This window comes from Budorcas taxicolor, chromosome 10 (assembly GCF_023091745.1).
Source record: "Budorcas taxicolor isolate Tak-1 chromosome 10, Takin1.1, whole genome shotgun sequence".
Classification (NCBI taxonomy): domain Eukaryota; kingdom Metazoa; phylum Chordata; class Mammalia; order Artiodactyla; family Bovidae; genus Budorcas; species Budorcas taxicolor.
Window position 1 is genome coordinate 56663913 of NC_068919.1, and position 72089 is coordinate 56736001.

Genomic DNA, 72089 nt, shown 5'->3' on the forward strand with positions numbered 1-72089 from the left:
GCAGCAACTGCAGTGAGAGATAAGAAACAAGACTATCTCATCATCACTGAAGCGACCGCACAAAAATCCCTAAGGTGTAGTCATAACTTTGTTGTGAAGTTGTTTGGAATTAGAAATTTCGATTTCTACAACTCCAATACTTTGGCAACCTGATGCCAAGAACGGAGTCATCTGAAAAGACCCTGATGCTAGGAAAGACTGAGGGCAGGAGAAGGGGACGACAGAGGATGAGATGGCTGGATGGCATCACTGACTCAATGGACATGGGTTTGGGTGGACTCCGGGAGTTGGTGATAGGCAGGGAGGCCTGGCATGCTGCGGTTCATGAGGTCGCAGAGTCGGACACGACTGAGCGACTGAACTGAACTGAACTTCAAGTGAACACACCGAGCCTGGCAGGGTTAACTGAGTAGAAGAGTTGGTTTCTCTTTGGGAGGATGTGGATGAACGGAAACTTTCATACACCTGGACAGCATGTAGCATCTCACAGACTTGAAGATATGCTTTCTCTGTGATCTAGCAATTACACTATATATTACCCAAAAGACACTCTTACATGTGTTTACAAAAATTCTCACTGCAAATGTGTTTTTAGCAGCAAAATTTGAAAAACAAGTGTCATTTCAAAAATGGATACACTGCAAAACAGCAATTAAAATGGAATTAGGCCTACACACATCAACATAAACTTCAGACATGTTGAATGAAAAACCTGAGTTGAAAAAACATGCCATGATTTTAATATGCAACATTACATACTTACAAAATTAGTAAAAGTATGAAACTGTGTATGAGAATGATAAACCAAATTCAAAGAGTCTACCTCTGAGAACAGAGGCAGGGAAATGAGATGTGGGAGGGCTGAGAGGGATTCAATTTTATCTGTAGGTGTTTATCTGACACAAACTGACATTAGATAAACTAATAAAGCAAGTGGTATTTTTTTTTTTTAATTCTACACTTTTTCTACATGCTTGAAATCTTAAAGACCAACCAAAGAAGTGTGGGAGGGAAGGTGTTGCTATTTCCAAATTAAACCGAATATCTAAGATTTAGAAGTAGTTCTAAACATCATGCCACCAAGCCATTAGTTCAGAGATGTGACTCAGCTCATGACACACATCATCCCAAAAGTCTGAAAGCTGCACCACAGCTGGGACATTCCTCTAAGTCACAACCAGTCATTTAACAATTATTTTTGGACACAGACAAGATGGCAGAATAGAAACCCTAGACCTCACTACCTCAGAGAAAAACTGACTTAACAACATACGGTCCAAAAAGCCTTCATGAGAACTCCAGATACCAGTTGACAATCTCAAAGCCAAGAACAGACACATTGAAATGAATAACTTGAAAAGCAGTTTTATTTCAACCATGTCAACCCCCTCCTCAAGCCAGCATAGCTCCTGCTTGGGAGGAAAAGCCCACCCTGTAGCTCCTTCTTTGGGAGGGAAATGGAAGACTAGAACAATCCCCCACTGTTCCAGGTTTTGGGGGTCTGCCCAAGAGACCTGATTTCAGTTTGGCCTGACTCAAAGCACCGTTCTTGAATGCCTGGGGGCCAATGAGAACAAAAGAGAGTTCAGGGAATTGTTGCAGTATCAGACAACCTCAGACACTAGATGAAGCAAGAGACTAACTCCTTGGAAAAGAAACCTGGTTGGGGGATGAAGGGGGGTGGGGCGGGGAGGAGTTTACACATACAAGTACAGAGATTACACAATCCTATAAAAGGTTTGAGAATCCCTAGCTGGGAAGTTCAGTTCAGTTCAGTCGCTCAGTCGTGTCCGACTCTTTTGTGACCTCATTAACCGCAGCACGCCAGGCCTTCCTGTCCATCACCAACTCCTGGAGTTTACCCGAACTCATGTCCATTGAGTCAGTGATGCCATCTAACCATCTCATCCTGTTGTCCCCTTCTCCTCCTGCCTTCAATCTTTCCCAACATCAGGGTCTTTTCAAATGAGTCAGCTCTTCTCATCAGGTGGCCAAAATATTGGAGCTGGCAAGACTGCTGAAGATATTTCCCAGTACAAGTCAGTCTGTAAAGCAGACAAAGGTACCTTTTTTCAAATGCAAAAATCAGAACAAAAAAATAACAAGAAACGGAAACAAGGCCCAAAGAAACAAAATGAATCCATAACTGACCAAAAAGAAATGGAGATCTATGCATCATCTGACAAATAACTCTATGATACAGTGGTGGACACATGTCATTATACAGTTGTCCAAACCCACATACAATAGCAAGAGTTAACCCTAATTACGGTAAGCTAGGGGCTTGGGCTGATTCTGATGTGTCAGTGCTATGTTCTCAATTATAACAAATGTACCACTCTGCTGGGGGACGGTGATAATAGGGAAGATTATACATATATGGAGACAGTAGATACATCAGAAATCTTTGCACCTTATGCATATTTTTGCTGAGAATCTGAAATTTCCCTAAAAACAAATCCCATTAAAAAAAGACAAAAAAAGAAAAAGGCTTCAAATCAACAATCTAACTTTACACGTCAAGGAACAAGGGAAAAAAAAAAAAGAACTAAACCCAGTTATCAGAAGGAAGAAAATAAAAACTGGAATAGAAATAAATGGAAATATAGAAAAAGTAAACAAATTTAATAAATGCTTAGCCAGAATAAGAGAGTCAACATAAATCAGAAATGAAAGAGAAATTAAAAAGGGATCATATAAGACTATAGTGAACAACTGTATGCCAACAAATTGGATAACCTAGAAGAAATGGATACAATTCTAGAAATACGCAACCTACAAGAGTGAATTGTGAAGTGGAGATTAAATCAATCATCAAAAGCCTCCCAACAAACAAAGCCCAGGACCAGATAGATACAATAGAGAGGTCTACCTAACATTTAAAGAAGAATTAATACCAATCCTTTTGAAACTCTTCCAAAAAACTAAAGAGGGAATACTTCCAAACTCGTTCTATGAGGCCAACGTTATCCTGATAGCAAAATCAGACAAAGATATAAGAAAATAAAACTACAGACCAATATGACTGATGAATACTGATACAAAAATCCTCAAAAAAAAAAAAGAAAGAAAGAAACCCCAAAACAAGCCAACTAAATCCAGTAGCATTTTGAAAGAATTATATACTATGGACAGGTGCAATTCCTGGAATATACGACTGGTTCACCATATGAAAAAAATCAATGTAATATAACACATTATCAGGATAAATGTCAAAACCCACATGATTACTCTCAAGAGAAAAAGCATTTTACAAAATTCAACATCTTCTAAAGCATTTTACAAAATTCAACATCTTCTCATGATTAAAAACAAAAAAAAAAACCTCAACAAAATAGGAACAGAAGGAAATTACTTCAACATAGCAAAGGCTACATATGAAAATCCACAAGTAACATCATATCCAAATGTGAAAAACTGAAAACTTCTCCTCTAAGACCTTAACTTTTTAAGGTAATATGAGCATATAAATTCACAACAGTGATATTCACTGAAATCACTGAATTTATTATAAATATATGTATCTTTAAAACCTTTGTGAATCCACATGAAATCAATAAATAGGTCAGTGGGAAGGCAGAAGTCCAGATATTAAGAGAATGTACAAAACAAGAATGGAAGACAAACAGGAAAAGTGACATTAAAGAAAGAATGGTCATATTTGGATAGGTAAATGGCTATGTTCTTGAGCAAAGGAAAGATGATGCAGAACAAATACATTTAATACAATTAAAATACAAATACATCCTCCAACTGCACAGTTCAAAGCTTCCACATACATCTTACATAATAGCTTTGAAATCTATAAAGCCTTACCATTTTAATATGTGAGGTTAAGTCAACAAGAGATTTCTGTATGGAGACAAAAAGAGTCTTTTTCTTCTAAGTTTTTTAGCCTAACATAGTTTAAACTATAGTCACAATTCAAAGATGCTGAAAAGTGGAACTAGAGAAGATTCTGCTAGTGATTTTCATTCTAGCTAGGTAATCATTTTCATTACCTAGAGTGAAAGTCACTCAGTCGTGTTTGACTCTTTGCGACCCCATGGACTATATATATAGTCCATTGCATTTTCCAGGCCAGAATACTGGAGTGGGTAGCTGTTCCCTTCTCCAGGTGATCTTTCCGACCCAGGGATTGAACCTAGGTGTCCCACATTGCAAGTGGATTCTTTACCAGCTGAGCCACCAGGGAAGCCCAAGTATATTGGAGTGGGTAGCCTATCCCTTCTCCAGCAGATCATCCCGACCCAGGAATCGAACCAGGGTCTCCTGCGCTGCAGGTGGATTCTTTACTGGTAGCTGAGGTACCAGGGAAGCCAAAGAGTTAAACAGGAGCCATATTTGCTGGCCATGTTTTATTTGTCCTTTTTCTTCAAACAGGATAACCAAAGATACAGACAGTATTCCATAAAGTAAAATAGATGAGACAAACTCTAAGAGACTGCGATGCCACATGCTACATTTAACCTAATTTTATTCATGCTTGCTTTGGGATGGGGAATAGATCATCCAGTAAAAACATACAGTAAAAACAAAATATGTCTTATCATGTACAACTTTTAAACTACAATAATGATGTACCTTAATTACTTCCATGCACACAAGTCTAACATTACAGTTTTTTAAAAAATAAACACAATTAAGACTTCTAGGAGCATTTTATAATAAAGTAATTCCTAATTTTTCTTTGTAGATAGATCAAGCACCTCCAAAATACAAATTCCTATACACAGTGAGCGCTTTACTTAAAATGAATACTTAAGTAAATTAAGTACGTGGACAGCCTTAGGATAAGCTGACATTATATATTCAGCCAAGTAGGCAACAAACCATAGTGCCAAATGGAAAAAAGTGTATTTGCAAATAAATTTCAAAAACTAACTTTTTATAATTAAATACAGAAAATATACTGATTTGCTAAAATAAATAAGATGTGATGTAACACTTCACTATAAAGAATGCATACCAGAACATTTATAAACAGTGAGTGAATCCCATTAAGAAGAGTTTACTACAATAAACGCTGGCTAAATAGAAGTGCATATCGTGAAGCACTATGGGTGGTATATGTTTTGCCACATACTCTTGTTACCTTGAGGTAGATAACACATGTGTACCAAATTCGGCATTCATTTTCAGTTGCTGCTGGTATCATGTGTTTTTAAGAAATGTGTACAGTATGAAAAACTTGAAAATACTCATGAATGAAAAATGTTTTAGGAAAAAAATAGATATTTTCATGCAATTATGTACAGTCTCACTGTGTAAATTTCAAGGCAAGATTTTTGTTTCCTGTAAAACAGATCATTGTTCTATAAGAGAATGTTTTTTACTTGTCTTAGTGCATTTCTTTTGTCTCCTCCTGCATTGCATTATTTTGCTCTATTCTTTATTTTTGTGTGCAAACGACATGCCAGTTAAAATGAAAACCATCTCACATGTAGAAAAAAAGTCTGGATTTTAAAAACCAAGAAAAAAATCCTTTCTAAATGACACCATCTGATTCAAGTAAAAAAAAAAAAAAAGACTTAAACACTAGTAATAAAAAAAGACAAAACACATTTCATGAAGAATACAGAGAGAAATGTCTGCTGAGTGTTTTAGTTCAGATGTTTCAGAATGCTGCTGTATGTCTTATGAGGAATCTGAGGGGAAGATTTCATAGCAGAAGGTGTTAATGTGGCCTGTATTGACTTAAGTGGTGACCCAACTGGACTGTGGAACTGTGGGATGCCTATGGATTCAAGCTGCTTGTTGAAGAGGAACTCCCCACTGCTGTTCAGAAATCCTTCCTCATTTCCTCTCTCCCCAAGCTTCCCATCCTCTATCGGCTCAGTTTCTAGCATTTCAGTATCTTCTTTCCTGCTAAAAAACTTGTCCAGGTAACTGGTGTAAGTGTTTTCCTTTTCAATTTGCTCATCCTTCCTTACCTCACAACAAAACTGATTTATGAGAAAACAGTCCTCCCCACCACCCACAAACTGGCTATCCCAAGAAGACTGGTACAATGCTTCTAATTGAGCCAAATTTGCCATTCCTTTTTCCTGTTTTTCTTGGCTTACTGACTTTGATATCAAACTTTTCAATTCTAGTTGGGACACTGAGCTATTCAAGTCATTTAATTTGTCAACAACATCAGTAGCCTCATGTTGTGAACTAAGTTGAATAGTTCCAGCAATAAAGGAATCAAAGTCAAATCCCTGATTCTTTTCCCTTTCTTTTTCAGCCAGTTGCTGTGATGCTTCCTCTAAAGCTATCTGGGCTTTAACCAATCCATTCCTTTCACATTTTGACTTGCCCTTCTTATCAGATTTTTCTTTGCTTTGTTCTTTCCAATTAGAAAGATCTATAATAAGCTTGGGCTCATAATAATGATTAACTTCACTCTCTCTCCAGACTAAGTTATCTAAATATGATGATGACCTCGTTTTGTAGTTACAAGTATGGCTACACTCCAGATCACAGTATTTGTTTTCATGATGATCTGGGTACTGCCAACAAGGCTCAGTAGAGTAACTAGTGTCAAAAGCAGGATCCTCCAAATACTTTTCACGATCTCCATCCAAATATTTTCGAGGATCAACTTGTACTTCTTCTTCATCAGTGACATCAGACAGAGCTCTTGGGTCTAGCTGAACTTCCTCAATATCAAAGTTGTTATGTATAGGCCAATCATGCTCTGAAAATTGACAATCATGGTACCTGAAAAAAATTAAAACGTTAGTGTTACTCCAGGTGTATGATTTCACTTTCAAATTTACTGCCTGCCTTTTGGGTCAAAGCACTATGCTTGCTAGGTCTATGAGGAGAATAATAAGAGTATTAAGTCATATAAGAATTTATAATCTTAATGGATAGGTAAGCCTTGTTACTATATAAAGTGATATGATGCAATGGAGCATATAATTATATAAACTTCACATAAAGCCACATCTCAGTGGCTGGCAGGTCTACAGTTCAATTTCAAAATTTCTACAAACATAATTTCACACATGGGGAAAAAAAAACCTTTATGGCCACAAAATGTAGATTTCTAATTTCAATCAGGTGCCATACAGATTTTCACTCTCTGGTAACAAAGCAGACTAGAAGAAGGCTTGCTGGAACTCATCCCCACGAGCAGAACAGAACAAGTCTTCATGTAAATGTGTTACTGAATGTGGTATCCTCTTACTGACACATTCCAGCAAGGTGCCCACACTACAACCAAGCAGAGGCAGACTAAGACACAAGTGAAAACAGTGGCAGTTGAACAGAAGAGAATAGAAAAGAAATTAGATGACTTAACTAATAAGAATGGTAGAAAATGTCGAGATTGGAAGACATCTGGGTATGTGTGAAACAACTATATATAGATAGTAGAAATGTTCATGTAGATGGTTGGCGGATATGTTTGATCATAAATACTTCAACATTTTAGGAGTTAAAAAATGCAGCAAGTAAACAAACTAATTTCAACGTTAACTACTTCTTGTTCCAAAGTAGCATTTAACTTTTCCCATTATGTATATACTAAGCAGTAACTATTAAATATTGAAATTACATAAAGGCTATTCAAAGACAGCAATAAGTTTAGCAGAAATCCAAAAAGACCATTTCTAAATTTTTAAGATTTTTACATTGTCTTATCATGTACAATTTAAAATAAAACTCACTAAATTATGTTTTATTGAAAACAAAAGCTTTTCCTAATTTAGGGTCAGTTTTACCTTTCCCAGTTATAAATGTGACTATGAGTTTCATCCATAAGCAAAATATCATCAACTTCATCTTCAATATGAAAAGGATGACTTGAGATTGGCTCATCCATTGGAAAAGAATAAATGCTCATGTAAGGATGGGAAAGCGCTTCTTCTGCTGTCAACCGATCCATGGGGCTGAATGTCAAAATTTGTTCCAGGAAATCCAGTGCTACAAGAGGAAGAAGAAAACCTTAACTGTACTGGAGGTCCCCCAACCCATAAAGGAGAAAAGGGGTTACACAATTAAAAGGTAAGTTAATTTAAGTTCTGTCAGAGAAACAAAACAACATACCTGATTCACTGATTAAAAAGACATGTGTCCAAGAAACAAAGTAAGTGTTGAAATATATCCCAATCTCATATTATGGCCAATTATAAAGGAAAAAGAATATATGAAGTTGAACCATATGAAATTTTCCTTTTTGTCAGTCAAAACCAGTCAAATAACAGCAATTTCATATGGCATAACCTGATACATAGGTCCTAATTTCAGCTCTGCAACTCACTAGTTAGCTGGATTACTAGCTATGTGGAACCGGAGAGGTTAAACGTGCTGAACTTCCATTTCTTCACGTGTAGAATGGATACAGAGGTAGGTATAAGGTATAAAAATGAAATGTATAGTGTTTAGTGCTCAATATAAAGCCCTTTGCTCCCCTTACCTCACTGACCAGCTGTTCTAATTTTGTTGACTTCTGTTTCACACCAATCATACTACTGCAGATCACATAATGCATTTGATCACTTTAGAGCTACAGCATAGCTACCACAAACCCAGTTCTTTTCACTAACTCAGATTGCATCACTCTGTCACCTGCCCCCCCACCACACACTTGAATGCCTTATGAGTTATACCATCTTAAAGACTGAACCATTCCCACCTTCCACTTTTTCTGTTTCCTAGTTATACAGTACTGATAAAAGCTGGATGCAAAATCACGTGTGTGTGTGTGTGTGTGTGTGTATATTATATATATATATATAAAAGCTCTCTACAGATTCACACATACTGTGGAATTTCAACTGGTCTTTGAAATGGCTCAGCAATGTTCCTCACCATTTCTTTACGCTCTCAATCTTCTCATTATTCTTAGCAGATAAACCTTCTTCACATTTATCTCAATCCCTACTTCTTCACTCTGGCCTGTCACACATCTACTGATCCTTGCCTTCTATCTCAACAGAAAAGCTGGTCAGCACTTCTGTAAAACTAAGCTACACTCTAGAAAGGACCTTATTCTCAACTCCCAATCTCTCATTAATATTAAAAGCAGATGACATTTATACAGCCATTTATATTCCACAAAGTGCTTCACTACATTATCTCATTCAATCCTCAGATCAGTCCAATGAAGTACTAAAGAGAAGAAAGGTAAGGCTCCTTGTTATTCCTACCCTTCAGTGGCCCAGGGCTGAGGTTCCTGCCTATGCTCCACCTTTTCCCCACCCGCCACAGATATGCAGATGACACCACGATTATGGCAGAAAGTGAAGAGGAACTAAAAAGCCTCTTGATGAAAGTGAAAGAGGAGAGTGAAAAGTTGGCTTAAAGCTCAACATTCAGAAAACAAACATCATGGCATCCAGTCCCATCACTTCATGGCAAATAGATGGGGAAACAGTGGAAACAGTGTCAGACTTTATTTTGGGGGGCTCCAAAATCACTGCAGATGATGACTGCAGCCATGAAATTAAAAGACGCTTACTCCTTGGAAGAAAAGTTATGACCAACCTAGATAGTATATTCAAAAGCAGAGACATTACTTTGCTGACTAAGGTCCGTCTAGTCAAGGCTATGGTTTTTCCTGTGGTCATATATGGATGTGAGAGTTGGACTGTGAAGAAGGCTGAGCGCCGAAGAATTGATGCTTTTGAACTGTGGTGTTGGAGAAGACTCTTGAGAGTCCCTTGGACTGCAAGGAGATCCAATCAATCCATTCTAAAGCAGATTAGCCCTGGGGTTTCTTTGGAAGGAATGATGCTAAAGCTGAAACTCCAATACTCTGGCCACCTCATGCGAAGAGCTGATTCAATGGAAAAGACTCTGATGCTGGGAAGGATTGGGGGCAGGAGGAGAAGGGGACGACAGAGGATGAGATGGCTGGATGGCATCACTGACTTGATGGACGTGAGTCTGAGTGAACTCTGGGAGTTGGTGATGGACAGGGAGGCCTGGCGTGCTGCGATTCACGGGGTCGCAAAGAGTCAGACACGACTGAGCGACTGAACTGAACTGGACCTAGGAAGTGATTTCATGATACATCAAGCTGTTCTTGGTTCTTCTGCAAGTCAGTGCCCCATATGTCTCAAGGCAAGAGACAATCTAAGGCACAGTTACAGACAGCTGACTCAGCATAACTGCCATTCTCAGAGTGAAACATGAGAGGAATATACTCTAGAATCCCTAAAACTGATAGCAGGGAGAAACGGGAGGACTAACAAACTAGTCAGGCTGCACTCCCAAATGTATGCAAATAAAAAACATTTCCATCATCATGAAAATTCTATTGGATAGCCCTGCTCTAGAGGAAATCAGTCTATTTACTACAATGGTATGCTAAGATAAAGAAATAAGTAGTAAATTATAGAGAAAGGGAGGATAAAAAGTAACCATGAAGGAAAATTTAAAAGATTGCATATCCACTTACAGACATTAACCAGTACAGGGTTCTAGTAGTCTTAATATGTCAGTTCACATGTACTTAATCATGTTTGCTTTTTCCCTCTGAAGATCATGAATAGAATGTGAGAAAGGAACATATACTACTCTAAGAGTTCCCCAATGCTCAGAAGGTAGGCCCCCCCCCAAACAAAATTCCAGTGTTAATGAAGAAGAAACTTGCAGAGCACATCTGTGTAACGAGTCCTTAGCTTCAGGAGCTGTAAACACTCTGCACTGGAAACTTGCAGGGCACATCTATGTAAGGATTCCTTAGCTTCAGGAACTGTGAACACTCTGCACTGCATTTGTAGCGAGTGCAGCTGGCACTAGTGGTAAAGAATCTGCCTGTCAATGCGTAAGACGCAGCAGACGTAGGTTTGATCCCTGGGTCGGGAAGATCCCCTGGAGCAGAAAATGGCAACCCACTGCAGTATTCTTGCCTGAAAAATCCTGTGGACAGAGAAGCCTGATGGGCTACAGTCCATGGGGTCGCAGAGAGTTGGACATGAATGAGTATGTGCGTGCACCCACACACACACAGAGTTCTATCACTTATGAAAATCAAGAATCCTTGTCCAATGGTTACTTTTAATGAATCTATTATCAAAGACATTCGTTCAACACATTGTGAATAAATCCCAGGCACCAACTACATATTCAGGTTAGTTCACAGCTGACTAATGAGGGCAAGGGAAAAGAAGATTCAAATTTAATTAGGTTACAAATGCTTCAACAGCAACATTCTGTATTACTAGCTTGCCTCTTTCGATAAGACTCAGCAGTGGCAACAATGACTCCGAGCCAATCCCTGAGCACTCTCTCTCAACTTGGCTGAGCAGGGTCATACCTGCAGAGCAGACACATGTCCTGCTTGCCTCCCCACCTCTGGATTCTGATTTAACATTCTGCACTTTTTAAAGAATTCCAACAGACAACTCTGAGGCACAGTCAAGTGCTGCGTGACTGCCGTTCAGTTATGAACAAGGATGCTATCATGACAGCGGCAACAAGATCAGGAGTCAGAAACTCAGCAATATATTACTAACTGTTAAGATACTCTAAAAGATGGGTTAAAAATGTAGCATTCCTGAAAAGGGAGCTTATGAAACCTGTTGAAATTAAATACAGTTGCTTCCTTCTCATTCAGGCATTTACTAATGAGTTCCAAGCATAGCTGAGGGGAAAAAAGATGACATCCACTGCCTATTTCTCAAAACACTTGCTAAGTTAAAGCACTCTGATACACATTAACCTTAACTTAACTACATAATGATCAGAGTGGGTGATGTGAACAATAAATGTATAATTAAGACAAAGTTTAAGATGTTTAGGAAACTGTATCTCGCTAACTTTATGACTCAGAAAAGAACTATCACAATTCTGGGATGGATACAGCTAAATACAGTACAATAATCCTTAAAGGTATGATACAGTCAACTTTTAAGGACGATATTTTTCATTTCTAATCCTCTTCTTTTAAAAAATGTTATCTTATTACAGATAACTATTACAACATTTAGACTTTTGTATCTTATTTGTATCAACAAACCCTAAAGATACATCTCTCCATTCTGATGTATGAAATTAACTGCTTTAGTGATCAATGAAGTTTTGATTCTCTCCATGTTCCTATTACTTTCAAGTCTGCACAAACTGTCACATTTAGCACCCAGTATTACCAACACCAATCTGCAATCTTTTATGTAACAAGTTTGTTCGTATATAATTTTGATCTTTCCTCCATCTCTTCCTTGCTCTAAAACCCTTGCTTTCCTTCAACTCAATTCCCTCTTTCATATCTAAATCACACTCATATTTGAACCCTTACTTATTTATCATATAACCCTCAGAGAATCCCATTCCAGTTCAGTGACAGTCAGTGATAAACATGTTCACCTAGCAGAGACGATCAGAAGTAAAAGTTGGAAAAGCACACGGAGTCAGAACTAGGCAAGAGGGGTACACTGGAATCTGGAAAATTATTCAGAGCAAAGAAAAGATTCCCAGCCTAAGTGCCTGGCTATAAAAAGGAAAGCGAGAGCTGAAGTTTTAGGTGTACTTTGAATGCCTAAAGACTGTTTGGGAGAATGCCACATCTATAACAATAAAAAGCTAAAGCTTCCCTACATACATCCTGCTCACACATAAACACACCATTACATGATGGTTACTTTTCAGCTATAGTACCTTCTCGACTAATTCCTGGAAGCAGCTGAGTTAAAGGTTTGTGTGGCTCAGTCATGTCATTTCTAATGTAAACTGGAATTACGCTGAGAAGCTCCTGACGATCTTCCTCATGGACAACAGGAATAGATTCTAAAATCAGCTGCATCTGTTCAAGTTCATGTGCACCTAGATGAGATTAAAAAATACCAAATGTAACATTAATAAACACATTTCTCAATGTTTAACCTATTGGCAATAAACATTCTAAAGCTACAGGAAACTAACAGAACTGTAATGACCATCAAAGGGGAAAATGGTTTTAACTGCATCATTAATCAGCAGATTTCACTGCTTTGAACATCATCATCAATCTGCTCAAAAATAAATTATCTTTTTCAAATTCTGCTCATTGATATGTTCAGTTTTAGCTGCTTTGTTTCCGTAAGAAATTGACTTGAAGTCTGGCCTCATATTAAGGTATCACAAAGTAGTGAAAAAAGCAATAAACTGAGATTTTAAAAGATGAGATTCTAGTCTCAACCATACATACTAATTAATTAACTCACTATAACTCAGAGAATACCTAACACAGTGATGACTTAATTTCACTATCAAGAAAATAAAGCCTTAGACTAGATTTGTGAAACAGAAAGTTTTATAGTTATGGATTAGGCTCAGTTAACATTCCAGAATTACTATTAAAGAAATAAAAGGGGAAACTTCAGGCTAAATGGGCAGCTAATATTAAAAAAAAAAAAAAAATTCATTTGTTTTTCCACTTATGTCTAGAAACTCATTCAACAATCAAAAATTTTCTTGAGTGCCTACCATGAGCAAGGCACTTTAGAATACACCTGTGAAACAAAACTAACCAGATTCCTGCCTTCACAGAGCTCACAGTATAATGGAGGAAGACAGACAACAACTTCTGTAAACATTTACATCAAACAGTGTCAAATGAAGAAAATTAGAGTAAGCTAAGGAGGACAGAAAGTGAAGAGGAACCAAAAAGCCTCTTGATGAAAGTTAAAGAGGAGAGTGAAAAAGTTGGCTTAAAGCTCAGTATTCAGAAAACAAAGATCATGGCATCCGGTCCCATCACTTCATGGCAAGCAGATGGGGAAACAGTTGACACAGTGGCTGACTTTATTTTGGGGGGCTCCAAAATCACTGCAGATGGTGACTGCAGCCATGAAATTAAAAGATGCTTACTCCTTGGAAAGAAAGTTATGACCAACCTAGATAGCATATTCAAAAGCAGAGACATTACTTTGCCAACAAAGGTCCATCTAGTTAAGGCTATGGTTTTTCCAGTGGTCATGTATGGATGTGAGAGCTGGACTGTGAAGAAGGCTGAGCGCCGAAGAATCGATGCTTTTGAACTGTGGTGTTGGAGAAGACTCTTGAGAGTCCCTTGGACTGCAAGGAGATCCGACCAGTCGATTCTAGAGGAGATCAGTCCTGGGTGTTTTTTGGAAGGAATGATGCTAAAGCTGAAACTCCAATACTTTGGCCATCTCATGCAAAGAGTTGACTCATTGGAAAAGACTCTGATGCTGGGAGGGATTGGGGGCAGGAAGAGAAGGGGACGACAGAGGATGAGATGGCTGGATGGCATCACCGACTTGATGGACGTGAGTCTGAGTGAACTCTGGGAGTTGGTGATGGACAGGGAGGCCTGGCATACTGCAATTCATGGGGTTGCAAAGAGTCGGACACGACTGAGCGACTGAACTGAACTGAACTGAAGGGGGACAGAGAGCACTGTTAGGAGTACAGTTAATTTATATTAACAACCCCTTGGCTGTTATGACCATATCATCCTTATGACCAAGGAAGGCCTCACTGAGAAGCTGACAAGGAAGTTAGGTAATATACCATACATTCATAAAGAGGAAGGGAGTTCCAGGAAGATGAGAAAGAGCCCAAAGGCCTAGAGGAGACAGCGGGCTTGGTGTGTCCAAGAAAGAACAATTAGGCAAGTGTAGCTGAAGTACAGTGACTCAGGAAAGTGACAGGAGATGAGCCCAGTGGTACCATAACACTGAGAGTTTACATCATTCTGAATTAGATAAGAAACCATTACAGAGTTCTGAACAGAGAAATGCCATGAGCTATGTTTTCAGAAAACTACTACGTGGCTATGTCGTAACTAGACCACAGACAAGAAGAGTTAAAGCAGTAAAGCCAGTTAAGAGATCATGTGTTAGACCAGGAAAGGCAGAATGGCTTCCTCGACTGGGAGGATGAGAGTAGTGAAAGAGATACTAGCAGTACGATTCAACATATACTTTAAAGAAACAGCCCATAAGACCTGTTAAGGAGAAAAGTGAAAGATGATGCCAAGATTTTGGCCTGAGCAACTAAGAAGTGGGACTGGTTTACTAAGATGAGGAAGACAGCAGAAAGAGGAAGTATGAGGGAGAGATATCAGGAGGTCAGTTTTGGATAAGTTAAATTTGAGATGCCATTAAACATCTAAGTGGAGATACTGAGTAAGACCAAAAAACAAGGCTAGGGCACTTACTATAGGTTAAAAATACACAGATTTCCAGTGAATGCTTAGGCCTTGCCTTTTATCACTATTAATATGAGGCCCATCCTAACCAATAGATTTCCCTCATTCTGCTTTTACTGAATGGTTCACAAACCTACTGAAAATGTTTTAGGAGGGAACTAAAACTGAGCTCATTTCATAAGCATTTCTGTTTAATTAAATGTTTAAAGTGTACAGAGATTTAAAATAAAAAATTGTTTTATTTAGATTTGTTTTAATCCACCTTAACTCAAAACTTTCTCATGCACTTTTTTAGATTCCCTCATAGCACCAAACTCATTATAAAATTGGTTGTTTCTGAAATATCACATCAGTCAGGCCAACAGGATATGGCAGTTCAAGCAACAGGGTTAACACAGGTATCATTTAACAAAACCGACCGACAAATATTGATCTATAAAATAGGAAATTATGTTTAAGAAATAAAGATATATACAAAAGAAACACTAGAATTCAGACTAACTTTACCGAACAATCCAGTGAATATGTAAATGTTCTCAATCTTTAAAATACCATTTTATCTTTTCATTTTAATAGTTTCAGTTCAGTTCAGTCGCTCAGTCGTGTCTGACTCTTTGCAACCCCATGAATCGCAGCACACCAGGCCTCCCTGTCCATCACCAACTCCTGGAGTTCACTCAGACTCACGTCCATCGAGTCAGTGATGCCATCCAGCCATCTCATCCTCTGTCGTCCCCTTCTCCTCCTGCCCCCAATCCCTCCCAGCATCAGAGTCTTTTCCAATGAGTCAACACTTCGCATTAATAGTTTAGACTATAATAAATTGGTTTAAATCTTACATAAATCTTGATTCATAGAAATATATGAAATTATTTCTCCTTGGGATAATTTTCCCTTTTAAAATTTCTAACCTGCAAAGAGGGTTTTACCAGTCAGCATTTCAGCAAAGATGCAGCCTGCAGCCCACATGTCAATGGCTTTAGTATAATTATTAGGAGAAAGTAAAAGACGTGGAGATCTGTACCATTTAGTAACCAATCCTTCAGAAAGATGACCCTGAAAAAGAAACAAAAATATACTTTTTACTTTAGCTGAATAACAGTACGTAAAACATGATTCATTAAAGAGCCCTTAATCTAAAAACAAATTATAATTGTAAAATCCTTAAACAGCACTGGTGGCTTCTATGCTTATCTTCAAGGCTCTTGCACTGCTGAGGCTGTATAGAGATTAAACTCCCCCGTAACATATCATCTATAACACGATATTCTCATGAAGTATTCCGACCAAAGAGTACTGTAAGGATTCAGTGTTAACTCTAGGGCACATATTCCCGACAGGCTTGAGAAGAGAAGCTATTTATCACTTCAAGTCAACAATGAGGCAGGTATCAATGAGAGAAAGCCAGGAAAGAGTACCAAAGGTGAGCTATTTATAAAGCAATGCCAGCCTCCTCACTGACAAACCAGGGGACCTGGCTATACTGCACACGCCATTTCTAATCAATTTCACTACTTTATATTTATGAAGTATTTGACAAAAATAGTTAAACATAGGTTGCCTTGTTTCATTCTAAAAATAATGCTGAGAAAATATGAAAGTAGATATTAACACTCAGGTTAAGGAGTCTGCAGGTCATATAGTTTAGCTGGATGTAGAAAGGGAACTCAATTTTAGATAGTGTAACTCCTAGTTCAGTGTTCTATCCACAATACTTCACTGTTATCCATAAAGATGTGGCCATCCATTTCATTTTGGTACTCAATTTCAATCCTGAAGTTTTTTTAAAGTTAAGTTATATTCAATGTAAGATGATACATGCAAATACCAAGATGTGTCTTAGATGTATGCTATGGGAAGCCAAGCAAGCAGGCTTCCCAGGGATGGTTTATACCAAAACAGCTCCATTTTTACATTTTAAACATCAGGGTCCCACGTATGATTTCATTTGAAAACTAAAAAACTAAAACTAAAGAGTTCAGCTCAAAAAATGTCATTAATTTCCTGTACAAAAGCAAATTTATTTAAGGGAAAGTTACTATGAATTCTTCTGCCTATTCTTACTGCCTACTTTATGTTTGTGCAAATTTAGATTTCAAACTAAGTTTGCTAAACAAGGCATAAGAGAAGAGTATATCCAAACAAACAAAAAAAAGTAAAAGTTGAAACAACAACCTTCTGCCCTAAACACATGATATATCCTACTTTTAAGTAAGAGAGAATTTCAGTTATTACAAATAACCAGAATTTGTATTTAACTAGGATCCCATTCCACCTTCACTTCAAACACAGGGAGATTGTGAATGGAAAAAAGGTAGTATGCAGAGTTTAATACAATTAACTACAAATTCTGCCACCACGCACAAAGGAAATTACAAGCACCTGTTTCTGATGATGTGTATCAATTTAGAGGTCTGTCTCAACTGACTTTCCACATACCTTATGGGAATAATGGGGATCCATGATCCGTGCAAGACCAAAGTCACCTATCTTCAGCACCAAGTCTTCAGTATTAATGAAAAGATTCGCTGGTTTGAGGTCTCTGTGCAGCACGTTTGCTGAGTGAATGTATTTGAGCCCACGCAGCAGCTGATACATGAAAAGCCTGGCGTGCTCCTCCAGTAAAGGGCCCTGCTCCAGCACATTGGCCAAGTCCGTCTCCATGTACTCCTGAACAATGTAAACGCTGCTCAGTTCGGTAAGAGAGCCCACGTCATCCGATAACTGGCTTCCACTAGGACCAAGAATTTCAAACACCTTCACAATGTTATCGTGGTCAAGTCTTCTAATAATTTTGATTTCACGTAGAGCATGTTTGACACTCTGGGGATCAGTAAGGACAATTTTCTTGATGGCTACTCTTTTGTCACAGTCATTGTCTACAGCAGAAAAAACCAAGCCATTGCCTCCACAACCCAATGGTTTTAAGTCCATATACCTAGAGCCCAGATCAAAACCATGAATGTTCATGAGACTTTCAAATTTCTCTGCCATTTTGAAACCCTTTCTATTGGCTTTTCCTTTCAAATTGTTGAACTTGTGTGAACAAGGAAGAAAACTGGCATCAAAAGGAAAGATCTTTTAAAAAGGGAGAAAAAAATAATTCTGCGTCCACAGCAAGATGGTTTCTTGATGCTCATTGCATATGCCAACCAGGCCTGTTGAGTTCCCCTTAGATTTAAAGCTCAAAAAGCTCTACTCATACTGAGAATTAAAAAGATTGCAGTACTCATAGTTCAAGAAAGGGACAGCAACTCTGCAGACATTTAAAGAAAACACTCAAGAAACTCAAACGGAATGAAATGACATACTATGCACTCAGATTTACTGTGCTGAAGGATTTAACATTTAACAAAAATGTGAATAAATATGCACACAATAGGCTTCTATGAACATTCTCCTCACAGTGCAGATACATTCAGTGTTGGACTGGTCCTGAGCAGCATCATTCTAAGGTGCTGGTAAGCGCTATTTCCGTTTTGCTTCTTTTCTTCCTCTGTTGCTGTATATTTCAACAGGAAGCCCTGGCGGCTGTTGGTTAACAGAAGATGTCTTTTGTTAGTGATCAGGTGGCTCCAGCTCACCACAATCACAATCAAAGCTACCGTCCATCTTACTCTGATACAACCTGGAGGATGAGAAAAAAGAAGGAAAAGAGTCACCACTGCAGGAAATGCTCTTTTAATCAACTTTATAAAATGACACAAACTGGGCATTTAGCTATAAGCTACCACTGGTGGTGTATTAAACTTACATACATCACTAAATGGAAAGATTACCCTCAATCAAAAATAGCTACCTATGTTGTAAGCAATTCACATGTGTTACTCAGGCTCCAGACCTCACCATACTAGATTCTTTGTATTACCTAGGTCATTAGGTTGTATAATTTCTTAAATGCCAATGAGCAAAGGAAAAGTCCATAATATTTTTACAGAATTCTTTAGAATTTTTCAGTAAAGCATTTGCAACATTTTTCTAAAAGTACATATATAATAACTTCAAGTGTTAGTTCATTAAAGGGCATGTTTATTTATTAACTCTGCCTGACAGAGTTAATGCCTGACAATACCTAATAAACAAAAATGTAGCAGTACAAATTAAGAAATTTGCCAAACATGCTCTTAAACTTACAAGGTGAACTCTGAAAGTTCACTTACACAGGGGTGAACTTAAACAGTGAATAAACCTATGAATAAAGCCTATGAAATGTTTAACTTCACTGATGATCAAAAATATCAAATTACTTCATGAAGATGATATTTCAGATTGGAAAAATAGTTTGAATGAAGTGTCTCAACTGCAAATATCAAGTCTGAAGAGGAATGTGGAAAAACAGGAACTTTCCTACAAAAATGGTGAGAGTTTACAAGGGACAGTTAGGGAGTTTGGGATTGACATGTATATAAAATGTTATAATTAAAATGGATAACCAACAAGAACCTACTGTAGAGCACAGAGAATTCTGCTCAATATTACGTGGCAGCCAGGATAGGAGGGGAGAGTTTAGGGGAGAATGGATACATGTACATGTATGGCTGAGTCCCTTTGCTGTCCACCTTAAACTATCACATCATTATTAATCAGTTATACTCCAATTTAAAATAAAAAGTTAATAAAAAATTAAAACAAAATAAAGTTATCATAATATTGGGAAAGAGTAAGAACATCAAAAAACAATTTGGCATAAGTAAATACATAAGTAAATAAATAAATATCATACCTATGACTTGGCAACTTTTCTTCAAGGAAAATTCCCTAGAGAAGTGCTTGCAAATGGATATACAGTTGTTCATTTTTTTTTTTTTTGGAATAGCAAAATAACAAAAATAGCCTAAACTTTCAACAATAAGAATAAATGAGTTATAGTCATACAGTGAACTACTATATAACAAGTAAAAATGAATATGGCAGAAATCATCAAATATACACTAAATTTAAAAAGCAAACTGCATACAGAAATATACATGCTGCAACTAGTTATAGCAGGTGGATAAACATGCAAAATAAAGCTATTTTAAGGTACATTCAGATGTAGCAAAAGTATAAAAACATAAGATTGATAAATAACAAATGAAAGATAATAATCACCTTAGGAATGAAGAAAGAAACAAGAATGGGGCGGGGGGATTACACAGCATGCTTCAACCAATCTTTAATGTGTTATTTTTTAAAAAAACAACTGAAGTATGACAAATTATTAGAATGTTATAGAATTAGGTAGACTGTAAATGAAGAGTTCATATTATAGGGGGAAACGCAGGCAGACAAAAAAGCAAAACACATATTAAATGGCAATAAGTGGTATGGAAAAATAAAATAGAGAAAAGAGACAAAGAAGGTAGTGAGGAAATGCCTCTCTGATAAGGTGTTACTGGAGCAAAGCTCTAAGGGAGGAAGTAAGGAGGTGGGTGGGCCTTAAGGATGTTATGCGGAAGTAACTGTTATAGACAGGGGGCTCCAATATAAAATAAAAAGTTTTAAAAAATCAAAATAAAATAAATTTATCATAAAATACTGGAGAAAAGTAAAAACATCATAAAGCTATTAGGCATAAATAAATACACTAAGATGAGCATTTGTTTCATGTTCCAGAACCAACTAGGAGACTAATGCAGTAGCTCATTTAAACGTATTAATACATGCCTATAAGCATGTAATACAGTCTAAAACGGAAAGACTTCCTGCTGCTGACTTTTGACCTTAAATCTAGTATAGCTGCATATACAATGCTATTTCTCAATAATGAGTCTGAAAGGACTGGAAACAGGACAGCTGCAATAATCCTTGGTTCAAAGAGCTAATTATAATTATTTAAAGGCAGGAGAAACTTTATCAGTGGATGAAATAAAGCTGTCCATTCTGAACCTGAAGACACGACAACTTCCAATCACCTTCAGGTGTGGCTTAAGAATTGCTAGGACCAAACACATCCGCTATTTCACAGTGGTGAAGCTTCTATACAACAGAGGAATCTACCTTATTTCCCTGTCTGCTTCATTCATATTTCTATATACTTCACATGTGGAAATATATGATCCTGAAAAATAAAATAAGGTAACAGTATATGCTTCAATCTGAGCAAATCTACAATTCTGAGAGATCCATAAATATGAAAAATTACTGTGAAAGAGAAAATGATAATACGAATAACTCAGAAACTAAGTAGATAAATGATCCCTCTTGCCCTGATGTAGACAATTCCTTAAAGCTCAGCCAAGTTTTAAGTTTTTGATAAATGTACATTTTTATGTCTAACAGACTTGACATAAGAATACTAAAACCTCTAAGTACTCTCATAAGCTTCTAGTTCACTAACACAGCAATCAGAGACAAGCAGAAATAACGCTTCGCTAAAACACCACCACTTTCATCCACGAGAAAAGTACCACAGTAGAAACTCCATTCAGAGGATGAATTGAAGACTCAAGACCTCCATCCATATCGGCCCCTTTTCAATCTCAGTGAGATCAAGAAGCATTACAGACCAAAAAACAAATGTAAGGATGAGAATGCCCTTTCGGAAATCTCAAAGACACTGGTCATCATTTACAGGGGTAAAGAATGGGTAAAAATTCATTTCAGGGAAGGTAAGAGCCTGTGCCCAGGCTGAGGCTACAGAGTTCTCACTACAGACTCCGATGATGCCTATACTGAAAGCCTTGAGCAAACTTTACAGAAATATGAGACCACAATCTTAAGAAAGAATGTAATATTTATCAACTAAACTGTAATTCCACTAAACAGTGAGGACTGTACCAATTAAAAAACTGGGATGGGGGAGTGGCGGAGGAAGCATTGGGGAGTGCTTGCCTGTGTAGTTGCCTCACTGCTCTGTGAGTAGTGTTCTTCAAAGTCCTTCAGTATCTGTTAGACCAAAAGCTTTTTAGCACCTTTTCATCCAGGAGCTTGAAAAGTAAGCCCACCTTAATCAGTAAGTTGGAGGTAATGCCATACCTCTGTATGATAAAGTGGATCTAGTAAATGCTTCCAATTCAGTCCCCTCCATTCAGCAAGTATTTGCTAATTGTGTTATGTACTTGTCAGCATCCTAAGCACTGCAGATAAAATGCTAAGTAAAAATAGGCTTGACTCCTGCCCTCATGAAGTTTATAGTACAGTTGGAAACAAACAATAAAACGATAGGAAAAAAGGGAATGCAGGAGGGAAATAGCAGTACAGGATGCTGTGAGAGCCTAGACACTGGGTGATCTGACCTAATTGAAGCAGTCAGGATAGGTGCCTCTGGAAGCCATAAAAAGCCAAAGGCCTCCCATGCTCCTCCTCAGTGACCATGAAAACACCTTCTTCCTTATCACTATGACCCTTACAGCAGTTACATTTCAAATCCTGATCTTGTCCAATCACCTCCATCTTTCACATCCACCAGGCAGTCATTGGGCATACAACTGCAACTAAGCTGGATCAGCAGATTACTGGTCAGGGCATCCTCCATCCACCTCAGCGACCTCTAGAATGTCTCATTTATACCATTTTCTCCACCATCTATCATGTTTAACTTCATAAAAGCAAAGTTCAAGGCTCAGACTCAAGATCTGCAGTTCTCCTTCCTTTCTACACACTTCAAGGGAGGAAAGGGAAAACCCAGACAGGACAGTAACTTTAAAATGACCCTTCCCACCACCTTTTTAATTTCTATGTCTCCAAATGTTTCCCATTCCTACTAACCTGAGTGCTGATACTGTGTTGCTTGGAGAGAGATCACTGGTTAAGTTTTAATTAGATAAGCTGATGTTGCTTTGTTTTTAACAATTTGGTAAATAAAAATGAAGTGCAGAGAATGATTTATAAGAATGAAGTTGGCTCTTTGGCCTTCTTTTAGTGATTCACCATAACATGGAAGTAAAAGCTCTCTGTAGCCAGGCTGAGTACCAGCTTCCAATACTTGCAAGATAGTTCCCTGAAACTACATTAGCCACAAATGTTGCCTCGAGCTTTTTCTTCCCTAAATTGCCTTCTGCTTTCTGTCACTCAGCTCACTCCATCACCAAGAGAAATGCAGGTACTGAGTCAGGCCTAAGTGTATGAAGTCATAAAACACAAAAGAAAGAAATAAAAAAGACAGTAGAATAACTTCACTCTGCTTTCATGCATTGGAGGAGGAAATGGCGACCCACTCCAGTGTTCCTGCCTGGAGAACCCCAGGGACGGGGGAGCCTGCTGGGCTGCCGTCTATGGGGTCGCACGGAATCGGACACGACTGAAGTAACTTAGCAGCAGCAGCAGCAGCCTCACTTCCACGTTCTACAGAAATTCGATTTTCTTTCCTTTCTTATCCAGGAACAACTTGGTCAGTGTCAGCAAGTACAAAGTTTGAGGTGAGGGCCTTAAATATAAAGGTTATTTGCCTGATATTCTCTTCCATCTTCTATTCTGCTGCTTCTCAGGTTAAATGCTGATTTGGGTCATCTGGCCTGATCACATTCACTCACTCACTCACCCCCACCCCTCACCAGCTCTTGCCTATTTAGCTCTTCTCCAGGGTCAACTGAGTAACCTGAGTTAACCAGCATTCAGCCAGCCTCACATCTCAGCCAAAGCTCAGTTACTTTTGGAGAGAAGGGAAAGGTTGAGCTCTACTTACATTCACCTAGGACTGTTTCCTAACCCTGGCACAGAGAGGTGTTGTTATAGCAAATTCAACCTTCCCTAAGATCATGTTCTCAAGCTCTCATCAAAGCTACTAAGCTTCCAGGGCAGAGAAGGCCAAAGACTACAGCTTAACTGCTTGCTCATAGGCATTCCTGACAAAGCTCTTACTCCTAACGCAGGATAGCCCTCAGTTATCAGGGACCCCTCTCAGGATTTGGGCCTCAAGGAGGTCCGAAGTGCAAACCAGTGTCAGTGAATCATCTCAGGAACTCGGTGTGAGAGGGAGGACCTTAACACTTAAGCATCAAAGCCGAAGGGGCTTTTGCCTGCTATCAGTAACTACCATTAGCTACAGAGACAGACTTTCAAAGATGGATGTTTACATAGCTTCTAACAAAGTAACCAGTTTTTTAAAAACTTCTCTTCTAGTCCTAACTTTTGTTCTTAAATTGTCTGAACCTCTGCCTAAATGCATTTTAACATTAGGGACTTCAACCATTTAAAAGGCCATTATAAGATAAACGTCATATGTTTATTTTGATGCTCGTATCTAGTTGCTATTTACTCTAGGTACTCACATTGGAATATCAGAACTTTACAGACCAGATAAACTAGTCACACAATCTCTAAAGACCCTTCCAATTCTAAAAATCTATGACCTATGAAAGCACAGTACAATTTTCTAACCTGACTAGTTTTTGCTCCTACTTAATACAGTAGGACACCCAGAATGGTGGAACTGTGATTGTTTAATGTTAATTTTATAGCAATTTCAAACAAAATCCCACCTACAAATTTATGGCTGGAAAATTTAAAATAATTATATTAACCCTTCAACCCCTTCCTATCTTCCTCCTGCCAGAGCCGTCATTTCTAAGACTCCTCTCCTAACCAATGGCAAGGAAACACTGCGGCAAATACATAAGCAGAAAACACTTGGGCATCCTTCTTCTTCAAGTACCTTTGGAAATCTGATGATTCCAACCAAACAAATATGAATACAAATTTCTATAGTAGTCGAGAGACAGGTTATACAGTGTTACAGTAACAAATAACCCCCAAACCTCAGTGAGTAAAAAGACTTTTTAAGTCTGGCTCATGCAACAAGTGAAACATAGCTGTTATCTAAACTCCTGAAGGAGCTTTATCACCTCTATCACAGCCACTCAATGTGCCAGAGGGAAAGAAATGAGAATATCTCACTGATACGTAACATTGTGCATGCTCAGTCATGTCCAGCTGTTCACAACTCCATGGACTGTAGCCTGCCAGGCTCTTCTGTCTTAAGGATTATCCTGGCAAGAATACTGGAGTAGGTTGCCATGTCCTCCAGGGGATCTTCCTGATCCAGGGATAGAACCCACATCTCCTGCACTGGGAGGCAGGATCTCTACCACCAATCCACCTGGACAGCCCCAATGATTCATAAACCTTCGTCCAACAAATCATACACTTCACTTCTACTCATATTTTACTGACCAAAGCAGGTCACATGGTGGCACCAACTTCAATGCAGTAAGGAAATGTAATCCCAAAATGGCCCAGAAGCAGTTTTTAAGAGCTTTCACTGTTTGTCTCAATTCTTCCATCCATCCACTACATTTTTATTCAACAAAACCTTGAGCGCTTATCAAATGCCAGGCACTGTCTTAGGTATTAAGGTATAGAAGGGATCAAAATAGTTTAAAAAAAAAAAAAAAGCCTCATGGAGCACATACTCCTAGAGCATTGTATTCCACCGCAGTAGATTCCACTGTAGTAGACTTCTCTCTGTCCCACTAGGCTTGCTTTCTCTTTTCTATAGCATCTTCCTTCGTCTTTTGCCATCCATCCCCAATCTCATTTAATCTACCCTCTAATCTTCAAATCCTCCAATATTCATTTTCTAGGGCACCACTCCCTTCCCTCTTGGTGCAGTTCTATTTTTAAAGGTTTGGGACTAAGTACCTTTACTGACATTTTCTGAGCATAGCTCCTGATGGTAGGCACCTTAAATACTATTGAATGAATTAATGTAAATAACATATTCTACTTGGTAGGAGAAAGCTTTGGAGAACACAAGCTCTACCCTCAATTTTTTCAGAATCTGATCACACTCTGACCTACCATGTGGGAACATCAGTGATGACTCCAGATATGGTGCTTTCCTTTCCAGCCATTAGCCCAGGAGTCTCACCCTATGGTGAACATATAGGTCTGTCAACACACGAAGAAAGCAACTGACTTCAACCCAGCTGGACTGAAGAAACAGAAAAACGTTAGCTCTGTTATAGCTCCTAGTTTGATTTGCTGAGGTGATGGAGGGGGACTGCACCACTTACGCAGTGCCCTATATAACCAGACGAGCAGGACTCTGTAAACAGTCCTGCTAGCCGAGCAGGTAGGTATTGTGAAGGTATGGAAGATCATGCCAGTACTCTGATTGTACTGTTCTTTATCCCATGTTAGGAGAATCTAAAAGCACCACAGCTTTCCAGACTGGCATCAAATACAACAGCTGTCATTTCTGAGCTAACCCTGGTGAGGGTCTGAAGAAGGTCCCACTGCGCAAGGCCACATAAAACATGTCTGGATCCCCACCAAATAGAGACAACCACATGCTTACTTAAGAGTGTGCCCAATTAAAAAAAAAAATTATTCAGAATGGCATATAGCTTTTCTGGAATATCTTTTCTCCTTTGTTTCTCATTTTCTCCAAACCTAAACAAGAAAGCTTGTAAGATAGAAAATAGTGTAAGTAGGGACTTTCCTGATGGTCGAGTGGTTAAGAATCTACCTTCCAATGCAGGGGACACAGGTTTAATCCCTGGTCCCAGAAGATTCCACGTGCTATGGAGCAATGAAGCCCAGGCATCATAACATTGAGCCTGAGTTCTAGAGCCTGTGAGCCGATACAAAGACCTGATGCAGCCAAATTAAAAAAAAACTAGCGTAAGTCTCTTATCAGAGTCACGTGACAGTCGGATACTGTTGAAAACTTCTCATCTGATGTCACTAACCTCATATTAAAAACAAAGAAACATGAACTAAAGTGATCTGAACTTTAGCCCAGGATCTGTGGCTAAACTAGCTTTGTAATCAAAGCCTCTCATATTACTATGTCTCAGTTCCTCATCAGGAAAATGATGTAGCTAAACTCCATGATTTCTATAGTCTCTTCTAGCTCCAAAATATTTTAAGTTTAGTGAAAGACTCAGGATTTCCACTTCTGATTAAAATGCAGAAAGTTGCAAGACACCATTACTCTCTCCTGATAAACCACGATAAACTGAGTAAGCTACAGAACTGTAATTAAGAAATACATCAGAAAGCTAAGGATGCAAAGAACTCTAAACTCTAGAAAATGTCAAGCCCTTCCTAACACAAGAGACCATGGCTATTCTCATTTCTCATAAAGTTGCAAGAGAACAAGATATTTTCCACTAACAGGACGAAGAAGAAACCAGTCAAATTTATAAATAATGATATTTGCTGCATGCGGGTTCAGGTAACAGATTAGAATTCAGAGGAAGCCCAGTTACAAGCCCTACCTGCCAATCCTTCCCCATGGGTCTTCACTAAGAGTGCAAGTCTGCAGCCAAGTCAGGAAAGCTAAGAGAAAACCCCATGAAGCATATGGGCATCCATTTTGTCCAAGACAGATGCCCCTCTTAAGGTGGAGGTCAAGACAGGAAGTATGAGATAAATCCCTCAAAGGCACTCTTGAGTATAAGGCAAATATTCTTCCTAAGAAAATAGGCAAAAACCTGACGTAAAGAAAACCTGAGGTGGTACTGGAAATCAAAGAAAATGTCCAAGCAATCCAAACAGCCAGCAGCAAGGCTGAAAAGTAATTCAGAAAGCTGACATGATTTACAAAGCTGACAGGGCAGAAGTATGTGATGAGACAATGGGCAAAAACTTCCCCAAATTGATAAAGATATCAACTCGCAGACCTGGAAGGTCAATGAACTGCAAGCAGGATAAATACAAAGAAACTCATATCTAGTTAGAGAGTGGGAATAAGTGAAGTCGCTCAGTCGTGTCCAACTCATTGCGACCCCGTGGACTGTAGCCCACCACGCTCCTCTGTCCATGGGATTTTCCAGGCAAGAGTACTGGAGTGGGTTGCCATTTCCTTCTCCAGAGGATCTTCCCAGCCCAGGGATCGAACCCAGGTCTCCCGCATTGTAAGCAAGACACTTTACCGTCTGAGCTACCAGGGAAGTCCTGGTAAAGAGCAACTCTTAAAGGCAACTATGAAAGAGAAAAAAGTATATACTAGGGAAAAACAATAGGAACAAAGGTTGACAAACACAAAAGCTAAAGACAACAGAACATCATCTCTCAAGTGTCAAAAGAAACGACCAGCCCAGAAGTCCACACTGAGGGAAACATACTTCGAAAAGAACAAAACAAAAACATTTTTAAAGAGAAAAAAGTGAAAAGAATTTGTCTCCAACAGATTCCCATTACAAGAAATGCTAAGTTTGTTATCATGAAGATGAACCAAATGGAAGATCTACAGAAAGCATAAATAATTGGAAAAAACAAAAAGCCTTAAAAAAAAAAAAAAAAACCAATCCACATGTTTAAATGTCTTTAAGAGCCTACTGACTGTTTAAAGCAAAAGCAGTAATGTACTGGGGTCTCAGCATATGTAGAAGTGAAACCTAAGAGCACAGTGGGTTACAAGGGTAACCTGAATCATGCGGTCTTCAGGTCTGCAGTGTTAGTGAAGCAGTTTATATTATTTAAAATAGACTGTGAAATAATACACTGAAAAAATAAAAAGGCTCCGGGGTCATCCTTAAACACGTTCTCCCTTTCTGGTCATCTGTTGTTGCTGTATGTGTTGTTTTAGTCAAAAGTCATGTTCGACTCCTTTGCGACCCCATGGACTATAGCCTGCCAGGCTCCTCTGTCCATGGAATTTTCCAGGCAAGAATACTGGACTGGTTTGCCACTTCCTTCTGCAGGGGACCTCCTGACCCAGGGATCAAATCCACATCTCGTGCATTTCCTGCATTGGCAGGTGTGTTCTTTACCACTTAGCCACCTGGGAAGTTCCTTTTTGGTCATTATGTTTACTTAATAATATCCCATCAAGGGGAGTGAAGGGAAAGAAAAAGAGAAAACTAAATAAATCACCAATTATAAGTGATGATTCATTTTGCTAGGCAATTTTTGCGTATTTTTACATCAATAATAATACAAACTAATATATTAGCATTTAAATACCACAGATGCACTGACAATTTCAAAGAAGATAAAAATTTACCATGTTACTCAAGACAAACACATATTTTATTATTTTTTCCCACATATTTTAATTGAAATAATTTTGAGAGGCTCTACTTTTTAACTTAAAAGTATACAGTTTTTAAGAATTTTAAAACTACATTATGGAATACAGTTCAAAAAGTTTTAACTTGATTTAAATAACACCATCTGGTACATATTTATCTTATATTATCAGCTCTTATAAAAGCAATTAATGAAAAAATTTGGATTATGAAGGAAGTCACAGCACTGAACATGAGAATAGATTTTTTTAAATATAGAACAGCAGCAAGCATAAGAATGTATTGTGTGTGAAGCATACTACTCTTGCACTAAATCCTCCTAACACCACTGCAAAATGGGTCCTGAGATTTTTAGAGAATTTAAATAATGCATTAAAAGTCACACACACTGAGAGTCAGAATTTGAACCTCAGGTTTCAGTCCAAAGCCCATGCTTCTAATAGTAATGTAATTTATTGACAAGAACACTATACCTTCCTTCCCAACCCTAGTATGTCTCTTATAGACAAGACATTCTTCCACATAACCAGAATACAATCAAAATCAGAAAATTGACACTGGCATACCCATTACCATCTAATACTCAGATCCCATTTAAGTTTTTCCAACTGTACCAATAATGTACAGAGAGCTAAAAAACTCAGTTCAGAATTATCTTACAATGACTACAATGCAATCTTTAACATACTTGTTCCCTTCAGAAATTTAAGGGAGCCAAACATTTTATAGGTGCATAAAAATTTACTGAGCACTTGGCATGTGTCAAGCACTGCTCTATGGCACAGTGGAGAATAAGACAATTAACGTTCTTCTGCTTCCACACAGTTTACACTCTAATGAGAAAAGACTTACAAGTAAGTAGCACTTCAGGTTTGGCCAAGTGCTCTGATGGAGTGGCTTGGAAATGGCCATCTGAGATGCTGAAGCCTGAACAGTAAGATGGAAGCAGCATTACTAAGAGATGGAAAAAGGGGATCCCAAACAGAGGGGAAAGCAAATACAATCTAGATCAGGATGTAACCTGGAATTGTGGAGGAAAAGAAAAGAAGCCAGTGTACTGATGGCGTCCTTAGTAGAGAGAGTAGGGTCTGATGCGAACAAGACGCACGATTCTGAATTTTATAACTAAGAAAGCTATTGAAGAATTTTAAGCAGACAACTGGCATGGTTGCATTTCCATGTTTCCAAGATAATTCTAGCTACTGGGAGGAGAATGCACTGAAGAAGATGGTCAAGTGAAAGCAGAGACCAGTTAAAAGCTATTTCAGCAGGCCACATGAGACAATGGCGACTGAGACCAGGCTGGTAGAAATGAGGAAGAAAAAGAGGACAACCCGAATATTCTGGGGACCAAGAAAACCTGGCGATGGATTGGATATGGCGGATGATACAGGAAAACATAGGTTTTAAGCATAATTCCTAGGTGCCAATTACTGAGATGGAGGAGACTTGGATAACACTATAAGAGAAGGAGTTCTTTTATTTTGGACACATTAAGTCTATTCAGGTGAGATATTTAAACCAGAAACATATATTTGATAATTATTCACATGTAGATAGTATTTTAAAAACTAAATTGAATGAGATCATCTATGGAAAGAACTAAGAGAAGGGGAAGAAAGTCCAGGACCAACCTCTGTGTGCTTAGTCGCTCAGTCGTGTCCAACTCTTTGCGACCCCGTAGACTGTAGCCCATCAGGCTCCTCTTGTCCATGGGGTTTCTCCAGACAAGAATACTGGAGTGGTTTGCCATGCCCTCCTCCACGGGATCTTCCCAACCCAGGAATTGAACCTAGGTTTCCTACACTGCAGGTGGATTCTTTACCAGCTGAGCTACCAGGGAAGCCCGGACCACTCTGGGATATGCCAATATTTAAAGGCAGGAGAGGAGAGAGAAACCTGTTAATGTATGACAAGGTGTGAAGTAGGAGGGGAAAAAAATATGTGTCCCATAAACTAAGAGAAGCAGGTGAATAGGCAGGAAACTGTTAACAATACTGAATGCTGCTGTAAGATCCCTTAAGATGGATTTGGTAAATGGTATCGCTGGTAACCCTGACTAGCTAGAGTACTTTCAGTGGTGAGATGGTGACAGAAGTCTGGAGTTGAAGAACAAAGCAAAGTGGAACGAGAACACAAAGACGGTTCTTGAAAATATGCTTGAAAGTGGACTAGAGAAATAGCTAGAAGCAATAGCTAGAGGCAATAGCTAGAAGAGAAAACTGTGGAATCAGGAGAGGGTCTGTAAGAGATTTCTACTCTATATCTACACTGTCCAGTACAGAAGCCAATAGCTACACATGGATACCAAGCAAGTAAAATGTAATTAGCATGACTAAGGAACTGATAATTTTTGTTTAAATAGCCAAATGTGGCTAGTGGCTACTGTTTAGTATAGCTCTCTAAGCACATCTGTATATCAATAAAGATACCGGGTTCGATCCCTAGGTCAAGAAGATCCCCGGGAGAAAGGAATGGCTACCCACTGCAGTATTCTTGCCTAGATAATTCCAAGAACAGAGGAGCCTGGAGAGCTACAGCCCATGGGGTTGCAAAGAGTTGAATTGGCACTTTTACTTTTCACTTTTTCAAAGACAGTCCAATAGAAGGGGCAAAATTCATGAGGCAGGCAAGAGACGAGTCCTTAAGAAGTTAAGGGAATGGGACTCCCTGGTGGTCCAGCGGTTAAGATTTCACTTTCTAATGCAAGGGGTGATGCTTCGATCCCTGGTCAGGGAGCTATGATCCCACATACCTCTCGGCCAGAAAACCGAAACGTGAAACAGAAGCAATACTGTAACAAGTTCAATAAAGACTTTAAAAATGGTTCACATCAAAAAATTCTTAAAATAAAAAAAAAAGATCAAGTGAAGGAATTCAGAGCACAAGTGGAGGAATGTACTAGGGATATACATGAATGAAGCAAGGCAAAAAGCCATGTAATTGGTGGGAACCAACAAGATTTAAAATCAGAATTTTAAACATAAAACTAAATACAGGCTGTACGAAGCTCAGAACAAGGGAAAGGGAAGGTAATTCAAATTTACTGAGTGTCCCTTAAGTGCCAGGCATTTTCTAAGGGGGGATTCCTTGGTGGCTCAGCAGTAAAGAATCACCTACAATGCAAGAGAAGTGGGAGATGTGGGTTTGATCCCTGGGTCAGGAAGCAGGCCTAGAGAAGGAAATGGCAACTCACTCCAGTAATCTTGATCAGAAAATGGACAGAGGAGAATGGAGGGCTACCAGTCTATGGGTTCACAAAGAATCGGACATGGTTGAGCACACACACATTTTCTAAGTAAAAAAACTATTTCTGTTACTCAGAACCACCACCTTTTAAGTCTCATTTTACAAACAAGAGCACTTCGCTCCAAAAGATAAAGCAAATTCACCAAAATCATGCAAGATTTGGACGCAGGTCACTCTGACTTACTCCAGGGTTAGAATCTTCCCACTGCATAAGGTGGAAGGTTAAGAACCACTCAATGTTTCTACACCTGGAAATAACACAACAAAAGGCAGATCAATCTGGCAGCTGCCAAATGACCTGGAGATATTACGCCAGAGGTAAAAACTGTCCCCTCAATGCTATCCATAAGATAATTAAGAACATTTACTTAACAGGTTATTTATTTTAAATATTTACTTACTTGCCCAAACCAGGTCTTAGTCACAGCCTTTGGGATTTTCAGTTGTGGCATGCATACCCTTAGTTGGGGCATGTGGGATCTCGTTTCCTGACTAGGGATTGAACCCAGGCCCCTGCATTGGGAGTGTGGAGTCTCAGCCACTGGACCACCAGGGAAGTCCCTAACAGGTTATTTTTAATATTTTTAAATCCAAGTGATTGAGACAAATGGGGAAATAGATATTCTTGCAGCTTAGATTATCTATACTATTGAACACAGGAGTATATCAGAAAATTGGCATTGCTTTATAATAACTACTAAACTAATAGCTAGGCATTTTAGGGGTGTAGGTAGTTAGAAACCTACCATCACTCCAATTTGTAAATTAGGAGGAAATTACTAAATTAAGTCTAAGTGAAGTGAAGTTGCTTAATCCTGTCCGACTTTGTTGCGACCTCATGGACTGTTGCCCACAAGGCTCCTCCATCCATGGGATTTTCCAGGCAAGAATACTGGAGTGGGTTGCCATTTCCTTCTCCAGGGGATCTTCCCAATCCAGGGATTGAACCCAGGCCTCCCACATTGCAGGCAGACTCTTGACCATCTGAGCCATCAGGGAATCCCAAATTAAGCCTAATCAGTTATTAAATTACAGCTTAAGTAATTTTAAACTTAATGTGGGCAAAGATCATCTAAATATGTGCTGTCCAATACAGCAGCCACTAACTTCATGCAGCGAAGCATAAATTAATTAGAAATACATATAATTAAAAATTCAGTTCCTTGGGTATACTAGCCACCTGTCAAATGCTCAACTGTCACGTGGCTAGTGATTATCTTACTGGACAACACAGAGTAAAATACTAATACTTCTATCATCACAGAAAGTTCTACTGGACAGTGATTAGATTCTCAATCTTCCTTTTGATGTTTTTCAGGAGAGTCAATGGAAAGAGCCACTCAGAAGACCTGAGTTTTCCAAGTCAGTCATTAACCAGCGGAGCAACTTACGTATGCATCACTTAGCAGTGTTTCCAGAAATGAACATGTGTTTGAATCACTTGAGAATCTAGTTAAACTGTAGCTTCTAAATAAGTCTTGAGATGGGGTCAGGATTCTGCATTTAATTCCCAAATGATGCTAATACTACTGGTTCAGAAATCACCTGTACCAAGATTTTAGATCACTCTGGGCCTCAGTTTCTTGAGCAGTCAAATGATGTACCTGGGGGAAGATAAAATGTCCAGGACCCCTCTGTAAAAACTAACATTTTATAGTTTTATGGTTGTACAGAATTAAATGCACATAGATTTCTCACATTCTGAAGAGACAGTCTCTTTCCTGAATTAAATTTTTTTTCCCTATGAAAAAGACATCAAATTTAAATGAAAATCAATGGGAAAATGTCATTTGCTGCAATCTCTGTATACTTTTTCAGAAATGGATTTAAAAGGTGGACATGTTATGTAAGATAAACCTTTTAAAACATATCAAAGGGGATACACTACACTTTCCAAATATGCAGTTCAGAAGGAAAAGAAACATTGGTGGACTCTGCCCATGCCACTATTTTTTTTTTTTGCCCATGCCACTATTAAAGGCACCAGTTCCACATGAAAAGCAACTCCCAAGGGGGAAAAAAAAAACAGTAACTACAATAACATTTTTGTTTTTGTAAAGTCTCAATCAGGACTGAGCAATAAAACCAACCAAAATCTCCATATCTCTAGCAGGCTATAGGGTAATGTTAACAGCCCACAAATCAGGCTGAAGGAGCTGACAGTGGGAAGACAACAATGCTACAAAGAATTTACTATTGAGGCATGTTCTATTTTAACAGGGGCCCTAAAGTAACATAGAATTCAAGAGGGCAATGCAAACTCAGAACTGTATAGCAACAGGGAGGCTCATCAGCATTTCATTAGTCAATACCTCATAGAAGGAAGACAGACTAACATAACCAGTTTATAAATTCTGAATTAAGCGTGACAGGTAATTACCTACATTCTTAAAACACAAACACACACTGGAAATACATGTTCAACCTCTAAAAGGCTTTTGAAAGTCTTTAATACTTTCATACTTGTATTTTTATATTTCCTTTAGTAGGAAGTATATTTTAAAGTTTGAATTAAACTTTAGTAAAGTTCCCCTCTATAAATCATGCAATGTTCTTCCAAAATCTCTTCAAAGACTTAATTCACATTAATACACTTTACTGCCCATAAAACCATTCAAATAAATCACTGAGAAGATAAATAGTATATACAAAGAAAAATATGAGTGGCAAGTTTTTCTTCTCACCTTTAAAACACATTGTTATTCTCAATCCCCTTTTTTCTCAATCTTATTTTAGGCCAACCTGCTAAACAATGGCTTTCTACAATCAGTCAAAATATTTTATTACCAAATTTCAATGTAAATCCAAAAGGACTGATGAAAAAATAGTGCCTATAACAATACCTATTTTAACTTTTAAACTAAATTACTATATATTATAGTCTATTAAATTAATATAGATTAGAAAAAAGGAGAAAGCACTATATATAATTCCACCAGAGTGAAATGCTCATGTTCAGAGCTGTAGCTGATTAAACACTGCTGTACTTTTACAATACAAACTAACTTCTAGATAGTACAAAGTTAACTTTTACATTACCAATGAAAACAAAATGGTTAATTTCTATCTATACCATAAAAGTACTATCTGTAAAAAAAATCCATAAGAAATCTCTCTCATCAACAGCCAAGGAACTGCTGTGGCATTGGCCAAAAAGTTCCCTCCGGTTTTCACCTAACATTTTACAGGAAAACCCAAACGTACTTTTTGGCCAACCCATAGGATCAAATATTTCATTGCCCCAACTGACTAGCAATTAATTTTACCTTTCTTTTCAACAAATGTTACCAAATTCCACCTGCAGAATATATGATATCCCTTTAAAATGCCATTTTAGAAGCCATTACTTTTTTAGAGAATCTGTGGCTCCTCTGTGTGAGAGAGAATTATAATGTAGACAGGAGCATTTTAGCCTATCATTAAAAAAAAAAAATACAGTGTATAAAAAAAAGGGCCACGTAGCAGTCCGTGGGCAGGATGAGTCATCACCCAACTCAAAACTTGCAGCACTTCGAAGCTTCCTCCTACCCGACCCCATCCCCTCAGCAATGTACCCTGAGTCAGCAAACCTTACTATTTTCTCAGTTATGAATTCTCACGATGTTTAAACGAACTTATGCAAAATGCTGCAACACTTTTAGTACTAACATTGTCATTAGAACATATACTTTTTCTATCGCAAAATTAACTGATCTTCAAATCAATCCTCTCTGGATTCTTTCTTAATCACAGAAAGTAGCAAACGTTTTTAATCCTCTTTTGCCAATAACTGAACTACAAAATATGGTCATAGATAAAGGTTTTTATAAATAATCCTTCATTTCCCAGAGCTCTTTTTCTAACAGTAATTCTTAGGTGATTAAAACACGTCCTGCTCAAATCTGGTATATTTCCTAGACGACTGCAATTCTTGAATTCAGGACACCAATAAGCAATTTTACAAGTTTAACAAGGCAATTCTTACTCAGTGATGTGAAAGGACTCTGTGCTCCTTGGCACATAGCAAGCCCTTCCTAAACATGTCGGAACAACTACCCATTCAAGAAATGTAAAGTCTCTGCCACCGATTAGCAAGCCTATTTCAAACATAAATATCTGACATTCTAAGAAGAAACTCTAGAGGCAATTTCCTTTCAGGGCCCAGTCCTGTTTGATCCCTTCAGCCTTCTAATTAAACTACTCTTTCCATTTCAGTTCCCCAACGTTCAAGAGAGAGGATGCGTCCCATCAGAGCTTTAAAAAATAACAAGGCTAGACGACTTAAACAATCGGAAAAGTACTCTGAAGCTGTTATCGCTCTATTTTGTCCCCTGTTAATTTTTCTTTCCCTTGATAAATCATCTTGTATCTGTTAAAAAAAAAAAACAAAACTCAGACTGACTTTGGAGGGCATTTTTAGCGATGAAGGAAAAGAACACGAATTGTGCTGCAAATGCAGTACCTCACGTTAGTGGACCTTTCCCAATGAACGAGCAAAGGCAGAAATAAAAAGCAAAGGAATCGAAAAGATCCTGCTTCGGAGCGCTCCCACCTAACACCTGAACCAATCTTACCAATCAAGGAACAAAAAGCGGCCAGAAAAATCCTTACTTATCAACGAGCCTCACCAAGTCAGAGAAAAATGCACCGAGAAGCGAGGAAGCCCTTTTTCTGTGAACAGACAAAACAAGTTTTCATTTGGGGACTTTCACGGACCACCACCGCTGCGCGTCCCGAACGCAGCTCAGACAAGACTGTAGTAGAGGGAGGGGGAAGAAATTAGGAATTCCGATTTGGAGTTTTTCTGTACCTCCTTAGCGGCCAGATTCAACTCGGGCAGAGGACTTCGGGGCTCCGCGCCGAGTCGAGTGAGCGGCGCGCTACGCAATGTGCCTTGTGCACTGGGAGACTTTGCCCGGCCGGAGTCAGCTGAGGCCGAGTCACCGGAGTGGGATGGGGGAGGAGACGCGGGAGCATTTCGAAAGGCGGCGTGCCAGGAAGGCTAGACTCCGCGCCACCTCACGCTGCTGAGGCGAGTAGCCCCTCCCGGCCGCCGCCCCGCGTCAGCCCGCCGCCGGCCGGGCCGGGTTTCGAACCTGCGGAGCCAGACGTAAGCGGTCGGCAGGCAGCCGGCAAGCCTGGCCCGAGGCCGGCGCGCACCGCCGGGCCCGGCACCCCGGCCCGCGAGGGGCGTGCCGGGTGGGAGGGGCGCGCCGGCCGCTCTGCCGGCCCCACGCGGGGACCCCGGCCCGCCGCCGGCGGCCCGCGGGAGGACGCGCCGGCCAGGCCCGAGAGAGCGAGCCGGCGGGCGGGCCGAGGGCGGGCGGGAGACGGAACAAAAGCGCCTTTGTTGAGCGACGGCCGCCAGAGGGTCACACACAATGGAGGAGAGAGCCGGCTCAGCCGCCGGGCCCGCCGCGGCGCCCTCCGGAGCCGCCCCGCCGGCGCGCCCCGCACACGCACACACATATACCTACCGGACTTCTCCGACTCATCGAGGGAGTGCAGGGCCCACGGACAGCCCCCAGGGTCGGCTCAGGTCTCCGGCTGTGCTGGCGGCAGCGGCGTCTCCGAGGCTCTCGCTTTGCCGCAGTCGCCGCCATGTAACCCCGACCCGCGAGAGAGGGCGAGGAAGAGGGGGCGGAGGCTCTGGAGCCACGCCCCCGTACGTCACAGGCTCACTCCACGGGTTCCCCCGCCCCCGCCCGGCCCAGCGAGCCGGCACGCGCCGGAATTTCCAACGCCCGTGACTGGGCTCCGCGCGCCGCGGGGGCGGCAAGAGAAGTACCCGGGCTTGTCCCCCGCCTCCGGTTGGATGCGCTGGGCTGGGCTAGGGAGCTGGCAAGGAGGTGAACAGACAGGCTCTCTTCGCTCTGCTACTTGCCCCAGCGTTAGAGCACATGGTGGTCAAACTCTTTGTGAGCGTTTACTGCACACCTACTACGTGCATGGGACTGGACGGCCTAGAGGAGCAAGACTTCCCCATCCCCTGGGAATTAGGAAGCTGGACCCGAAGATGGATGGGCTAGAAAGCAACAGCCAAGGAAGAAGGCAAACGCGTTAAAGGTCAAGTGCTAAGGCAGGCTTCTAAATGAGGTTGCCACCGCTGACCTTTCAGCTAAATGAGAAGGAGCGCTTGAAACTAGAGGAGGTGGCCTGGCGGAGGAGGGGGGCTGTTCCTGCGGAGGGAACAGAATGAGCCACAACGTGGAGGAGGGGAGCACCTGGCTTGTTGCAGGAACTGGGACTAAGCCAGCCTGAGGGAAGCGTAGAATTTGGACCAGAGTGTACAGCGAGGTAACTGGGAAATGTAGATTGGTACCCTCTTGGGCCCACTAGGACAAAAAAAAAAAAGCTTATTTATTTATTCATTTTAGTATGGCTGATTGAATCCAGGAAGCCTTCCAGTATTTATGTGATATGTAGTAGGTATTAAATTAGAGACACAGGTCAACATATTTTTTTCAGTGACCGAATCACCATTCCTGGTGAGAACCAAAGGTTTGGCAACCCGATATCTATTATTATGCGTATCCTCAAGCTGGAGGCAAAGACCACTTCAAAGCTCACATACTAGCTTGAAGTTAAGTGAGTGGGATGGAGTTTGAATGGTTTATATTTTTTTATATTAAAAATAATACTATCTGAATAGCAGGTGTGAAGAGGACGCAATGAGTAGATGAAACCAAGAAAAAGGGAAGGGTTGTCCAAACCACAGGATTTCTTATTTGTGAATGCCGCTTTTCTACAACAAGAGCTCCTCTTTGACCACTGTACATCCCTGCTCTGCCTGCTGGAGCTCCCCTGAAATTCATGACACCTTTCCTCCCCCATCCATCAGTGTTTGAACATCAGGAGGAGAGGGTTCAGTTCAGTTCAGTCGCTCAGTAGTGTCCTTCTCTGCGACCCCATGAACCGCAGCACGCCAGGCCTCCCTGGCCATCACCAACTGCCGGAGTCCACCCAAACCCATGTCCGTTGTGTCGGTGATGCCATCCAACCATCTCATCCTATGTCGTCCCCTTCTCCTCCTGCCCTCAATCTTTCCCAGCATCAGGGTCTTTTCAAATGAGTCAGCTCTCTGCATCAGGTAGCCAAAGCATTGGAGTTGCAGCTTCAACATCAGTCCTTCCAATGAACACCCAGGACTGATCTTCTTTAGGATGGACTGGTTGGATCTCCTTGCAGTCCAAGGGACTAAGAGTCTTCTCCAACACCACAGTTCAAAAGGATCAATTCTTTGGCACTCAGCTTTCTTCATAGTCCTAACTCTCACATCCATATATGACTATTGGAAAAGCCACAGCCTTGACTAAACGGACCTTTGTTGGCAAAGTAATGTCTCTGCTTTTTAATATACTATCTAGGTTGGTCATAACTTTCCCTCCAAGGAGCAAGCGCATCACGATCTGCAGTGATGAGGAGAGGGTAGAGAATAAATAAGAAGCACTGTGCTTTCCCTTAGGGAGCTTATAATGTGTCAAAGACCACCGAAATAACCTGTTGATCAAGCAAAGCCAAATTTGTTGACAGAGTTTTAGTAGCATCTCAGAGAAAGAGGTCAAGGGTAGGATAGCTTCAGAGAATTCGGGTTAAAAACAGGTCTTTCAGTGAAAGCATGTTTGCTGCTGCTGCTGCTGCTAAGTCGCTTCAGTCGTGTCCAACTCTGTGTGACCCCATAGACGGCAGCCTACCAGGCTCCTCCATCCCTGGGACTCTCCAGGCAAGAACGCTGGAGTGGGTTGCCATTTCCTTCTCCAATGCATGAAAGTGAAAAGTGAAAGTGAAGTCGCTCAGTTGTGTCTGACTCTTAGCGACCCCGTGGACTGCAGCCTACCAAGAGTACTAGAGTGGGTTGCCATTGTCTTCTCCGGAAGGCATGTTTGAGAAAAGGCTAAATTTTGTGATATAATATTTGGACTACAAGAAGATCAAACCAGTTAACCCTAAAGGAAATCAACTCTGAATATTCATTGGAAGGACTAATGCTAAAGCTGAAACTCTAATACTTTGGTCACTTGATTCGAAGAACTGACTCATTAGAAAAGACCAGGATGCTGGGAAACATTGAAGGCAGAAGAAGGGGACGACAGAGGATGAGATGGTTGGATGTCATCACCAACTCAGCGGACATGAGTTTGAGCAAACTCCTGGAGATGGTGAAGGACAGGGAAACCTGGCATCCTGCAGTCTGTGGGGTTGCAAAGAGTCAGACACGACTGAGTGACTGAACAACAAACAACAAATCTTTGGATTATTAGACCTAGGGAAGAGTTTTGAAGCAAACCTTAAAAAGTCAACAGTTATTTGATAAACCCAATAGTAATCTTATGGAGGAGGGGCTGTTTACCTTGATGAAGGCTAGGTCTCTTTGTTGTTCAGTTAAATGGACTTTGACGAAGGTCTTGAAACTGCAATAGTTATTTGCCACTTCATCTTTTTGGGCAGAAATTTGTTGAAATTAAAATCATATTTAAGCATATTTTGGGGTTGTAGAATCATTAATGTAGTCAGTTTAGTTCTTAACTCTACTGTGTGGCTGTAAAGAGTTTAAGTTCTCAGTAGTTTTTCAAACTGCCATACATAGTGCAGTCATTTTGGTGGATTAAGATCTGCATTTTTTTCTTAATGAAATAGAAAAAACTAGAGAGCATAGCCTATAACAAAGGGTAAAAACATTGTTTTGTGAAATGTGTTTTGATTATGTATCTTATTCCAACAAATCTGAAGTGTCATCAATTAGGACGGAGGTTCATGACACTGTACAGGAGACAGGAATCAAGACCATCCCCATGGAAAAGAAATGCAAAAAACCAAAATGGCTGTCTGAGGAGGCCTTACAAAAAGCTGTGAAGAGAAGAGAAGCAAAAAGCAAAGGACAAAAGGAAAGATATTCCCATTTGAATGCAGAGTTCCAATGAATACCAAGGAGAGATAAGAAAGCCTTACTCAGCAATCAGTGCAAGGAAATAGAGGAAAACAACAGAATGGGAAAGATAGAGATCTCTTCAAGAAAATTAGAGATACCAAGGGAACATTTCATGCAAAGACGGGCTCAATAAAGGACAGAAATGGTAAGGACCTAACAGAAGCAGAAGATATTAAGAAGAGGTGGCAAGAATACACAGAAGAACTGTACAAAAAAGAGCTTCACGACCCAGATAATCACGATGGTGTGATCACTCACCTAGAGCCAGACATCCTGGAATGTGAAGTCAAGTGGGCCTTAGAAAGCATCACTACGAACAAAGCTAGTGGAGGTGATGGAATTCCAGTTGAGCTGTTTCAAATCCTGAAAGATGATGCTGTGAAAGTGGTGCACTCAATATGCCAGCAAATTTGGACAACTCAGCAGTGGCCACAGGACTGGAAAAGGTCAGTTTTCATTCCAATCCCACAGAAAGGCAATGCCAAAGAATGCTCAAACTACCACACAATTGCACTCATCTCACACGCTAGTGAAGTAATGCTCAAAAGTCACCAAACCAGGCTTCAGCAATACATGAACTGTAAACTTCCAGATGTCCAAGCTGGTTTTAGAAAAGGCAGAGGAACCAGAGATCAAATTGCCAACATCTGCTGGATCATCAAAAAAGCAAGAGAGTTCCAGAAAAACATCTATTTCTGCTTTATTGACTATGTCAAAGCCTTTGTGTGGATCACAATAAACTGTGGAAAGTTCTGAAAGAGATGGGAATACCAGACCACCTGATCTGACTCTTGAGAAACCTATATGCAGGCCAGGAAGCAGCAGTTAGAACTGGACATGGAACAACAGGCTGGTTCCAAATAGGAAAAGGAGTGCATCAAGGCTGTATATTGTCACCCTGCTTATTTAACTTCTATGCAGAGTACATCATGAGAAACGCTGGGCTGGAAGAAGCACAAGCTGGAATCAAGATTGCCGGGAGAAACCTCAATAACCTCAGATATGCAGATGACACCACCCTTATGACAGAAAGTGAAGAGGAACTAAAAAGCCTCTTGAAAGCAAAAGGGGAAAGTGAAAAAGTTGGCTTAAAGCTCAACATTCAGAAAACGAAGATCATGGCATCCGGTTTCATCACTTCACAGCAAATAGATGGGGAAATAGTGGAAACAGTGGCTGACTTTATTTTTGGGGGCTCCAAAATCACTGCAGATGGTGACTGCAGCCATGAAATTAAAAGACGCTTACTCCTTGGAAAGAAAGTTATGACCAACCTAGATAGCATATTAAAAAGCAGAGATATTACTTTGTCAACAAAGGTCCATCTAGTCAGGTCCATCTAGTCAAGGCTGTGGTTTTTCCAATAGTCATGTATGGATGTGAGAGTTGGACTGTGAAGAAAGCTGAGTGCAGAAGAATCACTGCTTTTGAACTGTGGTGTTCGAGAAGACTCGAGATTCTCTTGGACTGCAAGGAGATCCAACCAGTCCATCCTAAAGGAAACCAGTCCTGGCTGTTCATTGGAGGGACTGATGATGAGGCTGAAACTCCAATACTTTGGACACCTCATGCAAAGAGTTGACTCATTGGAAAAGATGCTGGGAGCGACTGGGGGCAGGAGAAGAAGGGGACAACAGAGGATGAGATGGCTGGATGGTATCACTGACTCAATGCACATGAGTTTGGGTGGACTCTGGGAGTTGGTGATAGACAGGGAGGCCTGGTGTGCTGAGATTCATGGGGTCACAAAGAGTCAGACACAACTGAGTCAGACATCACTGAACTGAACTGAACTGATGACACCAATATTGTATGTAGTATTGTCGGACACGACTGAGCGACTTCACTTTCACTTTTCACTTTCATACATTGGAGAAGGAGATGGCAACCCACTCCAGTGTTCTTGCCTGGAGAATCCCGGGGACGGGGGAGCTTGGTGGGCTGCCGTCCATGGGGTCGCACAGAGTCGGACACGACTGAAGTGACTTAGCAGTAGCAGGAGCAAGAAAGCAAAAACTATCCAAATAATGATACCCTATTGCTACATCCTAATCGCAGAGATATTAAAATAAGAGGAAGAACTTCTTAGAATTGATGAACTAATTGTAGGATATCTATAAAAATGGTAATTGGATCACAGTAGCACTTCCCTGGTGGCTCAGCTGGTGAAGAATCTACCTGCAACGCAGGAGACCTGGGTTCGATCCCTAGATAGGGAAGATCGCCTGGAGAAGGGAACGGCTACCCACTCCAGTATTCTGGCCTGGAGAATTCCATGGACTGTATAGTCCATGAGGTCCCAAAGAATCAGACACAACTGAGCAAATTACATTTAGTGCTACTTATTGCTCATTATTGCTTTGAGCTGTGTTATTGCTAAGGGTTTGAAAGCCACCATTGTAGGGGAAGAATGTAGGAAAGAAGCAGGTAAGTCCACCATAAGGCAGCTTGAAATGAGCGCTTCCTGAGCAGAAATGCAAAGTACCTGCTCTTATTGGAGGGAACAAGTGATGAGGTCTGAAGATACCAGGAAAGTTTCAACCCGAAGACAGAGCATTTGAGTTGGGCTTGATTCCATCAGCAAAGTATGAGGAAAAAGACATTTCAAGATGAGAGGGCAGAATGTACAAAAGCATGAATGTGCTGGACACGCTTTGGAAATAAGTCTGATGGGACTGGGGAAATGAAGGCAAGTTCGTACCCAATTTAGAAGGCCTTGCTTGGATGCCAAAACTTTTTGATTTATGCTAAAGGCAGAAGGAGAGGAATTTAGATGATTCAACTAGTATTTAAGAACGGTAATTCTGGAATGAATGGAAACGGTAGATTAGGTGAACAAGAAGTTGGCAACAGGAAGAAGGCAGAAGGATTCGTCTACATTGTTGTTTTCTGCCGTGCATCCATTCTGTCTTACTCTGGTGACAATACTCTGATGTTCTTTAAGGAGCCACCCTTTCTGTAAGTCAGAATTCTTTTTGTTACAGTGACAGAAAACCCAATTCAAATTGTGTTTTAAGCATGAGAGAAGGAGGGCGGGATGGAAGAGAGAAGAAATGTATTTCTATTGGGCATAGAAAGGGGATGTTAATACAAGTGATAACTTGAAGCCAAATCAACTGGCCTTGATAAAGGGAAAGTCGTGAGTCACCCACGTGCGTCCCATTTTTCCTGTTTGAGTTTAGATTCCCTCATTAGGCTACTTGTTTGATCTTTTTCCAATTCACTTACTGTCTTCCTATGAAAATAAACTGTCAGTATCTTGATTTTAAAGATGGAGGGTAAGGCAGATTTTAGACATATAGACCACCAAGCTTGATGCCAATTCCTGGAAATTTTCTAATGTAAATCATTAAACATATGTTAGGGGAAATGTAACAGTTAATAGGAGTCATCATAGATTCTTTTCAAGTAAATAATGACAAAAGAAATGCCACTTCCTTTTTTGATAGGATCATTACATTACTAAACAATGGGTAGTGTAGTCTTGATCATCTCAAAAAGTCAAAGCATTTTTGTGGATAAGATTGAGAAATATGGGTTTAGATAATTGTAGAGACTGAACTGAATTGTAGAGAAAGTTTGATTCAAAGAGTGCTAATTACTGGAGAGACATTAATCTTGAGGCTTCCAGTCTCAAGAAAAGCGATACAGATTTGTCCTCCTTTGTCAAGACTTGGGCAATATTTTTGTCAATGTTTTCAGTTAAGATTTGAGGAAGATACAGAACTCAGATCTGAATATGTTGACAGAATATTTACTCAAAATTTTTTTAAAAGATGACATCTGGTTGCAATAAATACAAAGCATAGTATCTTTGTTCAAGAAACCATTTGAAAGGGGCCAGGATTTAGGAGACTTGACCTGATAGTGTGACTATAAGATAGAGATATGCATACAATGTGAGCTGCCACCAAAAAAAAAACTAACAAAATGTAGACTGTGTTAATGCAAAACAGTGTTCAAGTCACAGGGGCACTAGACCTATGCTATTCAGTTCAGAATTTCTGAACTCATGTGTTCAAGCATAGATACAACATTAAAAGAGCGCCTTGCATAACAAATCAGAATTCTTTAGAAGGAGACATCCAGGTAGAGTATGGAAACCATTTTTTCTCTAAAGAAAAGATGAGGGAATTGGGTCTGCTTAACCTGCAGAAAAGCAATTTGCTAAAGAGTTGTTATGCAGAGAGTAGATTTATTCCATATTGCACTGGAGTTCAGATATAAGACCATCAGGAGGGCTATTATGGAGAGAAAGATTTTGGCTCAGCATAAGAAAGGACAGTTTTGGATACTGGAATTGAGCCCCGTGGTCAGGACCTCCTGGTGAAGTGAGTTCTACATCACTGGAAGCGTTCAATCAGAAAACAGTGGCCACCTGTCAGGGATGCTATAAAAGGAATTTCTGGAGGGGCCTATAGAGAGGTGATAACATCCAAGGTCTTTAATTGGAAGTTTCCATGTGTCAATATTTATACTATTAATTTAAAATGATTGCTTTTCTAGACATGGTTTCCAAAGGAATATGTTGTAATTTTCTTTGTAAATAAAACAACTTTCCATTGAAGAAACTGATTGCCAACTCCAGCTGATTCTTGTTCTTTGTGGAATTATGTTCTGTAAGGTTGCTTTGGACATTGAACTAGTGACTGCTGAACCATTGCTTTTAAGGGGGATACAGGGTTAGTTTCCTTTATTTATTATTTATTCATTATTATTTATTGTTAGTTTCCTGGTAATATCCTTTATCAAGTAACCCCTTTCAGATAAACACTTTATAAACATTATTTCATTCTCTTAGGCTATGATAAATAGGATTTTGGAGAAAAGCTGCAATGCCATAAGCTTCTTACATTTTTTTAGACAAAAATCTAGCTTTCTTTGCAACAAAATCTCAATCTGTACACTTACTTTTTGAATAATGGTTATGTAACTAACCACTTAAATATACTAGGAAATACCTATTCGGATAATTTTACAAGAACAACAAATAAAGGATCCTCCCCGTGATTTATCTGCCTTGGAAGTCAGTATTTTCTGGAAGTGGGATAAATTTGCAGAAATGGTAGAGTTAAATGACTAATACAATAGTGTAGATCCTGTGGCAACACACACATACTTTTTAAGAGGGAGCAGAGCTATGGTGACACTCTTGGCTTTAGAGAAATCTGGTCTGAGGGTTTTCTTATTTATACTCTGTCCGTCCTCTTCCTATCTTGAGAGCCCTGTTAGCCTGAGGAGAAGATATGCTCCTGAGTTCTGGAGATAGTCCACATTTTTGAAATGAACTCTTGAGACCACAAAGTCTTCTATAGCCATCCTCAGTTTTTGAGAACAATCTGGGCCTCCAGCACATGATCAATGCAAATTAAAGTAAGATTCGACAAACTGTTCCTTAGCCTATCCACCGAGTGATAAATATTTTGAATTGTGGGGACAAAGCAGCTTTCTATAGTACACAAGGTCATTCCCCTCCTTTTTGCACTCCAAACTGTCGAGCTATCTGCCATTTAGGGAAGAAGGTAATCACTATGTGTAACTCTAAGGAAACATGCTGATGATGTGTTTACATTGGTCATTCTGAGTGCTCAAGTTATCAACTGGTATATAATATTGTTCAGTAGGTCTACCTGCCACAATCCCATCTCCTATTTGACATATTTTACCAGCTGTCAGTTACCACCATTGGAACAACCTTCCCTGAAGATGTCATCCCCAGAGGCCAGTACCCATCTCTGAGACCTGACTGAAGCCTTCACTGTTTCCAGTGAAGAGTACCCTAGGAGCGGTATTCTGAAAGGAAATGGCCAGACCCTCAGCAGGCTTAAAAGATCCATCTGCCCATCCTGGGAAGCTCTATCCGGTGAATTCCCACCCCAGGCTATCTCCCCATCTTTGACACTCGTCCCATATCCAGGGCATTACACAGGACCCAAGCTCAGAAAGACCCCATATTTGGTTTAATACTCTCCTCTCACCATCTTGAAATCCCTAGTAAGTTTATCTTTGAACTCATGTTTTGCAGGACAGTTGGATGGGACAATGGAACATCCATGTGAGCAGGAGATAGATGCAATTCGTGTCCACTGTCCTTTGCCACCCCATTCACATGCAATTTTCTCAGTGCCCCGTGAGGACAGAATTCTGGTGGACTCACAATGCACTGGAGTTCAGTGAGACAAAGCAAGGAAGTACAAGGTGTGATACATTTACAACTGAATAAGTGGGGGTGCTGACAGCTCTGAGAGGCCATGTTTCCATTGGAACCAGAACTTGCTTCAAACGCAGAAAGAAGGCATTTTAGGAAATACAAAAGATCAAGGAACCCTATCACGTCCTTTCTTGTGTTACTTCCCCTTATTAGTCAACCACTTGCATGCATGCTAAGTCTCTTCGGTTGTGTCCAACTCTGCAACCTCATTGACCGTAGCTTGCCAGGCCCCTCTGTCCATGGGATTTCCCAGGCAAGGATACTGGAGTGGCTTGCCTTTTCCTTCCAGGCCAAAAATATTTCTTTTTCCTTTCAGCCATTTCTCATACCTCAGTAAGTCAAAGGTAGAGAGTGTTGGTTCAATGTGTGTATCAAGAAGTGAAAAAATAATGGTTAAGTTAGTTTTCTGCTGCTAATGGTTAGCTGCTTTCCACTGCTCTGGTGAGATCAAAACACATGCTCATAAGAGCTGCAACATAGAAATTGGGTCATTTTAGTGATTTCACATAGGAGGTAAACACTCATATTTGTGTTTCAAACTATATTTGCATCTTACAATAAAATTCATGCTGACAACTTGTTTTTAATTTTTCCTTACCTAGAATATTTGTTATAATTATTGACTGTCTAAATTAAACACTGTAAGTCAAGAGAGACCAGAAAGAAAGGAGAAAAGCTTTGTATTTTAGTACCTTTCTTTTTTCCTACTCTTTGAATAAGAGGCCTCAGAAATTAGGTAGCCAACTTTGAACCCCCCAGCCCACAAAAGAGTCCCAATAGCCTTGCTCTGGAGAAAGTGGGTCTGGAAAAGACACTCCACCTGCCTGCATCCTGTTCACTGACGACAGGGTTAGGGCAGGAGAGGTGAGAGAGGACCTCTGCTCTGCGGATGGGGCGTCCAAGGCTGCTGCAGCACCCAGCTGCCCACTCACAGGAGCTGCATGTCCTGTAGTAAACAGAGTGGCTTCTACTCATGGAGGTAGGAAGTGGGGGCGGAAGGAAGTCCTTGTTCCGCTGTAGAGCACATTTTCCCATGGAAACAATGTTGTAGGTCACAGTTCTCATCCTCTTATAGTCCAGCTGCTTGTGGGCTAAATGGGCTTCTAAGAGTTGGCTTGAGAACCTAACCAGTATTTGTCACATTCTCTGGGAAAAGTGCATTTTCAGTTTCAAACAACTAAATTAGAAATCAAAGTTTGGGAAAATAACTCTCATTCAGGGACTATCTGTATTTTGCTAACTCAGAAGAAATGCTGAGATCTTCGAGAAGGATGGTGTGTGTAAGACCCAGATAAACAATTAAACATTAATGAGAAAGGTTATTAATTGTAATAACTTCACTGTATCCTCCACATGGTATGAAGAGTCCAGCCCTTCAGACTTGCTGCTTGAAGAACTTGTGTGCAAATTCACCACAGTTGACTGGTCTCTGGCAACCAACACATACCAACCAAACCCAAGAGATTTCACTGTAAACTCCATTCCAATTCATAAAGAACACAAGAAAAGCTGTGCTGAGTTGGACTAAAGATTCATCCAGCCTGTTATTCTCTGACAATGATTGTGAACGTCTACATTTTATTTACTCTAAACTCTAGGGTGGGGCATAGTATCTGAATATAGTGTCCTCCCAATAAAATGTTTGTTGAAAATGAAATGTTTTTGAATATCGCAATTGCCCCCATGACATTAACTTCAAAAGGTAAATAAGAATTTCTTCCAAATATCCACTTATTTACTATTTTTAAAGCAACTGTCTTCTTAGGAAATCTTTGATTGTTTTAGTTGCTCTTTTCTCTGACCTGGTATATAGACTAGGCTCTTTTCTAAGGTTTTGAGGCAGAATTAGATGCTTTACACTAGGTTTAGCCTCATTACCATTTTGTCAAATGTGGAACAAAACAGTGCTCTCAGTTTTGTTTTCCACGTTCTTAGCAAAGAGGCTAACATGGAAATTATTGTTCTATGACTTTAGCAAACAGCAATAACTCATGGTTCTCTTTCTTGAAATAAAACATAATTTCAAGCTTGTCTTCTTTCAAGTGTCTTTCAGACTAACCACCTAAAAGGATTATCAAAAATCAGTACAGAATGAAATTCATTTGCCATACTTCTGTCCACTCACGTAGCTTTGTGCAATTTATCTTTACTTCAATTTAGATTGGTCTGCTTGGTGTTTACTACTCTGGAGAGCTTAAGGACATCTGTCTAGTGAATTTTTTCGTATGAGCCCACTTTCAAACAGTCTATGAAATTTTTTAAGTTTAGCCCTCTAGTAATCCTTGAGGATTCCTCCATGAAATCAGAAAAATCCATCCAGTATTTTGGCACCAACAACAGTCAGCAGACCTTGGTACTGGCCCCAGTTCCGCCACTTACTAGTTGTTAGAGTCCAAGCAAGTCATTTAATCTTATCGTTAAAATGCCTCACTCCCTTGCAGGCTTGTTCCAAGGATCTCAGGAGATAATGTGTGTGAAAGCACTCTGAAAATGCTAAATGACTGTATAAATAAGGGGTGCTATTAATATCTCCACCCAGAAGCTTGCCTGTTTAAACCATGGTTTCCTGAAGTTAAGCCAGCTCTCTCTCTTCTTTCACTCAATTCATTTCACAGATATTCCTTTTAAGTGCCTGCTTTATCCAAGGTAGAACTTTCTCCTTATTTTTTGAGTAACTTAGCTGGGTAGGGCTTTTCTTCAACGTTTAGTGTGTAAATTGGTTAAAAAAAAAATGTTTTGAAGAATGTAGCTTTCACTGCTTCCATGCTTATTTATCCCTCAAAGAATCGTGATCAAATAGTGAAGCATGAGACATGCTGGAGCATGCTGCACAGACAGAAGGCCAGAAGACTCTGCCTGCATCTCCCACGGAAAACAGGAGTGTTCTCTCTGCAGCCCAGGAGAGACAAAGCAAAGCTCAGACAGGTACAGCTGATGACCCAGTGTGAAGGGGATGAAGAGAAACTGTAAAATCTCTACAGGCCCCAATAGAATTATCAGAAATAAGATTTACTTACATGAAAACAGCTTACAGAAGCCTTTAATTTAGCTGGTGGTCCATTCAGCAAAGAAAATTTTCTTCCAGTTTTTGAAGCTTCTGAGGGTTTATAAAGACTGTTTACAAAGGAAAAATAAAAGGCAAACGATTCTTGGGGAAGAGGGAAAAAGACAGATTTTTAAAAGTGATTTAGCCGTACAGCAGATTATGAAGGAGGGAAAAGGAAGAGATTAAAATGATTCTTTCCCTCCTCGCTCTGTGACTCAGAGATTAATTTTAAAAATAATCTTCATCACGGTATGAGAAGCTGAGCAAAGACATGCATCTTCACATTTCAAGTTCCGTGATGGGCTTGGAGAGGAAGGAACAAAAGAAAGAGGGAGATAAGAAACAGTAACCATTAACAATAATCTGAAAAAGATTCACCTACTCAGAAGAGGTGAGGTGAAATTAAAGGCAGGTCTAGCTGTGATGAAATAGGCACTTCCTGTTATTACCCTATTCTGAAGTATGTTGTAACAGCAAGGATGAAGCCTCAACTTGCCTTTTCAGTCTTACCTCCCACTGAATTTTCTGGTGATCCATATTTTACTCATTCAAATGAGTTTTCATCTTTCAATACCATTCCCCTTTCTTTGTATTGGCAACAGAAGGCTCTTTTCTAGGTGTTTCCTTAGTCACATTTAATTTATATTAGCATGTTCATGGAGAAGGCAATGGCACCCCACTCCATGGAAAATCCTGGAAAATCCCATGGACGGAGGAGCCTGGGAGGCTGCAGTCCATGGGGTCGCTAGGAGTCAGACACGACTGAGCAACTTCACTTTCACTTTTCACTTTCATGCATTGGAGAAGGAAATGGCAACCCACCCCAGTGTTCTTGCCTGGAGAATCCCAGGGATGGGGGAGCCTGGTGGGTTGCTGTCTATGGGGTTGTACAGAGTCGGACACGACTGAAATGACTTAGCAGCAGCAGCAGCAGCATGTTCATATATTTTGTTTTGAATTGAAAACATTCAAGCTTACAAAAAAGTTGCACACATAGGATAATTAACTTTTTTTTACCTGAATAGTTTGAGAGTAGGTTGCTGGCATGACAACTGTGGTGGACATTGAGATGCATTGACCAGATGCCCGTCAAGGAAGGATCTTTTGCCCAGTCATGAGGACTGTGGTTGACACGCATCTGTCAGTGGTCATTTTCTTCAGGTTTGGCCTCACCTGCAAAGAGCCACCTTGCCCAAGGAGATGCCCCTTTCCCCAGTGGCCCAAATCCAAGGACTGATCAAGGGAAGGATAGAGAAGCCTGGCTATATTGGCCCTGTGCAGGACAACTGCAATGGGCCATTTCTGCTAAAGAGCTCCCAGTGGGGTTAGTTGAGCTTACCCAGCTTGCATCTCAGATCAGTATCTCTGTCTGCCCAGTGTTGTTTCCTTCCCCTTCAATCCATAGATATTGATCCCAAGAGCCCTTCTTCATAATTATCCTGAACGCTAAAGCCTGTCTTAGTCTGCTTCTTGGAAAACCCAAACTGGCACAGCTGGAGCAAGGAGAGACCTGAGAAAGCAGTTGGTAAGATGGGATTTTGGAGTTGGATCACCACCTGACTTGTAGGAGGACCACATCGCTGGTGATGAATGGAGCACAGATAGCCCCTGGCATAAGGTAGCAGTCTAGTTACTTACACTTCCACCAGTGGTGAATTGGAATAGCATACTCGTGGAAGAGAATGTATTAATTAGTTGGTGCAATATATGGAGAGAGTAGTAACTATAAGGACAGTGGAATTGTATGGGTATTGCTTAGCTCTTTTGAAGCTCTAGGAGAAGAAAACAGAAAGCTGAGTAAGTGGATAGCAGGCAGCTGAAAGCCAACTGTGAAAGCCAGAGAGTCTCTTTGGCAGAGACTTTAATAACCAGCAGAGGGAGCACAGAGAAAGATAAGGACCAGACAACACTAATTCATCCATGTGGCCAAGTTCCAGAGAAGATTAAACTACTAACTAGACTAGGTCTCCTAGTCCAAAGACAGGGCTTTTGTTGAGGAAGAAGGAGACCCTGACACATACATTCCCAGCTTTTTTTTCATCCTCTGAGCCTGAAAAAGTGAGCCACCCTTTTCTATCAAGAGCCAACCACTCCCCTTGCTTGAGACAATGCCAAGGACTCTTCCTACAGTACAAAATGTGTCTCCTCAGGATCTTCCCCCTCTACTCTCCTGTCCACAAAGTCTATACATAGAGTTAAGTGGAAGCATAACTCAGCTGGGGACATGCTAGGTCTGATAAGGGAGGAAAGAAACTGTATCCCAAAGGAGTAACAAGATTTAACTGACATGGATTGCAGTGAATTTGACAAGATATGTACACTGAAATCTACAAAACTTTGTTGAAGAAAGTTAAAGAAGACCTAAATTAATGGAAAGATAGTCCATGTTCACTTATTGGAAGACATAATATTGGTAAGATGGCAATATGATCCAAATTGATCCATAGATTGAATGTAATCCTTATCAAAATCTCACTTGGTTCTTCTACAGAACTTAACAAACTGATCCTAAAATTCATATGGAATTGTAGGGGACCCCAAATAGTCAAAACATTATTGAGAAAGAACAAAGGTGAAAGATTCGATTCCCAGTTTCAAAACTTACTACAAAGCTATTGTAGTACTGGCATAAGGATAGACATGTAGATCAAGGAAAAAAAGTTGAGAGTCCAGAAATAAACCTACACATTTATGGGGCCATGGATTTCCAAGAATACCAAAAACATATTCTGTGAAGAAAGAATAGGGTTTTGTTTTTTTTTTTGATAAATGGTGCTATCCACATGCAAAAGAAAGAATTTGGACCCTTATCTCACAAAATACACAAAACTTAAGTCAAAATGAATCATAGTCTTAAATGTAAGAGCTAACACTATAAATCTCTTGGAAAAAAAGTATAAATTTTAGTGACTTTGTATTAGGCAATGGTTTCTTAGACATGATACAAAACAGAGTCAACCAAAGTTTAGATCATCAAAATTAAAATCTTTTCTTTTAATTAAAATCTTTTGTGCTTCAGGGAACACTACCAAGAAAGTCAAAAGACAGCCTACAGAATAGGAGAAAATATTTGCAAATCATATATCTGATATCAGTCTAATATCCAGAATGTATATATAGAGGAGCCTGGCAGGCTACAGTCCACATGGTCACACAGAGTCAGACATGACTGAAGTGACTTTACATATATATATATATGTATATGAACTTAACAGTAATAAGACAAATAACCCAATTTTAAAATAGACCAAATATTTGAATAGATAGTTCAATAAGAAAGATATACAAATGGATAAAAAAGCATATGAAAATATGTTCAATATCAGTGACTTTTATAGAAATGTAAATCAAAACCACAATAAGATACCACTTCACACCAACAGAATGACTATAATAAAAAGAAAGAAGGCTTCCCTGTTGGCTAAGTGATAGAGAATCTGCTTGTCACTGCAGGAGACATGGGTTCGATCCCTAATCCGGGAAGACCCCACATGCCTCAGAGCAACTAAACCTGTGTGCTGTAACTATTGAGCCTGTGCTCTAGAGCCTGGGAGCAGCAACTACTGAGCCCACGTGATGCAATTCCTGAAGCCCGCAAGCCCTAGAGCCTGTACTCTGTAACAAGCACAGCCTGCGCAACGAGAAGCCCACACACTGCAACTAGAGAACAGCTTCTGCTCGCTGGAACTAGAGAAAAGCCCATGTAGCAACAAAAAACCAGCACAGCTAAAAATAAATAAATAAACATAATTTAAACAATAAGAAAACGAAGCGTTGCTGAGGTTGTGGGAAAATTGGAACCCTCATACACTGCTGGTGGGAATGTAAAATGGTGCAGCCAGTTTGAAAAACAGTGTGACAACTGCGAAAAATGTTAAACATAAAATTACCATCTGAGCCAGCAATTCCACTTCTACATGTATTCTCAAGAGAACTGAAAACACAATGTCCACACAAAAATTTGTACACAAATATTTATAGCAGCATGATTCATAATAGCCCAAAAGGGAAAACAACCCAAATGTTAATCAAATGATAACTGGATAAATGAAATTTCCTCTATCCATAAAATGGAATACTATTCAGTTGTAAGAAGGAATGAGAGTCTGATATATGCTACAACATGGGTAAACCTTGAAAACATTAAGCTAAGTGAAAGAAGGCAGGCATAAAAGGCTGCATATTGTATGCATCCAGTTAATGACATGTCCAGAGTAGGCAAATTCTTAGAGACAGAAAGTAAATTAGTGGTTGCCAGGGGCTGTCAGGGAGAATAAGGAGTGAACTGCTAACTGGCACAGGGTTACATTTTAGAGTGATGAAATTACTCTAAAATAGATTGTGGTGATGGTTGCCCAACCTTGTGAACATACTAAAAAACACTGAGCTGTACACTTCAAAATGGTGAATTTAATATATAATGCTATCTCAGTGCTTTAAAAAGGACTCAGGGAAGTGAGCATGCTGGTGTCTATATACTATGAAAGACCAGAAACCCCACCAGATGACTGTCCCACGGGAGGACGGGGAGGATACACCATCTACAAAAGCAATAAAGTATGTGTTGGTGAAAACGTACCAGCCTGGCTATGAAGTTCAGTGGTCGCTCTTTCGCAGGCTGAACTGATGGTAGGCAATGTTGTTGTAAAACTGACTGCCTTATTAGCAATGGAGTTAATACAACCCAGAAATAATTGAACCAGATGGCATCACACAAGTGTCAGAAACCATGAGGGTACAATTATGATAATAAGTGGTAAGATCAGAGTGGCAACCAGGGGGACTTGACCAGCAGAGAGTTATGGAGATAATTAATGGAACTTGGTGTCACTTGCTAACAAAATAGATGGGCAGCCAATAAGGGTACTACTCAGTTTGTACAAGCAAAAGAAAACAAAAATGGTATAGGGCAGGGGGCCCCAACCTCCAGGGTCTAATAGCCTAATGATCTGAGATGGAGCTGGTGTAATAATAATAGAAATAAGGTGCACAATAAATGCAATGCGTTTGAATCAATCTGAAACCAATACCTCCCTGCCAGTCCCTGGAAAAACTGTCTTCCATGAAACTGGTCCCTGATGCCAAAAAGGTTGGGGAACACTGCTGTAAGGAATGGAACTATTTGAGAGCAAAGTTTTTGAATACTATTGAAATTAAATTGGTACTAACTGGAACAACGTTGCTATACATTAAGGTATTAATCATAATTCCCAGGGCAACCATTAAGAAAATAACTCAAATATATAAGACAAGGGAATTAAAAATATTACATTGGAAAACATTCTTTAACACAAAGGATGGCAAAATAGGAATAGAGGAGGAAAAAAGCCGTGGCATACGGAAAAGGCAAAATGGTAGCTGTAAATCCTTTAATATAAAATGACTCGGTTGACTCCACCTTCGGACTCCACCCGTGGACTCCACGGACCACACCATTGCCATAAAGTGGCTATGCAGCAGAGATTGAGGCTATTTTGGCCCATAAGTATGGGTTCCCACTTATTAGAGCTGATTTAGTTATTGCCACTGCTAAATGTCCAATTTGACAGCAAAAGAGCTCAATGCTGAGCTCCTGATATGGCACTGTTCCTCAAGAAGATCAGTCAACCAGTTGATGGCAAGTTGATTTCTTTGAGACTCTTCTACCCTGAAAGGTAGACTGTTTCATTTTGATAGGAATGGACAAATATTCTAGGTTTAAAAGTCTTACCTTCAGGCCTCACTCTGGACTTAATGTTTGATCCACCAGCAGGAGCTTCATATAACTTTGTATCACACCAGGAAACCCAATTTACAGCAAAAAACGTGAGAGTGGACTCGTAACAATGGTATCAGCTGGTCATATTGCTTACTGAAACACTGTGAAGCTCCTGGCCTGACAGAGCATCGGCGTGCCGTGCTGAAGGCACAGCTGAAGTATTAGCGGAAATGCAACGCTCTGTGAGAGCCATCCCCCTGGAAGCATTCAACACATTGAATCGAAGCTCTTTATTTGGTTCTGTGTCCCCAACAGGAAGAATACATGAGTCTGAGAAGCAAACCGTGGAAGTAGGAATAGACCTGCTCATCATTACTCCCAGTGACCCCTTGGGGAATTGATGCTTCCTGTTCCTTCAGTTCAGAACTCTGCAGGGTCAGAGGACCTCATTTCTAAAAGGGGAATATTTCCCACCAGAGGATACAGCAGAAGTCCCTTTGACTTACTAGCTAAAACTTCTGCTGGGCACTTTGTGCTCCTAGTATTCAGGGATGAGTGGGATGGAAGTAGAGGAACCATCTTAGGGGTTTTAACCCTAGTCTTCAGAAGGATTTAGGTCTGTTGTTATAAAGTAAGGGTAGAGAAGAATGTTTCAGCACCTGGACAATGTTTGGGTGCTTCTTGTTATTCCTTGCCTAGGTGAAATAGTAAATGCATAGTGCATTAAAGATATGGTGACCAGGAACCTCTCTGGGATGTAAATATAGATCATGCTTCCAGGTAAGTCACTGAGGCCAAGAGAAGTGTTAGCTGAGAGTGAGAGAAATTTAGAAAAGATGGTTGAGAAAGGAGTCTGTAAGTTTCGGTATCAGCCCGAAGACCAGCTGCAGCAGGGAGCCTTCATTTGTTTGTCCTACAAGCCTTCCTCCTCTAAGTTTCCCTACCAAGAGAGGCTCATCAGAAACCTGAAGAAGCTATTTCTCGACATATATGAAGAAGTAGAGCCAGGAGCACCACAGGGATGAAGGCAGAGACGACCCACCAGGATATCCCCTTTGCAGAGGGACTTCTTGTCCCAGCTGGTCTGTCAACAGACAGTCTTTAGGCTTTAGGCAGCAGAGAGCTGCCTTATCAGAGCTCACACCACTTTGGAGACAACTTACATCCTTCAGGGCTTCCCTTGTGGCTCAGCTGGTAAAGAATCCGCCTGCAATGCAGGAGACCCTGGTATGAATCCTGGGTTGGGAATATTGCCTGGAGAAGGGATAGGCTACCCACTCCAGTATTCTGGCCCGGAGAATTCCCTGGACTGTATAGTCGGTCCATGGAGTCGCAAAGAGTCGGACACGACTGAGCAAGTTTCACTTTACATCCATTAACTAATCAAGGCATGGTTTTAAAGCTTAGTCATTTCAGCCTGGTTTGGGACAACACTAAAGGGCTGTTTCATCTCCAAAGCTCTGCGTGGGGTTAGTTCAGGCTACTGGGCTTTCCTCATATGCAGCTTGCTTTTCCTTCCAGCTAAGCCTGCTTCCTTCTCTTCCCTTCCACAAGTGTCGATCCCAAAGGAACTCCAGATAAACATCCTGGACATTAAACTCTGACTCAGTCTTCTTCCTGCAGAGTCTGAACTGTGAAAATGCCCCATCATCACAAATACTTTAGTACATTATTTTTTACTAGTGAATATTCATCTAGATAACCCCAGTAAAACATCAAAATCAGGAACTTAACTTTGATACATTATTATCTACTCCTGAGACCTCATTCAAATTTTGGCAGTGGTCCCAGTAACGTCCTTGTACAGTAAAAGGATCCTGCTCAGAAATTATGCATTGTATTTGGTTCTCTTCTGTCTTCTTCAGTCTTGAATGGTTCCCTAATCTTTGCTTTACTTTCGTGACCCTGATACTCTTTAAGATTGGTTGTCACGCATGCTCAGTCATGTCTGACTCTTAGCGACCCCATGGACTCCTATGCTGCCAGGAGTAGCATAGGGATCTCTGTCCTTGGGATTTCCCAGGCAAGAATACTGGAGTGGGTTGCCATTTCCTCCTCCAGGGGATCTTCCTGACTCAGGGATCAAACCCACCTCTCCGTCTCCTGCATTGGCAGGCGGATTCTTTACCGCTGAGCCACCGGGGAAGCCCACTCTTCAAGATTATGGACCACTTCTTTTTGTAGAATGTCCCTCCATCAGAGTTTGTGAGAAGTTTTGTCATGATTAGATACAGGTTAGCATCTTCGGTGGAATGGTTAGGGAAGTGGTGCTGTGTTCTCACTGCACCCCGCCAGGTGGCACATGACTTCAACCTGTCACTCATGATACTAAGTTGATTAAGGTGGTATCTGCCTTGCAATTAAGCATTTTGTGAGGAATTAGTTTAAGGCTATGTAGATATCCCATTCTTCATCAAATTTCCCATTTATTATTTTTAAAATTTACATCCATATTGGCCAAGGAATTCCTACTTTATTCAATGGACTGTGATCCATTACTGTCACCATTTCACCACCCAGACTGTTCCACATTTGGTGAGTGGAAGCCTCTTCAAGTTACTTCTTTACCCTTTTAACAAATCTTCCATCATTCTTTTGCACTCCCTTGCTTGCGGCACATGATTGTCCAAGCTTATTTTGTACTTTTCCTGCCCCAACTCTGGAATCAGCCATTTCTCCAAGCAGCTCTGGCTCCTTTTGATGGAGAATGGCATTCAGAAACTAAGATCCCAGTGTTAAGCATGCTCATTGCTACTGAGATGTCACGATTCTTAAGCCTTTCAGTGGACAGATCTAGGGACTATATGAAATATATATGTGTATATTTATTTATGTATATAAATTTACATTTATGTTTATCACATTTTACTTCTATAGCTCTATATATGTTCCAAATCATGAATTCACACTGATACCTCCAATTTCAATCCAACACCAACTAGCTCATTCTAGTTTTTTCACTATTCATGTGTATAATTACCATCTCTACCAGTGACCAATGTAACTCCCATTATCCTTAGTATGACTATCATATTTCATCAATCCTTCTGTGTGTAAACAATCTCCTATGATTGGCCCTCCCCACCACCTCGTGTGGACACCTCCCTACACTGCACTGGACTACTGCTCTGCCCATGTACTTTCTGTATCGCCAGTGCTCCAAGATGGACCATGCCTTGCACAGTCACCTTCCTCTCCTTGGTCTGATTGACACCCTGTGCCAGCTGGCCTTCCTTCAGTGGAGGGCCTCCTCACCCAGTTTGATCTCTGCACCCGTAACTCAGCCTCCTTTCCTCCTCTCCCTGCCCACCGCCCCCCTCCCCCCAATGTGGATAGCGATCTTACCTTCATTGGGTTCCAACACCTGGCAACCACAGGCTGTCCCTCTGCGGGGACACCATTCTTCACTCTGCTCAGGGTACCACACTAGTATCCCCTCCTTGAGGGAAGGGGGAGGGACACCCTCTTCATCTCAGTCAGGCCACCGTCCACCAGATACTCTTCTCATCGGTCTTGGGCTTTGACATCTGCACCTGCCTGACCTCTTACCCAGATGCCCTCTTCATACATCTCAGCCACCACAGTTCCACAACCTCATCATGGACATCCACTTTGCTTGGGCTCCATGTATTGGCTTTTGGATTGATTTGTGCAGAAAGGCAAAGGAAGAGAATGGGAAGATAGAGGAAGAAGTGGCAGACCATTAATTCATTCTTTAAAATTTATTTTTATTTATTTATTTTTTGGCCACACTGCACAGCTTGTGAGACTTTAATTCCCTGACTGGGGATTGAACCCATGCCCCCAGCAGTGAAACTTCAGAGTCCTAACCATGCCAGGGAATTCCCTAAAGTTCATTTTTAATAGAATAATTTTTCTGAGATTCACTTCCATTTTGCTTTATGGTAGATCTAGTTCTTCTTCTTCTTTTTTTTTTTTTTTTACTAGATTTATTTCTGACATCATGTCTGTTATATTTATTTTTTGCCAAAAAAGTCCAAGCTGCCTGGCAGCTCATTCCTTATCTGTGATGGCCACCATCTCCTCTAAAAGAACCAGATGGCTCACACAGGTCAATAGACAACAGGTTGCTCAACTGAAAAGTTCGCCTGTCACCATTATTTTCAGTAGGGTTTTTAGGATAATATGGATATGGGTGTGTGTATTTAGAAAAAGGGCATCTTGCTTCAACACTTCCAATTTCTTTTCTCTGTTTCCTTTTCTCTTCCTATCAGAAGTTTGTTAATCTTGCTGCTGCTGCTAAGTCACTTCAGTCGTGTCCAACTCTGTGCGACCCCATAGACAGCAGCCCACCAGGCTCCCCCGTCCTTGGGATTCTCAAGGCAATCACACTGGAGTGGGTTGCCATTTCCTTCTCCAATGCATGAAAGTGAAAAGTGAAAGTGAAGTCGTTCAGTCGTGTCCGACCCTCAGCGACCCCATGGACTGCAGCCCACCAGGCTCCTCCTTCCATGGGATTTTCCAGGCAAGAGTACTGGAGCGGGGTGCCATTGCTTTCTCTGGTTAATCTTGCTAGGTTAGTTGAAATAGAATCTCAGTTGCCTCTAACTTTCTGCTAGACATTTTCCCATAGCAAGATACTTCAAAGGTATTCTCAGATCCCAATAAGAATGGATTATTCACTACTCTTCTCCAAGCTGTTCTATGTGTCTTTATTCATGCTGGTACCTCTGCCTGGTCTATCCTCTCACTGATTCTCCAGAGATCAAAGCCTTACATCCTGAAAAGTACACTTTGCATGCTACCTCCCACCAAAGTCTTTACAAATATCCCCAGCTCTGAACCTCAATAGAACTCTGTATGTACTTAGGACATAAATCCTGTTCTGACATTATCATTGCTAGGAGACACGAAACTAGTTCCTTGGTTATAGGTACCATTTCTTTTCTACCTGGAGGCCTTGCACATAGCAGAGACTCTATACATTTGCTAAACTGACACATAATAAAGGTTTCTTTTATATTAATTTTTCTTTTTACATAGTATACTCTTCAAAACAGTAATACTTCCAAGTCTTTTTTTTTTTTTCTGGCAAGACAGAGACCTACATTTTCTCCCTCACAGAAGAGAAAGATGTTTATTTTTATCATCTAAAGGACAAGAAAGTTAATATATTTATCTTTTTTCAACTTGATGCAATAGGTTGTCTTAGTATACCAAGAAGCAAAATCTAATCTCAAAGTAAATTCATATTTGCCTATGCAAGCCTATATTTTTATCCTGCCCAAATGGCATACCATTTTGACTTTTGAAGTTATTAAATGTTGACATTGTCCTAGAACATATGCATTACTTTGCATAGTGAACAAAATCATATTTTCACCTGCAGAGAGATGGCCCCAATTCCTCACTCCCCATAGGAATTATGTAACTACAGCAGGAGACCGACCTGCTTCTTTTGTGTTGGTCTTAGCCTGGATTCTCATAATCTGTTCCAAAGTAGGGCATTATCAAAAATCTAGGCTGCTTTGCCATGTTTTTTCTCCATTTAACTGTTTATTGCAAGGGCAATCATTAGGTTGTAAACTCTTTGACTTGGGAGTGTCTTCCAAGTCTTTTGTATCCTTCTTTTTTAGATGATAATACCACACTGTAGATGCACTATGAATGATTTTACCAAATTAGTCTTAGAGCACTTCACTTCCCTGGGCTCTCCCTACTAAACTTGCTGGGTTCAGAAGCCAAAATTAAGAACGTTTAGTGTTCTCCAGCAGGGTTTTACTGTTTTTGGACCTCTGTTTATCCCTGGTGGCCTGATAGCTTTTGCATCGTTTTTAGAGTTAGCAGTTTAAAGAATTTTATCTTTTTTGTTTGTTTTGGCTGTGCCTTGCAGGATCTTGCAGGGATTCAACTTGAGCCCTCACCCTTGGCAGTGGAAGCATGGAGTCCTGACTGCTGGCCCGCCCAGGAATTCCATTAAGCTTCTTTCTATGCCATGCCTTGAAATTGGAAGAACTGGTAGAGAAACAGAGGTTGGGCACCATAAAGAGTTCTCCCATTTAGTGATAGAATTCCTTCTGACAGGTATCTGTAGTAGGCTGTTATGGCTCCCCCAAAATGTCCATGTTCTAATCCCTGGACTCTGTGGATATTACTTTGTATGGCAAAAAGGAAAAAAAGACTTTGCAGATATGATTCAGAATTGTAAGATGGGGAGATGATTCTGGATCATCAGTTCAGTTCAGTCACTCAGTCCTGTCCAACTCTTTGTGACCTCATGGACTGCAGGACGCCAGGCCTCCCTGTCCATCACCAACTCCCAGAACTTATTCAATCTCACGTCCATTGAATCAGTGATGCCATCCAACCATCTCATCTTCTGTCGTCCCCTTCTCTTCCCACCTTCAATCTGTCCCAGCATCAAGGTCTTTTCAAATGAGTCAGTTCTTTGCATCAGGTGGCCAAAGTATTGGAGTTTCAGCTTCAGTATCAGTCCTTTCAATGAATATTCAGGACTGATTTCCTTTAGGATGGACTGGTTAGATCTCCTTGCAGTCCAAGGGACTCTCAAGAGTCTTCCCCAACACCACAGTTCAAAAGCATTAATTCTTCAGCATTCAGTTTTCTTTATAGTCCAACTCTCACATCCATACATGACTACTGGAAAAACTGTAGCTTTGACTAGACAGAACTTTGTTGGCAACGTAATGTCTCTGCTTTTTAATATGCTGTCTAGGTTGGTCATTACTTTTCTTCCAAGGAGTAAGCGTCTTTTAATTTCATGGCTGCAGTCACCATCTGCAGTGATTTTGGAGCCCCCCAAAATAGTCTGTCACTGTTTCCATTTTTTCACCATCTATTTGCCATGAAGTGATGGAACCAGATGCCATGATCTTCGTTTTCTGAATGTTGAGCTTGAAGCCAACTTTTTCACTCTCTTCTTTCACTTTCATCAAGAGGCTTTTCAGTTCCTCTTCACTTTCTGCCATAAGGGTGGTGTTATCTGCATATCTGAGCTTATTGATATTTCTCCCAGCAATCTTGATTCCAGCTTGTGCTTCTTCCAGCCCAGCGTTTCTCATGATGTGCTCTGCATAGAAGTTAAATAAGCAGGGTGACAATATACAGCCTTGATGTATTCCTTTCCCAATTTGGAACCAGTCTGTTCCATGTCCAGTTCTAACTGTTACTTCTTGACCTGCATACAGATTTCTCAGGAGGCAGGTCAAGTGGTCTCTGGTATTCCCATCTCTTTCAGAATTTTCCACAGTTTATTGTGATCCACCCAGTCAAAGGCTCTGGCACAGTCAATAAAACAGAAGTAGATGTTTTTCTGGAACTATCTCACTTTTTTGATGATACAACGGATGTTGGCAATTTCATCTTTGGTTCCTCTGTCTTTTCTAAATCCAGCTTGAACATGTGGAAGTTCACGGTTCACATACTGTTGAAGCCTGGCTTGGAGAATTTTGAGCACTACTTTGTTAGCGGGTAAGATGAGTGCAATTGTGTGGTAGTTTGATCATTCTTTGGGATTGGAATGAAAACTGACCTTTTCCAGTCCTGCATCCACTGCTGAGTTTTCCAAATTTGCTGGCATGTTGACTGCAGCACTTTCACAGCATCATCTTCTAGGATTTGAAATAGCCCAACTGGAATTCCATCACCTCCATAGCTTTGTTCGTAGTGATGCTTCCTAAGGCCCACTTGACTTCACATTCCAGGATGTCTGGCTCTAGGTGAGTGATCAACACCATCGTGATTATCTGGGTCATGAAGATATTTTTTGTATAGTTCTTCTGTGTATTCTTCCCACCTCTTCTTAATAGCTTCTGCTTCTGTTAGGTCCATAATATTTCTGTCCTTGTGACCTAAATGCAGTTCCATGCATCCTTAGACTAGGAAGACAGTGGAGATTTGACACATAGAAGAGAAGGCAATACGACTGTAAAAGCAGAGATTGGAGTGATGTGGCCACAAGCCGAGTGTCAACAGTCATTAGAAGATGAAGTAGGGAAGAAACAGATTGTTCTACTGTCTCTGGAGGGAGCAGAGCCCTGCTGACATCTTTATTCAACCCAGTGAGCCTGATGAACTTCTGGTCTCCAGGAATGTGAAAGAATACATTTCTGTTGTTTTAAGCCATCAACTGTGTGGTAATATGTTATAGCAGCCAAGGGAAACTAATATAGTATTTTATATTTCAAATGTTTCTATACTTTCTTTTTACTGTTCCCCTTCTTTAGCCTGGGGACTTCTCAGGTGGCTCAGATGGTAAAGAACCTGTCTGCAATGCAGGAGACCCACATTCAACCTCTGGTGGGGAAGATTCCCCGGAGAAGGAAAGGGCTACCCACTCCAGTAATCTTGCCTGGAGGATCCTATGGCTAGAGGAGCCTGGCGGGCTATAATGCATTGGGTTGCAAAGAGTTGAACATGATTGAGTGACTAACACTTCACTCTTTTTTAGCCTGTGTATGTATATATATATTTTTAACTCCCATTTATTCTTTTTTTCCTAATAGATTTTTCCTGTGGGTGTCCCTAAAAAAATAACTTTTCATATCTTTTTCAGTACTTAGATGTTGGGTTTCAAAACAATTTAAGAAACATTTGAAGACCATCCACTGAACCTCTAGCATTGTTTAGAAACTCTGAGGGGACAGAAAGGATAACCATAAATTCCATCCTTAAGTATCTCCATCCTTAATTAATTAAGAAAGTTTACATAATGTTATGGGCCAACATGTGATAAAGTGCAAAGATAAACCCCAAAGAGAGGAAGTGCTGTAGAAATTCAGAAAAGTAAGTAGTCTGCGAGAGGTATAGGGTAAATTGGGTGGGTTTTATTGAATAGGTGGATTTTGAAGTCAGGCATTTGGACAAAAGAAGAGTTAAGATTTCATCCTCTGGGCAGTGATTTTTCATCATGAATTTCATCCTTACTGTTATTTCTTTTTACAGTATGAAAGCAGTCTAGACTTTTCTTAAAATATTTTAGAGATATAAAAATCAGAATGTAAAAATTTCCCTATAATTCCACTACTCCTGGAGAAATGCTTTGCTATCAACTTGACATATATTCTGTACATAATGTCATGTTGCTTATATACTTATTAGAGAAATGGATTATGCTGTAAATATCTGTTTGCCACCTGCCATTAAAGATGAGCAAAATGAAAAGGAAAATCATATTGTAGGACGATTAATCTTTTGGCAACATATATGTAGATCTCTTGCATGCACATTTCCTGCATCTGTTCTAATTACAGTATAGACTGTACTTAGGGGAGAAATGGAAACAAAGGGGAAAGCTATGGCTGATAAACAATCTGGGCAAAAATATTAGGGTAATGGCTATGGCAGTAACTGACAAAGTAAGAGATTGGAGAATTTTTCCATTCAGTTCAGTCGCTCAGTCATGTCCGACTCTTTGCGACCCCATGAATCGCAGCACACCAGGCCTCCCTGTCCATCACCAACTCCCAGAGTTCACTCAGACTCACATCCATCGAGTCCGTGATGCCATCCAGCCATCTCATCCTCTGTCGTCCCCTTCTCCTCCTGCCCCCAATCCCTTCCAGCATCAGAGTCTTTTCCAATGAGTCAACTCTTCACATGACGTGGCCAAAGTATTGGAGTTTCAGCTTCAGCATCATTCCCTCCAAAGAAATCCCAGGGCTGATCTCCTTCAGAATGGACTGGTCGGATCTCCTTGCAGTCCAAGGGACTCTCAAGAGTCTTCTCCAACACCACAGTTCAAAAGCATCAATTCTTCGGCACTCAGCTTTCTTCACAGTCCAACTCACATCCATACATGACCACAGGAAAAACCATAGCCTTGACTAGATGGACCTTTGTTGGCAAATTAATGTCTGCTTTTCAATTTGCTTATCTAGGTTGGTCATAACTTTCCTTCCGAGGAGTAAGCTTCTTTTAATTTCATGGCTGCAGTCACCATCTGCAGTGATTTTGGAGCCCAAAAAAATAAAGTCTGATACTGTTTCCACTGTTTCCCCATCTATTTCCCATGAAGTGATGGGACCAGATGCCATGATCTTCGTTTTCTGAATGTTGAGCTTTAAGCCAAATTTTTCACTCTCCACTTTCACTTTCATCAAGAGGCTTTTAGTTCCTCTTCACTTTCTGCCATAAGGGTGGTGTCATCTGCATAACTGAGGTTATTGATATTTCTCCTGGCAATCTTGATTCCAGCTTGTGCTTCTTCCAGCCCAGCGTTTCTCATGATGTACTCTGCATATAAGTTAAATAAGCAGGGTCAAGAAAGATCTGGAGTAACAGACAAATTTGGCCTTGGAATATGGAATGAAGCAGGGCAAAGACTAATAGAGTTTTGCCAAGAAAATGCACTGGTCATAGCAAACACCCTCTTCCAACAACACAAGAGAAGGCTCTACACATGGACATCACCAGATGGTCAACACCGAAATCAGATTGATTATATTCTTTGCAGCCAAAGATGGAGAAGCTCTATACAGTCAACGAAAACAAGACCAAGAGCTGACTGTGGCTCAGATCATGAACTCCTTATTGCCAAATTCAGACTCAAATTGAAGAAAGTAGGGAAAACCACTAGACCATTCAGGTATGACCTAAATCAAATCCCTTATGATTATACAGTGGAAGTGAGAAATAGATTTAAGGGACTAGATCTGATAGATAGAGTGATGAACTATGGACGGAGGTTCGTGACATTGTACAGGAGACAGGGATCAAGACCATCCCCATGGAAAAGAAATGCAAAAAAGCAAAATGGCTCTCTGGGGAGGACTTACAAATAGCTGTGAAAAGAAGAGAAGCGAAAAGTAAAGGAGAAAAGGAAAGATACAAGCATCTGAATGCAGAGTTCCAAAGAATAGCAAGAAGAGGTAAAAAAGCCTTCCTCAGCGATCAGTGCAAAGAAATACAGGAAAACAACAGAATGGGAAAGACTAGAGGTCTCTTCAAGAAAATTAGAGACACCAAAGGAACTTTTTTCTATTAAGAGTTAGGAAATATCTTTATATATTTATAGATCTAAGGCCACATCAATAAAAACTAACTTCTCCTTTTAGCTTTAAGAGAGGAAAAAAGATGAAAGATCCCATTTATCCACATTTTAAGTTAGTCATATGCTCTGATTGTAGTAATAGGAGTCCCATAGGGAAGAAATTGCTTTGTAAGCAGTGACAGCAGGATTAAGTATTTTACGTATAATGATGTCTTTCCTGATTATGAAAGCATTATATAATTATAAAAGCATTTATAGAAAACATGGAAAATATTGAAAGGTAAAACAAATAACATCATCCAGAATCCCATCACTCGGCTATAACCACTATGTACATTTTGTCATAGACATTTTCCCGTGCAAAGGAATGCACATAAATGAAATGGAGATAATACAAGATACTTCAAGACATACAATTTTTACTTGACAATGTGTCATAAGCATCCTCCCATGTATTTAAATATTCTTTTTAAAATCTTTGTTTTCTTAAATTGGCATTTTTATTCTTTTGGTGGATTATAACAGTGGTGAAATTTTGTTGTAAAAAATGGAAACGAATACACAACTGTGTAGGTAGGACACGGACGTCTTCATCTCACCTCGAAGAGGTACAGAGACTTCTGTGCAGTGTGCTGGAGTCTGCTCACACTGGCTTGTTGAACTAATTGTGTGCATCTTTCTCTGACTGATTTCACTTGCATAATGCCCTCAAGTATCATCCATGTTGTCTGTAGCAGGATTTCTTTTTATGGCTAAATAATATCCTACCGTGTATTTTTACCATATTTTCTTTGTCCATTTATCACTGATGAACACTTAGGCTGTTTCCATGTCTTGACTATTATAAATAATGCTGCAATGAATATGGGGGTCCAGATATCTCTTTGAAATGGTGATTTCACTTCCTTCCCCAGAAGTGGAATTGCTGGATCATATAGTAATCTAATTTAAAATTTTTTGAGGCACTTCCATACTGTATAAAATATCCACTTTTTCTAGCTGGCTTTGGCAATCCAACAATATATTATGCCCCTCTACTTCAATATACATTCATCAGCCTAATCCTTGCTTCTTAGCATTTTACTCTGTGACTGCGTTATAATTTATTCGAACAATTCTGCACTGATGGGTACTTTCATTGGTTCCAGTATCTGGCTATCACACACAAAGTTTCAATGACTATTTTGTACGTATATATCTGCATGTGTTCTTCCCAGGTGGCTCACTGGTAAAGAATCCGCCTGCCAATGTAGGAGATGCAGGAGTCACAGGTTCGAACTCTGGGTGGGGAAGATCCCCTGGAGAAGGAAATGGCAATCCACTCCAGTATTCTTGCCTGGGAAATCCCATGGACAGCGAAGCCTGGTGGGCTACAGTCCATGGGGTCGCGAAGAGTTAGACATGACTGAACATGAGCATGATCTGCATATCTATTCAGTTATTTTCTTGGGATAAATTTCTAGACAGGAAAGGTGGAATCAAAGAATATTCCCAGATACAATTTAGACAGATGATAACAAACTGCCCTTTAAACAGTTTCCTATACTCACATCATTGGTATATGTTAATATCCTGAAAAACATACTTTAAATGATTGCATAGTATTTCAGTTTATAAGTGTCTGATAATTTATTTGATCAATTTCTTACTATGGTGTTTATAGCATTTCTCATTTCTTTAAACAATGTTATTTATAATCAGCACCCTTTTACTCATGTGACTCTCTTGTTTTCCTAAGAAAAATTCTTTGATAATGGAACTACAGAGTCAAAAGTAAGAATATTTTTATGACATTTTTATACATATTATTAGCTTTAGGTCAATATTTAGAACTTAAGATTCTTTTAAAGAATTTACTTGATGTTAAATAGAAAGAATTTTTTTCCAGTGACTAATATTGTTTTTGCAAATAAAGTCTTAGGGCTCTCAACCTTTAGGCTATTTTCCATTTAGTTATTTCTTTGGGATTTTAGCCCCAGGATTCTACCCTGTTCCCCCACCCAAATTTTGTTTCTGTGTTAAGTAGCAGATAAGATATAAATGTGTTTGCATGTTGGAAAATTAAATATATCCATATATCATATGAATCATTATTAACCTGCAGTCACACCACTTAACACGTAGGATTAACCCTACCTGTCATTTCCTTAAAGAGTAAGGAAGTAAATTGCAGTCAAAGAAAAGAAATCTTCAGTGAACTCTTTAGGTAAATTTCATTTTATGAAGCACAAGGACAAAAATTTAAATTTTCCCAAAAGGTAACAGTTACTTTATTTAAATTGATCACTTTTCAATAGATACATAAAAATCAGAATGCCTACAGCTGAAAAATATTTTCTTAATGTTTGCTAGTCTTAAATGTACTGCTTTTTAAAAATTGGGATAAAGAAAACAAGTGGACAAATATTTCTAACTTTTTTAATGTGTTTTTAATGTTGATTACTATTTAAAGTTAGTTTTTCAAATCTCTCCTTCACATCCCTCTGCCCATTTCCTCAAGTCAATTTTTTGCTAAAGGAAAAACTGGTGAGGGGGTTGGGTGTGGGTGGTGTGTGTGTGCATGTCATTTTGCAGAAGACGGAGGTGTGCGTATCTCATTTTGCAGAAGATGGAGGTGTGTGTGTGTCATTTTGCAGAAGACCCGGGGTTTCTTCAGGGTATGCCATCACCGTCTTGTGGCCTTTTGCCATACTACTGTTAAATGTTTTAACACCATAATGTTTTTCTTTTTTTTTTTGCAGTTGCAAGCATGAAATACAGTGTATCTTCTTCTGGTAATCCTTCTCTGGATTAGATGAAATAAATTGAGGGCCAGAAACTGCCTGCATGCAGAGTTCCCACCCTGTGGTGAAATGGTGTCTCTGCATTTATGTCGTACTCTCACATGATGCTGAAACAACCAGCTGAATAAGGAAATCCAGGGAAGAGATGTAGTTTTACTGTAAACTGAAATGTTCAGTTACCTTTTGTATTTTGTGTGTGCCAAATCTGTTTTAGTGATTCCTTCTGATCTGTAAAAATATTGGTTGTCATGGGAGCCTGTAAATCTTTCCCCTCTCTTTGGTTATACTGCCAGAGTATTTTCTCATTTTTGTTTCAATATTCCCCCACTTTAGTACTATTTTATTATTATTAAAAATTTTTTTTCATCCTTTTCTCTTGTAGATGCTTCTTCTATTTTTTTTGTCTCGTTAATACATTTTCCCTTCTTTTCTCTCCCTCCTTATCCTCACTTTCAGTTTCTTTGGTATCCCTGTAGCAGATCACTTGACTTATTCTGTGGCTTGTACTAACGTCTGCACCCATGGTGGCCTCCACCCTCTGTTCTGTATCCTCATTTCTTTGTTCCTTCTAACTCCTTCCCCCAGTAGCTGATGTTCCAGCTTTTCTAGTGTGGAGAGCACTGACCTCATCTGATCTTAGGTCTTTTAAGGACACAGCTTCCTGGTAACCCTTAAGCTCCCAGGAAGAATCTAAATCCTACCTCTTCAAGGAAGCCACTCCCTAAATTTAACCCTAGATTCGAGAGAAAAGGTTTCAAAAAGACAATTTTAGCTCAGTCCTAAGAAATAACTGACTCATATCTTACTTCTGTTCTTTTTTCTCAACATAAGTGCAAGTTTTCATAGGAAGTGTACCAGGATGTTTTCCAAACTCATATTTGCATGTCCAAACTCTCGTTTGCATAGGGAACAATTATTTACTAGTGCTTTGGAGTTGACATTTGTCTTATAAAAGTGAGTTAGATTAATGATAGTGAGAAGAAAAAGATTTGGCCAAAGAATTTGCTGTCATTTTGGAAAACAGCTGAAACTGTATTGTGAGATGTATATTTCTGTCTTTTCTTGTCTCATCTTCCACCAAAATGCTAGCTTCTAAGAACAGACACTTGTTCTATTTTGTTCTCTGTTGTATCTCCAGTGCCTAGAATAGTTTCTGGCACAGAGAAGGCACTTAAATCCTTACTGGATGAATCTATCAGGTATTCTATTAGTTTTGTTTCCTTCACAATCTGTTCATCCTGTCCTCTCACGGAGCCTTTGGTCCTCTTGTTCCAATCTGGACCAGCATCCCTCTAGGCCTGCAGACCTAACTTTAATCTCTGCCTCTGTGCAGTCTTAAGTTTCCTGCTTCTCAAGTTTTTCTCTTCCTTGGTTTAGTCCATCTTTTTTGGTTGGCCACATTCATCAACTGTACAGTTTTTGAGTAACTCTTTCAATTGCTATTGTTGTGTGACAGACCACTTCGATATTTAGTGGCCTCATGCCACAACATTCACTTATTATCTCCTGGTTTCTGTGAGACAGATATGCAAGAAAGGCTCAACTAAGCACTGGTGGCCTATAGACTGGAGCTGGAGCTGCAGGGGGTGCACGGAAGCTGAGGGCTGGCCATACATTTCTATGTAGTTCCTCTGCATGGGCTAGTTGGGTTTCTTCACAGCACGGCAGTCTCAGGACTGCTGACATATAGGCTGGTTTCCACTGAATCTTACTGTTCTTCCCGTGTACGATAGTTTGTCGAGTATAAAAGTCTAGAATGGATTATTTTCCTTCAGGGCTTCAAAAGCAATTCTCCATTGTTTCATAACTTTCAGAATTGTTGAACAGTTTAGTGTTAATTTCAAGATCCTTTGAAGGTCAGCTGATTTTTCTCTCTGAAAGTTTTTAGAATAATCTCTTTATCCTCAGTGTGTTGGAACTTCATGAAAATCAAGGAATAGATTTGATAAACTAACTGAAGTTTTGCTTGATTGAATTTTAAGTTCCACTCAATTTTACATCCTGATAACTGGGTTTCCTCCCATTACTCCTTTATTCTAGCTTGACTCATCCTGTCTGTCTTAAGCCTGTTCTCATTATTATAACAAGATAACACAGACAGGGTAGCTTATAAATAACAGAAATTTATTTCTCACAGCTCCAGAGGCTGCGAGGTCCAAGGTCAAACTGCCAACATGGTTGCATTCTGGTGAGAGCTGTCTTCATTGTTCATAGCAAAAGACTTCTCACTGTG

General features: G+C 40.0%; 1 protein-coding gene across 2 annotated transcripts; it reads right to left on the bottom strand.

The window, feature by feature from the left end:
* Positions 1-4343: 4343 nt before the first annotated feature.
* On the bottom strand, positions 4344-37825 carry MAPK6 (mitogen-activated protein kinase 6). Of its 2 annotated transcripts, XM_052646719.1 has the most exons (6): positions 37695-37825; positions 17531-18719; positions 16003-16147; positions 12595-12759; positions 7713-7914; positions 4344-6705 (listed from the first exon to the last, which is right to left on the bottom strand). In XM_052646719.1, the coding sequence occupies exons 2-6, from the start codon at positions 18083-18085 to the stop codon at positions 5604-5606; spliced, it is 2169 nt and encodes a 722-aa protein (XP_052502679.1). In that variant the 5' UTR covers positions 18086-18719; positions 37695-37825; the 3' UTR covers positions 4344-5603. The 2 variants fall into 2 exon arrangements, with proteins under 2 accessions (XP_052502679.1, XP_052502680.1); XM_052646720.1 differs by lacking the exon at positions 12595-12759.
* Positions 37826-72089: the final 34264 nt, after the last annotated feature.

What these genes read in the sequence shown, in the direction of transcription:
- MAPK6 (XM_052646719.1), bottom strand. Translation starts at nt 18,085, where the DNA reads ATGGCAGAGAAATTTGAAAGTCTCATGAACATTCATGGTTTTGATCTG. An exon ending in ATCCCCATTATTCCCATAAG is followed by an intron (nt 16,148 to 17,530) that starts GTATGTGGAAAG and finishes TTTCTTTTTCAG; the next exon opens with GGTCATCTTTCTGAAGGATT. An exon ending in TGGTAAAACCCTCTTTGCAG is followed by an intron (nt 12,760 to 16,002) that starts GTTAGAAATTTT and finishes AATCTCATCTAG; the next exon opens with GTGCACATGAACTTGAACAG.